Raw genomic sequence first — 72,089 nt, 5'->3', positions numbered from 1 at the left:
AGAATATAAACTACAGCAAGTCTGTAATTAATGCCTGGTTTACCGAGTTATTTTTTAATTCCCAAATTCCAAAGACAGGACCTTATTTCACAGTCTAGTCAGAATTCCGTCTTTACTTGAAGAGCCATTCCACATATTCAATTCACAAGATATATTCCCAAACCTCTTCCCGAACTCAACAGCTTCACAAAATGCAAACACCACACGCATATGAGTCTCTCACTTACAAACAACCTTTCCACTCATGGTCAAATCAAAGTTTTGTCTTGTTGAGGTGCTCATTGAACTGCTGTGAATTAATTCAATTGATAATATTGACTTCCTTAATCTGCACTTTTGCTTTCATCTGAAAAATTTACATTATCTTTGTATTGCAAATGATGTCAGCTTCATTTAAAGTGAATCAGCTGCCCAATATTTGCAAACACTGTGAAAATATCTGTTTTTAAATCTGGGGCGAGATTCTCCGACCCCCTGCCGGGTCGGAGAATCGCTGGGGGCTGGCGTGAATCCCGCCACCACCGGTTGCCGAATTCTCCGGCACCGGAGATTCGGCGGGGGCGGGAATCGCGCCGGTTGGCGGGCCCCCCACCCTGCGATTCTCTGGCCCGGATTGGCCGAAGTCCCGCTGCTAGAATGCCTGTCCCGCCGGCGTGGATTAAACCACCTCTCTTACCGGCGGGACAAGGCGGCGCGGGTGGGCTCTGGGGTCCTGGGGGGGGGGGGGGGGTGGCGATCTGGCCCCGGTGGGTGCCCACACGGTGGCCTGGCCTGCGATCGGGGCCCACCGATCCGCGGGCGGGCCTGTGCCGTGGGGGCACTCTTTTCCTTCCGCCTTTGCCATGGTCTCCACCATGGCGGAAGAGACTCCCTCCACTGCGCATGCGCGGGGATGCCGTGAGCGGCTGCTAACCCTCCCGCGCATGCGCCGCCCGGCAATGTCATTTCCGCACCAGCTGGCGGGGCAACAAAGGCCTTTTCCGCCAGCTGGCGGGGCGGAAATCAGTCCGGCTCAGGCCTAGCCCCTCAAGGTTAGGGCTCGGCCCCCCAAGATGCGGAGGATTCCGCACCTTTGGGGCGGCACGATGTTGGACTGATTAGCGCCGTTTTTGGCGCAGGTCGGCGGACATCGCGCCGATACTGGAGAATTTCGCCCCTGGTTCTGGATTTGTCCGGTGGCGCGCCGTTCACTGGCGGAGGATTCTGTACTCCTGCCACTTGTTAATGGAATTTCCCATTGAAGCCAACCCATACCGCTGGGAAACCCACGGGCAGGGTGCGCTGCAGTGCGAAACGTAAATCATATCGATCAGAGAATTCCGGCCCTGAGAATCAACGAAGATGATTCCAATTAAGTTCTGTTTCAAAATGGTGCAAGATAATTAACATCGTCAAATTCACAACTTCACATGTAAGCTGTTGGTGTCCGAATATAAAGCCAAGGTTTGCTAGCACATAGAAATGCACAGCAAAATTGTTTTATTCTTTCTTAGAATATTGGTGTTATTAGCAAAGCATTTATTACCCATTGCTAATAGTCCTTGAGAATCAAATTATGACCTCAGGCACAGTCTGTCCACAACCCAATATACATGTGTTATTTTTCAGCGCACTACAAACTATAAATTAAGTAAACTATAAATTATAAACTATAAAATAACGACAATGATGACAATAAAAATATGTTCATGATTAATTATAACATCAATGAATCAGCGTGTGTTTCTTTATTCATTAGGAACTGGGAGGCAAACGTTCACTAATTTGGTTCCTGGGATGAGAGTATTGTCGTGTTATTCACCCTGGGGTAACACGGGCTGCAACACGATGCAGTTAAATGATCAAGCATACACCAAACTTAGGCGTTGGTTCAGTATGATTTATTGAACTTCAGTAACGAAGCACACAGCTGCCTGTGGGTTGACTCTCTACTACTCTAAGTAAACTAACATTAACTATCTAGACCAGGCTAGCTCTGATCCACGTGTAGAAGGTGTTGAATGATTTGTACATCCTGTCTGTCACTACAGTTGTCACCAGTGGAAAGAGGCAGAGTGCTGATGCCTCGTGTGTTTTATAGTTGGAAGCCCCCCTCTGGTGTTCTGTCTGGTGATTGGTCGTGTTCTGTTCTGTATGTTGATTGGCTCACCTGGGTGCCTGTCACTGCCTGTTTTTACCTCATGATGTGCATGGGTGCATATTATGACAAGTGTTGTCCTGTGATGAGAGGCTGAATGAACTGAGTTTATGTTCACTGGAGTTCAGAAGAATGGGAGATTGAAACCTAAAAAATTCAGAAGGGGCTTGGATGCTGAGAGATGGTCTGTGAATCTCCGGTTTCCAGACTAAGTGCTCCCACCAGTAGGAAAACCAGAGTGGATCCTGCAGGCGCTGGGAGCATCGCCGATTCCCTCACCTTTAGTCTGCTAAAATATGCACAGCGGCTAGCATGCCGGCCAGCCTGCACTTATCGATCTCAGGGTGCCATTTTTAATGGGTGCCCCAATTGTAGCATCCAAAGACAGGCCCCCTCCTCCCCATAACGGTGACCCCCCTGAAAAAGGAAGCACCCCCAATCCTTCAGCAAAGAAGGGAATCCTCCCCCTCATGACAGAAATAAGGCGTCACTCTCTTTTTAAAAAATAAATTTAGAATCCCCAATTAATCTTTTCCAATTAAGGGGCGATTTAGTGTGGCCAATCCACCTACCCGGCACATCTTTGGGCTGTGGGGGCAAAACCCATGCAAACACGGGGAGAATGTGCAAACTCTACATGGACAGTGACCCAGAGCCAGGATTGAGCCTGGGACCTCGGCACCGTGAGGTCTAACAGGGCTAATCTTCAACCTCTCTTTGCAATAATCTGAGGTCCACATCTGCTTCAAGAAGATGACCATTATTCCTGTACCAAAGAAAAGCCAAGCAGCCTTAATGACTATCGTCCAGTGGCTCTGACATCCATCATTATGAAGTGCTTCGAAAGGTTAGTCATGGCAGGAATCAGCTCTAGCCTCCCGGATTGCCTTGATCCATTACAGTTCGCCTACCGCTGCAACAGGTCCACAGCAGACGCCACCTCCATGGCCCTGCACTCAACCCTGGAACACCTAGATAACAAAGACACCTATGTCAGACTCCTATTTATTGACTAAAGCTCAGCCTTCAACACCATTATTCTTACGAAACTCATCTCCAAACTCCATGGCCTGGGCTTCAGCTCCTCCCTGTGATATTGTCTGACGAGCCCACGGCTACGATTTACATAGAAGGTGCCTGTCCCCTTCTTGATTGATGCCGGCGCGACTAATTCTACGTTAGACTGGACATTAATTCAGAAGCATAGATTTCCCCTCTCTGATAAGCAGGTGGAACTTGCTGGTTTCATGGGGGAAGGGGCTGTTTATCCACTTACGAAGCCGCTCTCTGTTCAATTTGAGGGCCGGGAATGTTGCATCCCTTTCACGGTTACCCGTGTCCTCGGTGTCAACCTGGCCGGATGTGATTTGCTGTGTCACTTGCAGGTGGAAATTGTTTGCCTTGATAACGGCATTACTATATCAGCTATCCCCCAAGCACAGCTTTGAAATTTTCCCCTTTTCACTACTGCACAGTGCTGGTCGGTTGATTTTGATCCATCCCACTTTTTACCTCCCTTGGATATTCCTTCTCCACATGGAATTCTTTGCTATGATCATACGGGATGCTCACTTGAATTGGAGAGCATTTACCAAGACGCCCTCGGTTCTCTACAATCCGTTTCCTTTGTTGGCCTCGCTAAGGGAAAAGAAGGTTCTGCTTTTCTTGTGGATGTACCCCACGGCCTCTGGCGCCAGTTGGGACTTGTGTCACCCCACGTTACCCTTACTGTCAACAAAGGCTACAGTGCCAAGTCCTTGGGATTTCTGGCAGCTGCACTACGAGGACAAGATGATCCTTTCTTTACTGGAAATCAAACCTACCCCGCAGGCACTTTAGAATATTTTCAACACCCATTTTGCCTCATTGGCACACTGCACCACCATCGTTCAGTCCAATCTACAATTTCAGAACTCCCCGCAGATTTATGGGCGGCCTCCAAACACGAAGTTGGTTTCACTAATGAACCTCCCGTCGTTATTAAAGTCAAGCCTGATATGTCCTTGCCCTCTATTTCACAGTACCCTTTACGCCCCGAGGCTGAAGAAGGAGTCTCGGTTATGATTCAATCGTTCCTTCAACAGGAAATTTTGATTCCGTGCCAATCGCCCTGTAACACCCCGATTCTTCCAGTTCCGAAGATAGGAAGACCAGCCGAATGGCGTTTGGTCCAAGACCTCTAACGTATTAATCAGATAGTGGAACCCTTACATCCTATTGTCCCAAACCCGGCTACAATCCTCAGCAATGTTCCATCGGATGAGGCTGTTTTCACCCTTGTTGATTTACAACATGCCTTTTTTGCGATACCCCTCACCCCCTGAATCACAGTATTTGTTTGCCTTTACATTTAAGGGCAACCAGTACACTTGGACTAGGCTCCCGCAGGGCTTCATTCATTCTCCGACCCTTTTCTCACAGGCACTGCACTCCCAGTTAGCTACATTATCACCCCCTGGTGGGTCCACCATTATCCAATATGTTGATGATTTACTCCTTGCCAGCCCTGACTTTATCATTAACCAGTGTGACACCGTTTATCTGCTCATCCATCTCCATTCATGGGGATATGTGATCCCGCCCGCTAAAGTTCATAAAGGCCAACGACAGGTCAAATTTTTGGGTGTCCTAATAAGTGCTACTGATCGCTCCCTTACTCAGGAACGCATTACTCCTATACTGCAGACCCCATTTCCTACATCGCCCAAGCAGGTGCGAGCTTTTTAGGATTGGTGAACTTTTGCAGACAATGGATTCCGAATGTTACTGTCCATACTTAAGAATTAACTCCGTACCCCTCTCAAAATGCTCCTCTTAAGTTTGAACTACCCGACTCGGCAAAGCAATCTTTTGCTACTCTCAAAAACGCCCTGCTACCGCCCCAGCACTAGGACGACCTATGTATGACAGACCCTTTCAGTTGTAAGTTAATGTTCTTGATGAATGTGCCACTGGTGTTCTGACACAAGAGCACGGTGACCGGCGTCGCCCGGTTGCCTACTATTCTACTAAATTAGATCCTGTAGCTTGTGGTCTACCTCCCTGCACCCAAATTCTTACCGCTGTTCATTTGATAGCGCAGGCAGTCTCTAATCTGACCCTTCACCAGCCAGTACAAGTGCATACCTCGCACTCTATTGTGGCTCTCCTAACATCTCAGCAAACCCAGCATCTGACTCAAGCCCGCTTGAGCCGTTATGAGGTTTCACTTTTGCAGAACCCCTACCTTTCTTTTCATTACTGTTCTACCTTAAATTCTGCTGTGTTCCTCGAACAGCCCCCCTGATAACCTTGCTGACCCACCGCACAATTGTTTTCTTAGGAATCACTTCCTTGCCGCGCCTCGCCCGGATTTAACGGATCGGCCTATTGACAATCCAGATCTCATTTTTTATGTTGATGGCAATTCCTCCATTTCTCTCACTGGCATCCCACAGTCGGGATATGCCGTTGTAACAGACACTGAAGTTCGGGAAGCAGCTGCCTTCCAGACCCCTGTCTCTGCACAAAAAGCCGAGCTATTCGCCCTTACTCGAGCATGTATTTTGGCCACAGATACAAGTGCAAACGTTTACACTGATTCTATGTATGCCTTTGGCGTGACACACGATTTTGGCCGCCTCTGGCAACAACGAGGCTTTCTCACCTCTGCGGGAGCTCCCATTCAAAATGCTATTCCTCGATGCTATTCAGCTTCCTCATCAATTGGCAATTGTTAAATGTGCTGCGCACACAAAGAGGGACACTCCTGTTCAATTAGGGAATGCCCGTGCTGATTCAGCTGCTAAGGCTGCGGCTATATCAGCCTCTTTGATTGTTCCCAACGGGACTAATCAGGCTCTAAATCAGGTACCTGCATTAGCAACGAAGGGCATGCCAGAGATAACTGAAGTTCAAAATTTACAGAGGGACGCCTTTGATTCTGAGCGCGCACTATGGAAGTCAATGGTGTGTTCGCACCCATTGACACGGGACCTCTGGCTTACTCCAGTTGGTCAAGTTTGTATTCCGAATTCTTTATTGCCGGTACTTATTGATTATTTGCATTCTTGTACCCATCTTGGCAAGGAGGGAATGGTACAGCTACTCCTGAAAACTTGGTGGCACCCAGATTTGAATACAGCAGCGCACACGCGGCTGGATCGATGCCTCATTTGCATGAAACATAATAAGATAAAGGCATTAAGTGCCCTCCAGGAACCACCCCCTTGCCAAATGGCCCTTTTGCCTGTATACAGCTTGATTTTATTGAATTGCCAAAAGTACAGTGCTATAAATATTGTTTAGTGACAATCGATGTGTTTAGTAAATGGATTGAAGCCTTCACCACCACGAATTGTGCTGCACATACGGTGGTGAAGTTGTTGTTAACAGAAGTCATTCCTCGTTTTGGGGTACCCAAAATGGTGAGCTCAGACAATGGACCACATTTTGTGGCTCGGATCAATACTGAATTATGCGAAGCACTCGTAATTAAACAGCAACTGCACTGCGCATATCACCCGCAGGCAGCAGGAATTGTGGAAAGAGCCAACGGGACTTTAAAAGAAAAATTATCTAAATTAACTGAAGAAACTGGGTTAAATTGGCTAAAGGTATTACCCTTGGCACTGTTTCACATGCGAGTGACTCCCCATTCACGGACCGGACTGTCAGCTGCAGAGATAGTCTATGATCGGCCAATGAGGACTCCCTGGGATGCCCATAAAAAACCCTGGAGGGAGTAGACCCATGTGATGGGGGAACAAATGCAGAACTATTTGAAGCAATTAACACTTTCTCTGAAGTTTCTCCACTCACAGGTGAAACAGGCACATCTCCCAGTGACAGCAGGGACAGTCATCCCTCAATATCCAGTGATCAAACCCAGAGACCACATGTTGGTGAAAAGCTGGGATGGAAAGAAACTAGGACAACGCTGGAGTGGATCTTTCCTCGTACTGCTGACTACACTGACATCCATCAACCTTGAAGGACGTTCAAGTTGGATACATCTATCCGATTGCAACCCAGACGAGAACACAGGATGACGATCTTCATTATAATTTTGGGACTCTCTGGACTATTTAGCCTTAATGGCCACTCGGTAGTAAAAAAAATGAACTAAACAAGAACTGCATTCCAATACCTATTTATATATGTCATATCTTTATGCCGAAAAATTGAATGTAAGCAGGTGTTGGGTTTGTACCCACATCCGCGTCCATTCGAGGGAAGGAATACCTCTTCAATCCCTCCCCTTTCATATCACAGAGACGGTTGAATGGATTTTACGACAAAATAAAACAGGGATCAGGGGAGATATGGAAATATGGAGATCTGCTGGCTATGACATGACTAAATTTTCAGCTCCGTATCAACCTACCTATAATCATGCCTTGACTCCACCCTCCCTCACTGTCCACTTGAATAATGTTCAAGGTTCCATGTGTTTTAATAAATCAGGGAAAGGAAAGTTAATGGGGCAAAGTAGGTGCAACCTTCCAGTTGACTGACAAGGACCGGTACCAGGCATATCCAACAAGGGCATGTTTAACTGTGATTGATCCAAGGTATGGAATATAACCTCTAATAGTTCATGGGGACAGACATCCCCAATCCCCTGGATGACATTAGCTGATGATTTTTACGGCCTATAATGGACCCTATTTCATATGCGGCAATAAAGCCTACCCATGGCTCCCTATTGATTGGACAGGATCCTGCTTTTTGGGATATGTCGTACCTCAAATGCATCACCTATCCACCCTTAAGCACTCCCCCTCGCGAGCCAAAAGGACTATTACTAAAACGGAACAGTTCTTTATGATGGCCTTTCACTTGTACGGAACGGGCAAGGCATCCGACGAACTGATCCACATGGCCTCAGCATTGGAACAACTGGCGAATGTAACGGCAGCAGAAGCCAGGGAAACTGGACAGGCACTGGCTGAGGGCTCAGCTGAGCTAGTGGCTGTCCGGACCGTGGCATTACAAAATCGACTGGCTTTGGATTATCTATTCGCCTCGCAGGGAGGAACGTGCGCTATCGTAGGTCAGGAGTGCTGTACTTATATTCCAGGTGGCTCTGAAAATATCACTAACCTGGTCGACCATATTAAGAGACAGGCTGACCAAATTCAAGAGATTGGCAGTGAATTTCATGACTATAACCCGACGGGTTGGCTCGGATGGTTGGGTCACGGATTATTTGACTGGATCTTTAAGGCCTTCATGCTGTTACTACTACTGCTACTAGGGATAGGATTGCTTGGTTGCTTGTGTAAATGCATTTTCAATTGAGTCATGGATATACCTATTTAACAAGTTGTCATGATATGACAAAAGGAGGGAATGTGATATTGTACGAATAAAGTAATGGCATGATGGGAAAACTGGTTAATGGGAAGCCTGGTCAAAATGTTTGGTACAATGTAAGAAAAGCTGATCTACTCATTCCAGTTCACCAAACCCCTGTAAGGAATGCTGACAGTTCACCAGACCCCTGTAAGGAATGCTAACAGTTCACCAGACCCCTATAAGAAATGCTGCCTGAACCATTCCAGATCCCTGTAAGACTGATAAGGCCGACTCCGCATAATGTAATGCCTGAATAAGATCAGAGAAGGTCAAGCCATTCCAAAATGCCTGACCTCGGCAACTCCTTATAAGACTAACTCGTCATAACCCAGGGTGGTATGAATAAGACAAGATAAGGTCAGGAATGTATAAGTCTCCTCCGACCTATTAATGTTCCCTCAAAGAACAAGATAATGGTATGAGTGATGAGACAAAGAGTCCGAGAAGGTCAGCAAGGTTAGGCCTGTTTCATGACATTGTTTACGTTTGTACTTCTGAATGAATTCCTGACTAAGCTGTAGTCACGCAATCTTGATAATGATAATGTATAAATACTGAGCTGATTCTCTGTGAAAGCGCGGACTTGGGAAGGAATCAGCAGTGGTACTAACTGCTCTCTGACCTCAAGTTTCAGCCAATACTGCATGCGGTCGTTTTGTAAATAAAGCCTTGTTATTTTGCCATAACGAGCGTTGTTGAATCTTTCTACTACAGTCCAGAAGCAGGAAAATATTGACTTCAACATCCCTCTGCGACTGGATCCTGAACTTCCTAACCCACAGGCCACAATCAGTAAGGATAGGCAACAACACCTCCTCCACGATCATTCTCAACACCGGTGCCCCACAAGGCTGTGCCCTCAGCCCCCTACTGTACTCCTTATACACCTATGACTGTGTGGACAAATTCCCTTCCAACTCGATTTTCAAATTTGCTGATGACACCACCGTAGTGGGTCGGATCTCAAACAATGACTAGACAGAGTACAGGAATCAGATAGAGAATCTGGTGAACTGGTGCAACGACAATAATCTCTACCTCAATGTCAACAAAATGAAGGAGATTGTCATCGACTCCAGGAAGTATAGTGGAGGACATGCCCCTGTCTACATCAATGGGAACGAAGTAGAAAGGGTCGTGAGCTTCAAGTTTAGGTATCCAGATCACCAACAATCTGTCCTAGTCCCCCCATGCCGACACTATAGTTAAGAAAGCCCACCAATGAGTCTACTTTCTCAGAAGTCAAAGGAAATGTAGCATGTCAGCTACGACTCTCACCAACTTTACAGATGCACCATAGAAAGTATGCTTTCTGGTTGTATCACAGCTTGGTATGGATCCTGCTCTGCCCAAGACCACAGGAAACTACAAAAGGTCTTGAATGTAGCTCAATCCATCACGCAATCCAGCTTCCCATCCATTGACTCTGTCTGCAATTTGTGCTGCCTCGGAAAGACAGACAGCAAAATTAAGAACCCCACGCACCCTGGACACACTATCTTTCATCTTCTTCCGACAGGAAAACAATACAGAAGTTTGAGGTCACGTACCAACCAACTCAGGAACAGCGTCTTCCCTGCTGCCATCAGGGAATGGACCTACCTCATATTAAGTTGATCTTTTCTCTACACCCTAGCTATGACTGCAACATTACACTCTGCAGTCTCTCCTTCCTTCCCTATGTACGGTGTCATGGAAGAGTACCTTTAAGAAATGGGTGTTTATAAATGGGTATGTATATAAATATCTGTAGTGAGAGTACCTTTAAGAAATGGGTGTTTACTACTGCAGTGATGTCAGAGAGTGGGTGGAGCTGGGCTGTCTGTCAGCTTTTTACTTTCGTTTTAGGCTGTTTGCTGCAGGGTGTGTTTTAGTTTCATTTTCAGAGCTGGGTAGCTGCAGTCACAGCCAGATGGTGTATGAGTCTCTCTCTCTGTAATCTAAAAACTGTGAATCGATCCTTTGGTGATTTAAAACAAATAACTGCTCTCAGACGTGACTTTAACCTGATGTGCTTCTGTTAAAGGTTTTGTTTCTAAGTCTTATGGATGTTAAAAGGAAAGCTTAAAGGATTACTTAGTGTTGTAGTCTTTGGGGGTTGTATTTGAATTAATGGTTGCTAAGATGTTCACTGTATGTTTTAAAAAGGTTAACTTGAGTTCATAGAATAAACATTGTTTTGCTTTAAAAAATACTTTTCCATTTCTGCTGTATCACACCTGTAGAGTGGGCCGTGTGCTCCCCACACCACAATCTATTAAAAGTTGTGGGTCAGGTGAACTCCATGATACACTTTGGGGTTCTCTGAAATCTGGCCCATAACAATGGTATACGTTGTCTGTATAGCATGCAAGGAACAATACTTTTCACTGTATACTAATACATATGACGATAAAAAATCAAATAAAATTAAATCAAATATAGTTCTTTATATAAATAAAATGGAACCGTGTTTAAATTTACAAACCTGGGGACTGTAATTATTGGGCAGTCAAGGACCAAAGACTTTGGGTATTTTTCTAAGAATTATTTGTTAAATCAATTGTGCTGTTACTCTGGGTCAAGGAGGGCTGGAATTGACCCCCCCTTAGCCCAGGGTGCGGTAACAACTGTGAAAACATTGAAATGGTCTGCTCACTTTGAAGTGCTGCGACTGACAGCTGATGAGCAGAACCAACAGCTCATTGAAGATATAAGCCAGGAAGCCTGAAGGGAAAGAGAAACAAACAAACAAATAGGTAAATAAACAAGCCTTCTGCTTGCTATGTATAATCCATTAAGCTGTCAATCAAAGGCCAGTTAAACATACTGCACTGTGAAATTGAAAGAATACAAAGTATTTCAAAGGATGTCAGGGGAATTTCAAAGCTTTTTAAGTGATGTGAGTGTTTTAGGAAGGCTTGGAGATTTCAAAAAGCTGCAGCGTTAGAAGCATGGGGCTGAGCGAGCAGATGGGAAGAAGGGGAAAGTACTTGAGGCTTTCTGGCTTGAAATTTCAATGAGCTCCTTCGGGAGCTTGGGGGAGGGCTGAGCATCGAGGTTCAAACCTGCTAATGATATTGAAAAGAGGTGATTTGCATAATCAAAGGTCTGGCCCATGGGATGAAGGATGATGACAACCCACTCTGCGATGAGCTCTGGTGCTCCACATCATTCAACAACGTCTGCCTCCTGCCCATGGTTGCATTCTCCACCGTCCACCTGTGTGATCCCTGCATGCGAGCTGGCCATTCCATCACTTGGTCCCATAAAACCCTTGAGCGGCAAGGGTGGGGACGGGGTCTGGGATTGGTTGGGGGGGGGAGCAGATAGAGGGAGGGGGTGGGTTCGGATGGTGCTGGCTTTCGGGGAGATGGGCGGTGTCTGATTTGGGAGCCCTGACCCATGCCAACCTCCAACGGTGACTCATCCCCAGCCCTCCCCAACTCCCCCTCTGCAGCCAGCCCAGTGTAGCCCAGCCCAGGCCAGCCCATCTCTCACATATTTCTGACACAGGACCGAGGCAGGTTGGAATGTTTGTGAACAGGTGTCTAATGTGAACAGGTGGACATGTTTCTACAGGTTTGTGCCATTGCCCCTACCATTATCCTTTGTGCTGCACCCATACCAACACAATGGCCTCTAACCTTCTGGCACTATGGGCCATAATGATCCGTCTAGGTGGTTCCCCAGGCAGTACATCAGGGGTACTGCTGCGATTGCTGCCCTGTGACCTTTGCCCCCTTTGGCGGCTATCCTCTGGAGCTACGGGACCTGGACATGCCCAGCAGTCTCTCGGTTGTCCCAGGTGGTGCCACCCTCTTCCAGCTGCCCATCTGTTGCACAGGGATGGAGGCTGAGGTGCTATGGTGCTCCGGCACTTCCCCTGCGGGAGTCATTGGCATGGCCCCCATCACTTCCTCCTCCCTCGGGCTATCCTTGGGACAAGGGTGCGGCCGGAGCAAGCTCCGGGATTCTCCCACCACCTGATGCTGCCAGTCCTGGAGGCCCGCTCTTGTCTCAACCTAGGTCTCGGAGTCCAGAACGCGATGTGAGTCCAGAACGCAATGTAGAGGGGGAGTAGAGCACATTGGTTGGCTCCCACTGAAAATTGATTTTTGAGGAGTTTGAAGTCCGGTCCCAGGGGAAGAGACTTTTTGATTTTGGAGTTTTTGGAAAAATGTTTTGAAAATAATTATTTATTTATTTACGGATTGAAGAAAGAAAGAAAAAATAATAAGTCGTGAGAAGATGCGAAAAGCATCTAGGAAGAAGGAAGAAAACCCGGGTTCGCCGTTGAATGAGAAGGCCAGCAAAAGCGCTGACAAGATGGCGGATGCCAGACCGTATGGTGGGGCCGCACAACCTACGATGGTAAAGGTGACCTAGGTGATGGCGGTGGAGCTGGAAAAGCAGTTTGCAAGGCACATGGAGGCTTTGAGGAAGGAGACGGCGGTCGCATTGAAATCATTGGTGGAGGGGTCAATCGCCCCGGTGAGGGTAGTTGTGGCAAAGACATCGTCCGAGGTGAGAGAGCAGGGCAAGAAGAATGAGGAAGTGGAGGAGGCCGCATCGCAGCTCAGCGACCAGCTCGCCTCGATGGGGGGCGAGCTGCGGAGAGTGGTGGAGGTCAACAGAGGACTCTGAGCAAAGCTCGAGGACCTGGAGAACCGCTCGAGATGGCACAATCTGAGAATTGTGAGCTTGCCCGAAGGGACAGAGGGCCCAAGGCCTACAGAGTACTTCGCTGAGAAGTTGGCGAAGCTGATGGGGGAGGGTGAGAACCCCTCCCGGTAGGAGCTGGACCGAGCTCATCGGTCATTAAGGTCGAAGCCCAAGGTGAATGGGCTGCCAAGAGCAGTAATTATCTGCTTCCATAAATACTGCATGAAGGAGAAGGTGTTAAGCTGGGCGAAGCAAAAGTGCGAGGTGCAGTGGGATGGAGTTCGGATCTATCAGGACTTGACGGTGGAGTTGGCAAAAAGACGAGCGGCGTTCGGGCGAGTGAAAGCGGCACTGTACAAAAAGGGGGTGCGATTTAGTATGGTATACCCGGTGAAACTGAGGGTGACATATGATGACTTTTATTTCGAGACAGTGGAGGCGGCTGAGGCGTTCCCGAGGACAGAAGGCTTGGGACAGACGTGAGGAGCGGAGCTGGAAGAGAGACTGTGGTCTGTGATTGGGGAGCTGGAAAGTGTATAAATGTTATAACTTTCTTTTCACTGACGTGTATTGTAATTTACTTCTCTTCACATTGTTACAGAGTTCAAGTTATTGGTTGGGTTGAGTGGCATTCTGTTTTGCGACGGTTATATCTTATTTTAGTGAATTGTATGGGTTTGATTGTTGTTTTTGTTTTTTCTTTCTCTGGGACTGGGTGGGAGGGGATGGTATATCTTAGCAGGGGGAGCCCTCCGCGCTAGCTAACTAAAGTCGGCTAGTGAACGGAGGTGAGGTGAGAGGAGGGCTGCCGGTTTTGGGAGGGGGGGGGAGGGGTTCGATGTTAATAATGGATATGGGCGGGTCAGGCTCATGGGGCAGGGCCCGGTGGGTATGATGATGATGGATAAGAAGGGGGGGGTGAGAGACCACCAGTTAGGATAGTCACGTGGAACGTGAGGGGGTTAGGAGGTCCGGTCAAGAGGTCAAGGGTGCTTGCGCATCTTAAAAGTTTGAAAGCCGATGTAGCAATGCTGCAGGAGATTCACTTGAGGGTGAAGGACCAGGTGAGACTTAAAAAGGGCTGGGTTAGTCAGGTGTTTCACTCTGGATTTAAAGGAAGTGCTCGAGGGGTAGCGGTGTTGGTCAGCAAAAGAGTGCGTTCCAGATGAAGAAGGTGGTGGCAGATCAGGGGGGTAGATTTGTGACAGGGACGCTGGAGGGGAGGTTAGTGGCGCTGTTAAGTGAATACGGTCCCAATTGGGACGATGTGGGATTCACAAAGCAGGTGTTTGGGGCCACCCCCGACTTAAACACACACGAACTGATAGTGGGGGGGGGGACTGGAACTTGGTGCAGGAGCCGAGGTTGGACAGGTCACGGCCGCGCTCGCTGGTCCCATCAGGGGCGGCGAAGGCGTTAGCTGGGCTAATGGTGGAAATGGGAGGGGTGGACCCTTGGAGGTTTCTGCACCCGAAGGAATGGGAGTATTCGTTTTTCTCAGCAGTCCATAAGGTATACTCGCGGACCGACTTTTTCGTGGTGGGGAAGGCTTTGCTGGCTGGGGTTAAGGGGTCGGAATACTCGGCAATTGCAGTGTCAGATCATGCTCCGCATTGGGTGGATATGGCACTGGAGAAGTGGGTAGCGCAGAGGCCGGGGTGGAAATTAGATGTGGGATTTTTGGGGAACCAAGTGTTCTGTGACAAAATTGAAAAGGTAATTGAGGAATATGTAGGTTTCAACTGTGCGGGTGAGGTGTCGAAGGCAGTGGTCTGGGAGGCTCTAAAGGCAGGTGGTGAGGGGTGAGGTGATTTTGTTTCAGGCCCGGGTGGACAAAGAGGAGAGGTTGGAGTGCCAGAGGGTAATAGATGAGATGTTGGAGGTTGATAGGAGTTATGTAGAAGATGGGGACCCAGCAAAGCTGGAAAAGAGGAAGGAACTACAGGCGAGCTTTGACCGACTATCTACCAGGAAGGCGGTGCACCAACTGAGACGAGCAAGGGGTGCAGTTTACGAACATGGAGATAAGGAGATAAGGTATGTTAGCAATTCAGCTCTGGAGGGAGGTAGCGGTAAGGGAAATTGTTCAAGTGAGGTATAGGGCAGGGAAGTTGGTGGTGGCTCCGGATCTGATTATCAAGGTCTTTGAGGAATTTTATGAGAGGTTGTACAGGTCAGAGCCATCCGGGGGAGATCGTGAGATGCAGGAATTTCTAGATGGGTTGGAGTACCAGAGGTTAGGGAAGGGGTACAGGGCTACATTAGAAGGAGCGATAGTGGAGCAGGAGATAAAGGATGCGATTGGGAGGATGCAGTCAGGGAAGGTGGCAGGTCCGGATGGGTTTCCGGTGAAATATTATAACAAATTCAAGGATAAGGTGGCGACCCTGATGGTGGGGATGTTTGAAGAGCGATAGGAAAGGGGGTGTTGCCACAAACTTTGGGGCAAACATCGATTTCCCTGTTGCTAAAAAAATTAAAGATCCAACGGAGTGTGGGTCGTAAAGGCTCATATCACAACTGAATGTGGACGCAAAGGTATTGGCGAAGGTACTGGCGGGTAGGCTGGAGGAGTGCCTCCCGAAGGTGATTGGTGAAGATCAGACGGGGTTTGTGAGAGGGAGGCAGCTCTTTTCAAACTTTAGAAGGTTATTGAACGTCGTTATGGCACCGGCGGAGGGGAAGGAAACAGAGGTGGTTGTGGCATTGGACCCTGAGAAGGCGTTTGACTGGGTAGAATGGGGGTACTTGGTGGCAGTTCTGGAGCGGTTTGGGATTGGACCAAGTTTGTGAACTGAGTAAAGCTACTATACAAGGAGCTGAGGGCGAGTGTCCGCACAAACAACATCAGCTCGAGATACTTTTCTCTCAACCGCGGGACTGGGCAGGGATGTCCTATGTCCCCCCTGCTGTTTGCATTCGCGATTGAGCATTTGGCCATCGCATTAAGACGTTCGGGGGTATGGAAAGGAATAGTGCGGGGGGGGGGGGGGGGGGGGGGGGGGGGGGATAGAGCACAGGGTGTCCTTATATGCCGATGACTTGCTGTTATACATGTCAGAGCCGAGTGTGTCGATACGGGGATTATTGGAGCTGCTTCGAGTGTTTGTGGTGTCTCGGCCGGGTGTGGGGGCAGGGGTGGGGGTGGCTGCCATTCCATAGGGCAGGGGCTCACTTTAGGTACCTGGGGGTGCAGGTTGTCCGGGAGTGGGGGGGACTCCGCAGGTACAACATTTCTAGTTTGGTGGGGAGAGTGAAAGCTGATCTGGCAAGGTGGGATCGTCTCCCTCTGTCACTGGCGGGTCGGGTACAGGCGGTTAAAATGAACGTGTTGCCACAATTTCTGTTTATTTTAGAATGCCTACCGAATTTCCTGCCAAAGGCTTTTTTCAGAGAGATTGAGGGAAGGATTATTTTGTTCATATGGGGAGGGAAGGTGGCCAGAGTTAGAAAGGTGCTGCTACAGAGGGGAAGGCAGGCAGGGGGTTTGGGTCTTCCGAACCTGACGTATTATTACTAGGCGGCAAATGTGGAGAAGGTGCAGAGCTGGGTCAGAGGGGTTGATTCCCAGTGGGTCAGGAAGGAGGAGAGTTTGTGCAGGGGGTCGGGATTGAAAGCACTAGCAACAGCGCCGCTCCCGATAGCCCCTGAGAAATACTCAGGGAGTCCGGTAATAATGGCTTCATTGAGAATTTGGAGGCAGTTTACCCAACACTCCGGGTTGGGGGCAGGGTCAAGGGAAATGCCGATTCGGGGGAACCACAGATTTGAGCCAGGGAGGTGGGATGGACATTTTTGGAAATGGGAGGAGAAGGGGATTAAGACACTAAAAGATTTGTTTCTTCGGGATCGGTTTGCAGGTCTGAAGGAGCTGGAAACGAAGTATGGGCTGGAGCAGGGGGAAATGTTTAGATACATCCATGTTCGAGATTTTGCCAGAAAGGAGATACAGAACTTCCCAGAGGAGCCGGCCTCCACATTGCTGGAGGAGGTGCTGAGGACAGGGAGACTGGAGAAGGGGGCAGTGTCAGCGGTGTACGGAGCTATTTTGGAAGAGGACAAGGCACCATTGGAAGGGATCAAAGCAAAGTGGGAGGATGAGTTGGGAGAGGATATGGAAGAGGGGTTCTGGTGTAAGGTGCTCCGGAGAGTGAATGCCTCCACCTCGTGCACGAGGTTGGGGCTGATACAGCTGAAGCTGGTATACAGAGCACACTTCACGAGGGCGAGGTTGAGCTGATACTTTGAAGGAGTAGAAGATGTGTGTGAACGTTGCGGCGGCGGCGGCGGGGGGGTGGGGGGGGGGGGGGGCGCTAATCACGTTCATATGTTTTGGTCCTGTCCAAAGCTAGAGGATTACTGTAAGGAGGATTTTAAGGGTAATTTCTAAAGTGGTGCACGTGAAACTGGACCCGGGCCCCGTGTGGCCATATTCGGGGTGTCGGACCAGCCAGGGTTGGAAACGGGTGCAGAGGCAGATGTTGTAGCCTTCGCCTCGTTGATCGCCCGAAGGCGGATCCTGATGGTTTGGAGAGCAACCTCTCCACCCTGTGCCCTGGCATGGCGGAGGGACCTGTAATTCTTGACTCTTGAGAAGATTAAGTTTGAACTGAGGGGAAGGCTGGAGGGGTTCTACAATTCATGGGCATTGTTCATCATGCACTTTCAAGTGCTGCACAACATCGAATATTAGTTGGGGGGGGGGGGGGGGTGCGGGTTGGGGGGGGGTGCGGTGTGTGTTAATGGTGACTATCGGTGATTCCTGATTCCTTTTTGTCATTTGGTTGTGTGAACATGTGGGCTAATGTTTGGGGTTTGGTGGGAGGATGGATCGTTATTATTGATATGAGGATTGACATATTTGTTACTCATTATTGTTTATTTTTGGTGGGTGTAAATTTGGGAGAGAATGTGAAAAAGGAGGAGAATAAAATATATATTTTTTAAAACCGAGGTCTCAATGCTCGCTCCCATGGAGCACAGGGATTGGACCACCTCCCTCTGGGACTGTGCCACGTTCCTCTGTGAGTGGCTCAGGTCAGCCAGCACCCAGGCAATGTCATCACGCCTGCAACTATGACCTGTTGTGACTGGGCCAAGCTCTGGAGCACTGCTGCAAAGTCCATGTGGCCCTGGTCCACGGCTGCCTGTGACAGGGTCACTCTGTCATGTGCCTTGGCCATTGCCCTGAGTATCTCAGGCCTAGGATATCTTGACCCATGGCCAATACTTTCACCCCCAAGGATTCCACTGCGGACGCCACCCCTTCAGTGTTGGTCTGGGTAGCACGCATGTCTGACACCACCTCCTCCCCTTGCAGGCAGTTGGACTCCTCCAACTGCACCTGCAGCACTGGATGGTTGCTGACACCCCCTCATGCAGCCCCGGCTCTGTGTCTGCATCTCCTGCATTGATGGGACAGCCCTTTCCAGAAGCCCGAGACCCATCTGGATGGGAACTAGGCCCTGGGGTCGGGTCACCCTCCAACCGTCCGCCTCCTCAGGTGTTCCTACCTCCACCTGATGCATAGCTGCGCATGTGTGGTATGCACAAGATAGTTCCCCAGGAGCCGCTTCACTATAATGTCTAGCTGAGGTGACCCAGAAGGTGCTGGCACAGTCGCAGTACGATGTGGCACTGTCTCAGGGGGAGGTGGTCCACTCCGTGTGCTCCATGGTCACGAGCATCGAGACCCTGGCCTGGGCGGGCATAGGCCTCCAGGACTGGAGCTTCCGGGGATACCTCCAATCGCACCGGTGTCCTATGGTGTAGCCCGGGGCCATTGGACACCTGAGGGAGGATGGGGTGATGGGGCCCTTGCTGGTGACTCCCGCAGGGGTGATGTCGGAACAGCACATGCATCCCCTTCCCTGCCTCCCCCCCCCCCCCCCCCCCCCCCCCGCCACTGTCCATGGTGGGCAGCAGGCAGAACACGGTTGGTACCATGCCATCTGTGACTCCCGAGCAGCAGCCGGGTCCATCCAGGCCCGGTCGCCGCAGAATATGGCCGCCAAAGGGAGCCCAGGTCACAGGGCGGGAATCACAGCTGGCTGCCTCCATGCCTGATGTACTGCCTGGCAATCCACACGGATGTAGCGTTCGGGCCGTAAGGCCAGAAAAGTAGACACCAATTAATTTGGCACGGGTGCAGGAAACAGGGGCTAGGGCACAAACCTGTATATATTTGATGTGGAGGTGCCGGCATTGGACTGGGGTGAGCACAGTAAGAAGTCTTACAACACCAGGTTAAAGTCCAACAGGTTTGTTTCAAATCACTAGTTTTCGGAGCGCTGCTCCTTCCCTACCTGAGGAAGGAGCAGTGCTCTGAAAGCTAATCCTTTGAAAATTTTGAAGGACATTGCATTATTTGGATTTTTGGATATTTTTAATGTCACATGAGTACGGCCTCAACCAGGACCTTGGATTAATGTCGCCTTACATTCATCCCCCACCATCTGGCCTGGGCTTGCAAAATCCTACCAACTGCCCTGGCTTGAGACAATTCACACCTCTTTAATTTGGGGTTACCCCTCTCTCTGGATCTGTAAAGACTTAATTACTTGCAAATGCTCGCATTCAAAGCATTGTCTTGCATCTTTGACTTTGTCTATATATATGTTTCTGGAACCTACCTCTTCATTCACCTGAGGAAGGAGCAGTGCTCCAAAAGCTAGTGATGTGAAACAAACTTATCTTATTTTCTTTTCATGTACTAAATGATCTGTTTGAGCTGCTCGCAGAAAAATACTTTTCACTGTGCCTCGGTACAATAAACAAATCCAATCCAATCCAACCTCAGCCGGTTACAAGAATTGAACCCATGCTGTTGGCGTCGCTCTGCATCACTAACCTGCCATTCAGCCAACTGAGCTAACCAACCTCAAGCAGAGGGAGGTGAGCAGGCTGCCTTCACCTCATTCAAGGTTATAAAGGGATCACTTTGTAGGGCTGTCTGAGTTCAGAGGCCAGCGGGCCAGGCAGAGCTCAGAGTGGATCACTGGAGTGTCTTTTTGCGAGAACTATGCACTGTTTTCCTTTCTGAGCACCGTGCAAAAGGTAACATTTGAAGGCTTGAGTGTGAGACTCCTTTAATTGATGGCTAGACCAGAAAAGAGTTATGAGGTGATGAAGATCAAGGATTCCTCAGCACTGATGGCATACCCTCTCAGCAGCTGAGCTTCCTTCAATGGCTGTAAGATGTTATATATGTTCTGGGCTGTCTTCAATGGAAGTGTTTGCACAGGCAGCTCAGAGTGAGTTTCATTCTGCGCTTTACATCCTGGGTCAGAGGGGCTCAGTTGAAACATTCCTGAATAAAGTGATCCCTGACATTCACAGTATCCTGACAAGACCTCTGTGCACTGAACAGCATCCAACTAGTCTCTATGCAACCAGACCATCTCAGTGTTCTGCATTCTCCCACTCAGTCCCCTCCTCCTATTGCTCTTTCACCTCCTGTTTCTTCCCTTCGTGCAATGGACTGAATCCTTGCATTACCTCACCATTCTTAAGGTCCACACCTTTCTTGAGGGCCATGGTGTCTAGCGTACAGCAGATCACAACATTGACCAAAACACTTGGAAGTGTATTGCAGAGTGCCGTGTTCAGTCCATTCATCGAACTTGAATCCTCAGAAGTTGATGGCCTTCTCAATGGTTGCTCTAGTGAGCAGATTCTGTCCCTCTGTTTCTGGATCTTGTTGAAGGGTTAGTAACTAACAATTAACCCCTTGTACCCTAGAATCCATCCACAGACTTTGGGGTTAGAGTGAAGATCTGAGGCAGCCTCGACTGGCAAATGATAAAGGAGACATGGCAGCCATCAGGACATGAGCGCACACATGTTGTGATTGCAGACCAGCAGAGTTTTGAGAGAGTGGAAGGCCTTCCTGTTGATTGATTGGATAGTCACTGGGTATCTTTATGGCCACAAGGGTGGAATTGATAATGCCCTTCATTAGGCAGAATCCAGAAATTATGTGAAACCCAGAGCCCTCTGTTGCTGCAAGTCTGTGTATCTCAAGAAGTGAATGTACTGTTCAGCTCTGGAATATAGGGCATCAGTGACCTACGGGATGCACTGGTGTGCAGTCATTTGTATGATACCAACCAACTGATCCCTGGCAAGATTCCTAAGTAAAGAAGTTCAAAACCACAGTGACTTTGACGGCCACTCGAGGATCATGGCAACCCACAATGTGAGGTATGAGGTCTTCAGTGACAAGGGCACATATTGATCTAACAATGTGCCTGAAGACTTGCAGTCTTGTGTGGCATTAGATCTCGGTCAACCCAGGTAGCTCCGTTTTTGGTAAATCCTATGCTGAGTGTATAGCCTTCATGTCTTTCCTGCCCTTTGTCCCTCTCCGCTGCCCTTGTTCCTGTTGAGGCAGTTCCTTCTCATCACCACTGGACCCAAAATCTGAGTCATGTTGCACCACCAGCTGTAGGCTTTCAGTCAATTGCCTTTGCAGCCTTGCTCCCAGCTTTTATAATCCCCAAATGCCAATACACTGCCTGATCGCCTACTGCCCATTCTCCTCACTGCTCATGCAATGTCAAGGGCACCTGTTTGTCAAAGGACAATTCCTCATCTGCAACATTCGCCCTTTTATGGGACCAAGGTAATTCCCTGAGGCAGCCATAATCTGCCCCCTTCTCCTCCTCTGCCGCAGACAGCCTGTATACCCATATACAAATCCTATCGTGCCTGTAACAGTGTGGGGCAACCAACATACCATTTGACATCACCCGCCTCTGTTCCCATCCATTGCAGGAGCCTGAAATTCAGCCCCAGACCTCCCTATTATAGGGGTTTAGACACTCACCTTCCCAAATTTGTGTATTGGCCCTCTCCTCACTGCCCCACATCAGTGACCAGAACCCCACCCCGAAACCCCCAGTAGCGGCTGCAGGTTCACCGACTGCTCCTGAAGCCTGTTCGTTCATCCTCCATGTCTGACTGGAAACCACGCCCGGCCTGCTGAGCATTTCCAGCATTTTCTGGTTTTGCTTCAATATAAATGAAGCTTGATTCATGTTGATTTATATTGCAATGGACCAAGAAATGTTTTTTTTGCGAAACCAAGTAGTTCCATGTGTTCTCATGGATACTGGAATGCCACTTGGAATCCAAAGGTCGGCCATGTGAATCAGTGGGTAACATTGTGGAAACATAAGTCAATCTCAAATTTCAATCTTCAGCTATTTCAACTGAGGCATCAAGAGAATAGCTTTCCCAACCGATCACATGATAAATTAGAGCTTGCAAGATTAGAAAGTTAATTCAATATGGAGAACTGTACTTATTTTTCAAAGAAACAACTTGCACAGAAAAGTTAGTAAAATGAGAGAGTCGAATTTGAAATGTGATCAGTACAAACATAAGCTTAACTGCAATTTATTTCGGATTACAAATTTCATTTGCTGCCTCATCAAATTAACTCTATCAAATCTCTTTGTTTGGGTATTGAGGAGTTTCAGTAAAATAACCTGCTGGTACAGATTAACAAATGTGATCCACGCGTGGTCTTGGGCACAGATTTTGCTCTCTGCCTGTCTGATATATTTTACGGCATGTTAATGGCAAAACATGAATTGTATCGCTTTTACCATTTTCCCCTACTCCTTCAAACACCATCAGTACGGAGATAGATTGAGGTTCATCCAACTCATATTGGACATAATCTCGCTCGAGAGGGATACCTCATGGTGTACCACGTTACTTAGCAATTTTCCTGCACCCTTCCATTGAAATCCATAATGTGTTGGAGGTACGTGCTAAAGGCCGCAGCAAGGCCACTGAGGCATCTGGGAATGTCGTGAGCAGCAGAATCAAATCTATCCTGATTCAATGTGATTTAAGAATCGGGAAGGAAACAGAAGAATGACAGACAATGAGAATGCATGAGAATCAGAAAGGAAAAGAAAGAGACGGGAAAATTGGATTCAGCAACAGGTATAAATGAAAAGCAAGGAATAAACTTGAAAACTAACACAATATAAAGCTCAAACAACAATTTCCTACATGCATGAATGCGATTGAACAATTTAAGTTCTGGGACAGGTGAGTTGATTGACATTGAATTATTTTATATTTAGGGTGAGATTTTCCCAAAAATCGGCAAAGGCTGATGACGAACGCGTAAAACAACATTGAATCTGCCAAAGCCAATGATGGCTTTTCCTGCTATAAAGTGTGGTGCTTAGTGCCAAAGCGTTTCAGCAAGACCATAAGACATAGGAGCAGAATTAGGCCACTCGGCCCATCGAGTCTGCTCCGCTATTCAATCATGGCTGATATTTTTCTCATCCCCATTCTCCTGCCTTCTCACCATAACCACTGATCCTCTTATTAATCAAGAACCTATCTCTCTCTGCCTTAAAGACACTCAGTGATTTGGCCTCCACAGCCTTCTGCGGCAAAGAGTTCCACAGATTCACCACCCTCTGGCTGAAGAAATTCCTCCTCATCTCTGTTTTAAAGGATCATCCCTCTAGTCTGAGATTGTGTCCTCTGGTTCCAGTTTTTCCTACAAGTGGAAACATTCTCTCCACGTCCACTCTATCCAGGTCTCGCAGTATCCTGCAAGTTTCAATAAGATACCCCCTCATCCTTCCAAACTCCAATGAGTACGGACCCAGACCTCGGCTACGTAGTGCGAAATGGAGTTATAGGCCCCGACCCTGAGCGCATGCGTCCCTTGATGGAGTTCCCCCTCCCTCACTGCTCGAAGGCCCTGAAGCGCTACCTAGGGTTTTCAGTTACGATGCCCAGTGGGTTCCCAACTATGCGGACAAGGCCCGTCCCCTGATCCAATCCACAGCTTTTCCCCTGTCGATAGAGGCCCGCCAGGCCTTCAGCCGCATCAAAACGGACGTTGCAAAGGCCACGATGCACGCCATCGACGGGTCCCTCCCCTTCCAGATCAAGAGCGACGCGTCTGACGTAGCTCTGGCGGCCACCCTCAACCAAGCAGGCCTTCTTCTCACGTACCCTCCATGCTTCCGAAATCCGCCACTCCACAGTCGAAAAGGAGGCCCAGGCCATAGTAGAAGCTGTGCAACATTGGAGGCATTACCTGGCCAGCAGGAGATTCACTCTCCTCACTGACCAACGGTCGGTTGCTTTCATGTTCGATAATGCACAGTAGGGCAAGATAAAAAACGATAAGATCTTGTGGTGGAAGATTGAACTCTCCACCGACAACTACGAGATCTTGTATCATCCCGGGAAGCTAAACGAGCCTCCTGATGCCCTGTCCCACGGCACATGTGCCACGGCACAAGTGGACCGTCTCTGAGCCCTCCACGAGGACCTCTGCCACCCGGGGGTCACCCGCTTTTTCCACTTTATCAAGAACTGCAACCTGCCCTATTCCATCGAGGAGGTCAGGACAGCCACCAGGGACTGCCAAATCTGCGTGGAGTGCAAACCGCACTTCTACCGGCCAGAGAAAGCGCATCTGATAAAAGCTTCCCGTCCCTTTGAATGCCTCAGCATGGACTTCAAAGGCCCCCTCCCCTCCACCGACCGCAACACGTACTTCCTGAACGTGATTGACGAGTACTCCTGGTTCCCATTCGCCATCCCCTGCCCCGACATGACCGCAATCACTGTCATCAAGGCCCTCCATAGCATCTTTGCACTGTTCAGGTTCCCCGCTTACATACATAGTGATAGGGGGTCCTCCTTTATGAGCGACGAACTGCGTCAATTCCTGCTCAGCAAGGGCATCGCCTCAAGCTGGACGACCAGTTCCAACCCCCGGGGTAACGGACATGTAGAGAAGGAGAATGGAATGGCCTGGAAAACCGTGCTACTGGCCCTACGTTCTAGGAATCTCCCAGTATCCCGCTGGCAGGAAGTCCTCCCAGATGCCCTCCACTCCATCCGGTCACTGCTTTGTACCACAACCAACCAGAGACCTCACGAACGTCTCATTGTCCTCCCCAGCACGTCCTCCTCTGTGACATCGCTCCCGACCTGGCTGGCAGCTCACGGACCCATTCTGCTCCGAAAACACATGCGGGCGCACAAGTCGGACCCGTTGGTCGAGATGGTCCATCTTCTCCACGCTAACCCCCAGTACGCCTACGTGGCGTACCCCGACGGCCGACAAGATACGTCTCCCTATGAGACCTGCCGCTCGCCGGAGCCCCACCCACACCCCAGCCACCAGTCCCACCCTCCCTTCCACCAGTGCACCTTACAGGAGGATCGGTCCTCCTGCCTGCCGGTCTAGACCCCCCCACCCACCGACGCACTCCGCAGACGCTCCCTTCCCAGGTCAATCATTTTCCCCACCAGCGCCGTATAGGGGTGTCGAAGCTGCCACAGAGATCGAGGCCACGCTCCGGGGGTAACAGACGCCCGAGCCTCCACCGGCGTCACCGCCAAAGCTTCGACGATCATAGAGGACGACCAGGGCCCCCGATCGACTGATTGCTTCATTTTAAATTATATAGCTAATTATGAATCATAAATTGTAAATATTGAATAGAATTGTAAATAGTTACAAAATGCTGTACGGAGGTATTATGGTACCTCTATAACTATAATTCTACCACGTTACCATGTTGTAGTATCAGGCCGCCACCCCCGCCGGAGACTTTTTTGACAGGGGGTGAATGTGGTAGTCTGTGTAGAGGTATTACCGTACTTGGTAATGCTGTAACACCATTGGTAGATATTGTATGCTTCCTATTGGTCAAGCTGTATGGTAGCTCCGCCTGCTAGGTGGGGTATAAGAGCCCGTGCCGCCCCAGCAGTCTTCATTCGGCACCTGAGCTGCTGGGGGAAACATCTAGCTCATTAAAGCCTTCAATTGGACTACAACCTCGCTTTAGTGGTCATTGATCGTGCATCAATCCCCGTGTCAAAGCCAATATCCCCGAGTCAGAGCCAGTATTCCCGAGGCAGAGCCTGTATCCCCGGGTCAGAGACAGTATCCCCCAGTGAGAGGCAGTGTCCTTGAGACAAAGCCAGTGTCCCCGAGTCAGAGCCAGTAACCCCGAGTCAGAGCCAGTATCCCCGAGTCAGAGCCAGTATCCCCAAATCAGAGCCTGTATCCCCCAGTCAGAGCCGATATCCCCCAGTCAGAGGCAGTATGCCCTAGTCAGAGCCAATATTCCCCAGTCAGAGCCAGTATCCCCCAGTCAGAGCCAATATCCCACAGTCAGAGGCAGGATCCTCCAGCCAGAGCCAGTATCCCCCAGTCAGAGCCAGTGTCCCTGAGTCAGAGCCAGTATCCCCAGGTCAGAGCCAGTATCCCCGAGTCAGAGCCAGTATACCCGAGTCAGAGCCAGTATCCCCGAGACAAAGTCAGTATCCCCGAGTCAGAGCCTGTGTCCCTGAGTCAGAGCCAGTATCCTCGAGTCAGAGCCAGTATCCTCGAGTCAGAGCCAGTATCCCCGAGTCAGAGCCAGTATCCCCGAGTCAAAGCCAGTATCCCCGAGTCAGAGCCTGTATCCCCAAGTCAGAGCCAGTATCCCCGAGTCAGAGCCAGTATCCCCGAGTCAGAGCCAGTATCCCCGAGTCAGAGCCTGTATCCCCCAGTCAGAGCCAGTATCCCCGAGTCAGAGCCAGTATCCCCCCCGTCAGAGACAGTATCCCCGAGTCAGAGCCAGTATCCCTGGGTCAGAGCCAGTATCCCCGGGTCAGAGCCAGTATTCCCGGGTCAGAGCCAGTATCCCCGGGTCAGAGCCAGTATCCCCGAGTCAGAGTCAGTATCCCCCAGTCAGAGCCAGTATCCCCCCATCAGAGCTAGTATCCCCGAGTCAGAGACAGTATCCCCGGGTCAGAGCCAGTATACCCGAGTCAGAGCCAGTATTTCCCATGTCAGAGCCAGTATCCCCGGGTCTGAGCCAGTATCCCCGAGTCAGAGTAATTATCCCCCCGTCAGAGCCAGTATTCCCCCGTCAGAGTCAGTATCCCCGGGTCAGAGCCAGTATCCCCCCGTCAGACCAGTATCCCCCCGTCAGAGTCAGTATCCCCGAGTCAGAGCCAGTATCCCCCAGTCAGAGCCAGTATCCCCCAGTCAGAGCCAGTATCCCCGGGTCAGAGCCAATCTCCCCGGGTCAGAGCCAGTGGGCGCAATTCTCCCATCGGGAGTCTAAGTCCCGATGCCGGAGTGAAGCCCGTAGTCTTCGTAGCCCGTGCCCAGCCCCCTATTCTCCCGCCCCCGGGGGCTAGGAGCGGCGATGTGTCATTTACGCGCGCCGGGCATTATCGCCGCGTAAAAGCGGCGCCGCATAAATGACGCGGCTGGCGCCACATAACTGGCGTCACCCGTGCATGCGCGGGTTGGCCGGCGCCAAACTCTGCATGCGTGGTTGCCGCCCTCACCGAGGCCGCCCCGCAAGAAGATGTCGGATGGATTTTGCGAGGCAGCGGAACAAAGGAGGTCCTCTTTCTGAGAGGCTAGCCCGCCGATCGGTGGGCACCGATCACGAGCCAGACCCCATTTGAGGCCCCCAACGGTGCAGGAACCCCCCTCCCCCCCCACAGGCCGCCCCCCCCCCCCCCCAGCGTTCCCGCGCTGTTCCCGCCGGCAGCGATCAGGTGTGGACGGCGCCGGTGGGAACCCGTCGTATTGGGCAGGCCGCTCGGCCCAAACGGGCCGGACAATCGCTGCTTGCCCCTTACAAATGGCGAGCGGCGATTCTCCCAGTGGCCAGCCATGATTCTCGCTGCGCCGGTTTGGGTGGGTGGGAGAATCGCGTGCGGGCATCGGGGCGGCGTGGCGGGAACGCGCGGCGCCACGGCTATTCTCCCACCCGGCGTGGGGGGTGGGAGAATTCCGCCCAGTAATTCCGAGTCAGAGCCATAATCCCCGGGTCAGAGCCAGTATCCCCGAGCCAGAGCCAGTATCCCCGAGTCAGAGCCAGTATCCCCGAGTCAGAGCCAGTATCCTCGAGACAGAGCCAGTATACTCGAGTCAGAGCCAGTATCCCCGAGTCAGAGCCAGTATCCTCGAGTCAGAGCCAGTATCCCCGAGTCAGAGCCAGTATCCTCGAGACAGAGCCAGTATCCTCGAGTCAGAGCCAGTATCCCCAAGTCCAGAGCCAGTATCCCCGAGTCAGAGCCAGTATCCCCGAGTCAGAGCCTGTATCCCCGAGCCAGAGCCAGTATCCCCGAGTCAGAGCCAGTATCCCCGAGTCAGAGCCAGTATCCTCGAGACAGAGCCAGTATCCTCGAGTCAGAGCCAGTATCCCCGAGTCAGAGCCAGTATCCTCGAGTCAGAGCCAGTATCCTCGAGTCAGAGCCAGTATCCCCGAGTCAGAGCCAGTATCCTCGAGACAGAGCCAGTATCCTCGAGTCAGAGCCAGTATCCCCAAGTCCAGAGCCAGTATCCCCGAGTCAGAGCCAGTATCCCCGAGTCAGAGCCTGTATCCCCGAGCCAGAGCCAGTATCCCCGAGTCAGAGCCAGTATCCCCGAGTCAGAGCCAGTATCCTCGAGTCAGAGCCAGTATCCTCGAGACAGAGCCAGTATCCTCGAGTCAGAGCCAGTATCCCCAAGTCCAGAGCCAGTATCCCCGAGTCAGAGCCAGTATCCCCGAGTCAGAGCCTGTATCCCCGAGCCAGAGCCAGTATCCCCGAGTCAGAGCCAGTATCCCCGAGTCAGAGCCAGTATCCTCGAGACAGAGCCAGTATCCTCGAGTCAGAGCCAGTATCCCCGAGTCAGAGCCAGTATCCTCGAGTCAGAGCCAGTATCCCCGAGTCAGAGCCAGTATCCTCGAGACAGAGCCAGTATCCTCGAGTCAGAGCCAGTATCCCCAAGTCCAGAGCCAGTATCCCCGAGTCAGAGCCAGTATCCCCGAGTCAGAGCCTGTATCCCCGAGCCAGAGCCAGTATCCCCGAGTCAGAGCCAGTATCCCCGAGTCAGAGCCAGTATCCTCGAGACAGAGCCAGTATCCTCGAGTCAGAGCCAGTATCCCCGAGTCAGAGCCTGTATCCCCAAGTCAGAGCCAGTATCCCCGAGTCAGAGACAGTATCCTCGAGTCAGAGCCAGTATCCTCGAGTCAGAGCCAGTATCCTCGAGTCAGAGCCAGTATCCTCGAGTCAGAGCCAGTATCCCCAAGTCCAGAGCCAGTATCCCCGAGTCAGAGCCAGTATCCCCGAGTCAGAGCCAGTATCCTCGAGACAGAGCCAGTATCCCCGAGTCAGAGCCAGTATCCCCGAGTCAGAGCCAGTATCCCCAAGTCCAGAGCCAGTATCCCCGAGTCAGAGCCAGTATCCCCGAGTCAGAGCCAGTATCCTCGAGACAGAGCCAGTATCCCCGAGTCAGAGCCAGTATCCCCGAGTCAGAGCCAGTATCCCCGAGTCAGAGCCAGTATCCCCGGGTCGGAGCCTGTATCCTCGAGTCAGAGCCAGTATCCTCGAGTCAGAGCCAGTATCCTCGAGTCAGAGCCAGTATCCCCGGGTCAGAGCCAGTATCCCCGAGTCAGAGCCAGTATCCTCGAGACAGAGCCAGTAACCCCAAGTCCAGAACCAGTATCCCCGAGTCAGAACAAGTATCCCCGAGTCACAGCCGGTATCCCCCAGTCAGAACCAGTAGCCCCGAGTCAGAGCCAGTATCCCCGAGTCAGAGCCAGTATCCCTGAGTCAGAGCCAGTACCCCCGAGTCAGAGCCAGTATCCCTGAGTCAGAGCCAGTATCCCCGAGTCAGAGCCAGTATCCCCGAGTCAGAGCCAGTACCCCCGAGTCAGAGCCGTTATCCCCGAGTCAGAGCCAGTATGACCGAGTCAGAGCCTGTGTCCCCGAGTCAGACCCAGTATCCCCGAGTCAGAGCCGGTATCCTCGAGTCAGAGCCAGTATCCCCGGGTCGGAGCCTGTATCCCCGAGTCAGACCCTGTATCCCCGAGTCAGAGCCAGTATCCCCGAGTCAGAGCCAGTATCCTTGAGTCAGAGCCAGTATCCCCGAGTCAGAGCTTGTATCCCCGAGTTAGAGCCTGTAACCCCGAGCCAGAGCCTGTATCCCAGAGTCAGAGACAGTATACCCAAAACATTGCCAGTATCCCCGAGTCAGAGCCAGCATGCCCAAGTCAGAGCCAGTATCCTCGAGTCAGAGTCAGTATCCCCGAGTCAGAGCCAGTATCCCCGAGTCAGTGCCAGTATCCCCGAGTCAGAACCAGTATCCCCCAGTCCAGAGCCAGTATCCCTGAGCCACAATATTGACGTTTTCACAATATTTTCCACTCCCGACACCAAACCTGCTTAACACTAACGGGAGTTCAGGCCTATGTTGTTGAAATCATGTTGCTATTAATTGCCAGGCTTAATTTTCTATTGTGAGATTAATGAGCAATTAATGTGAAAATCTAGCAAGTTCTTCAAAATAACAGGAAATATAGGGACGAGATGTGGGGCGGGATTCTCCGACCCCCCCCGCCGGGCCAGAGAATCGCCGGGGTGCGGCGTGAATCCCACCGCTCCGTTGCCGGCTGCCGAATTCTCCGGTGCCGGTTTTCGGGCGGGGGCGGGGATCGCGCCACGCCAGTCGGGGGCGGTTGGCAGCGCCCCCCCGGCAATTCTCCGGGTCCCGATGGGCCGAGCTCTGCCAGTCCCGCCAGCGTGAAATGGAAATTGTCCATCCCGGCAGGACCTGGCTTGGAGGGTGGCTTGCGGACTCGTCGGGGGGCGCGGGGGGATCCGGCCCTGGGGTGGGGGGGGGCCACGGTGGCCTGGCCGGCGATCGGGGCCGACCGATCGGTGGGCGGGCCTGTGCCGTGGGGGCACTCATTTCCTCCGCGCCGGCCTCTGTAAGGCTCTGCCATGGACGGCGCGGAGAAGAAACCCCCTGCGTATGTGCAGGAAACACGCCGCCGGTTCTGCTGCAACAGTCCTGCGCATGCGCCAACTCGCGCCGGCCCTTCGGTGCCAGTTGCCGTGGTGCCAACCCCTGCAGCGCTGGCCTAGCTCCTGGAAGTGCGGAGGATTCCGCAACTTCCGGGTGGCCTGATTCCAGAGTGGTTCGCGCTACTCTTGGCACCGGTCCGGGCCACCCCGCCAATTGCGGGAGAATCCCGTCCGTTATTTGTGCGACGGAAAATAAATTGCCCAACAAGTTCTGGCGAGTTGCAATTCATGGCTAATTCAAGAACTTGCTGGCCAATTTGCATATTATTAACGATGTGCGTTGTTAAAATGGTGTTATTATTTAAAAATGATTCACTCCATTGTACCAGTGATTGGATTTATTCACACTTGACCACTCTGTCTTAAATTCATCACAAAACTTCACCTGCAGAAGAGCAGCTGGGAGCAAACTGAATATTCGAGACGGAAAGAGAATTCTGTCACCTCTGACAGGAAGCATTATGGAGCTTTATCATCAAAAAATGTTTATAGATTTCAAAACACATTATGTGGCATCCTAATACCCCAAGTAAATTGACAAAATCAACCTGGTGGTGAATGCCAGATGTAGGTTTAAATTAGTGTAAGCAATCTTGGTAGTTGGCCCAATGCCATGAAGAAAATTGGGACACTAAGCTTTGCAGTACTCGGTAACTTAGTGGCAGAGTTTGTGCTAACACAACTGAAAAGGAAATGAGTGCTCTCAGTGCTGATATTTTTACTGCTTGAGAGTAATTAATCTGATTGTGAGCATCAGTCAATCAAGCCCAAACCTCTATAAATCACTAGTTCGCATTATTTCCAAAGAATATATTTATAATCTAGTTCAATGAAGGATGAGACAACTCATGTCTTTTAATGTGGAATGACAGCAAGAATTCCAACTTTATGTTGGTATGACATTTTATAATTTTGCTCAGTTATTTCATCATTGTTGGATAATTTAGTGGTGATGTTGCTGTAATGGTTATTGCGGTGAGATATATTTCATGATGCTAATCCCTCTTCTTGAAGTGAATAATACCGTACCTGGTCTGGCCTACATGTGTCTCCAGACCCACAGCAATGTGGTTGACTCTCAAATGTCCTCCAAAATGGCCTAGCAAACCACCCAGCAACGACCGAGCCATTGGAAAAGGCAACAGAAAACCCAATGCTGTTGGCCCTCGAAAGTCCTCCTTTGCTAACACCTCAGAGCTTGTGCCAAAATTGGGAGAGCTGTAACTAGTCAAGCAACAGCCTGACATAGCCATACTCATGGAATCATAATAAACTGTGATAAATGGACATTTGGACAATCATGGTCTGATTGGACATAGTCAGCTTGGATCTAGGAATGGGAAATCATGTTTGATGAATCATTTTTTTTTAGGGTGTTACTACAAAATTGACAAAGGAGAAATGATGGGCGTAATGCATTTGGATTTTCAGAAGGCTTTTAATAAACTACCCCACAGGAGGTTGATTAACAAAATAAAAGCATAGAGGATAGGAGGAACAGACGGAACAAACGTGCAGAATAATTCCTAAAAGGTAAGAAATTAGTAAGTGTAGATTACAAAGGGACCTGGGTATCCTTTTCCATAAGTCACTTACGGCTGCATGTAGGTGCAACAAGCTAATAGAAAGGCGAAGGGAATGTTAAGCTTTATCGCAAGAGGATTTAAGCACAGGGGTAGTGAAGTTTTGCTTCAATTGTATAGAACCCTGATTAGACCGCACTTGCAACGCTGTGTATGGTTTTGGTCCCCTTACCTCAGAAAGGATATTATTGACATCGAGGGAGTGCAACAAAGGTTCACCAGATTTGTTCCAAGGATGGTGGGACTGTCTTATAGAACATAGAACAGTATAGCACAGAACAGGCCCTTCGGCCCTCGATGTTGTGCCGAGCTTTGTCCGAAACCAAGATCAGGCTATCCCACTCCCTGTCATTCTGGTGTGCTCCATGTGCCTATCCAATAACCACTTGAAAGTTCCTAAAGTGTCCGACTCCACTATCATAGCAGGCAGTCCATTCCACACTCTAACCACTCTCTGAGTAAAGAACCTACCTCGGACATCCCTCCTCTATCTCCCACCCCGAACCTTATAGTTATGCCCCCTTGTAACAGCTACATCCACCCGAGGAAATAGTCTCTGAACGTCCACTCTATCTATCCCCCTCATCATCTTAGAAACCTCTATTAAGTCGCCTCTCATCCTCCTTCACTCCAATGAGAAAAGCCCTAGCTTCCTCAACCTTTCCTCATAAGACCTACCCTCCTTTGCACCCTTTCCAATGCTTCCACAACCTTCCTATAATGAGGTGTCCAGAACTGCACACAATACTCCAAATGTGGTCTCACCAGGGTCCTGTACAGTTGCAGCATAACCCCACGGCTCTTTAACTCAAGCCCCCTGTTCATAAACGCTAACACACCATAGGCCTTCTTCACGGCTCTATCCATTGAGTGGCAACATTCAGAGATCTGTGGACATGAATCCCAAGTTCTCTCTGTTCCTCCACATTCCTCAGAACCCTGCCGTTGACCCTGTAATCCGCATTCAAATTTGTCCTACCAAAATGAATCACCTCGCACTTATCAGGGTTAAACTCCATCTGCCATTTTTCGGCCCAGCTCTGCATCCTATCAATGTCTCTTTGCAGCCTACAACAGCCCTCCACTTCATCCACTACTCCACCTATCTTGGTGTCATCAGCAAATCTACTGACCCACCCTTCAGCCCCCTCCTCCAAGTCATTAATAAAAATCACAAATAGCCGAGGACCCAGCACTGATCCCTGTGGTACACCGCTGGTAACTGGTCTCCAGTCTCAAAATTTTCCATGCACCACCACCCTCTGTCTTCTATGTGATAGCCAGTTACTTATCCAAATAGCCAAATTTCCCTCTATCCCACACCTCCTTACTTTCTTCATGAGCCGACCATGGGGAACCTTATCAAACACCTTACTGAAATCCATGTATACGACATCAACTGCTCTACCTTCATCTACACTCTTAGTTACCTCCTCAAAGAATTCAATCAAATTTGTGAGGCAAGACTTACCCTTCACAAATCCGTGTTGACTATCCTGGATTAAGCTGCATCTTTCCAAATGGTCATTAATCCTATCCCTCAGGACCCTTTCCATTAACTTACCGACCACCGAAGTAAGACTAACCGGCTTATAATTACGAGGGTCATTCCTATTCCCTTTCTTGAACAGAGGAACAACATTCGCCACTCTCCAGTCCTCTGGCACTATCCCCGTGGACAGTGAGGACCCAAAGATCAAAGCCAAAGGCTCTGCAATCTCATCCCTTGCCTCCCAAAGAATCCTAGGATATATCCCACCTGGCCCAGGGGACCTGTCGACCCGCAGGTTTTTCAAAATTGCTAAAACATCTTCCCTCAGAACATCTACCTCCTCCAGCCTACCCACCTGTATCACACTCTCATCCTCAAAAACATGGCCCCTCTCCTCGGTGAACACTGAAGAAAAGTATTCATTCAACGCCTCTCCTATCTCTTCTGACTCCATGCACAAGTTCCCACTACTGTCCTTGACCGGCCCTAACCTCACCATGGTCATTCTTTTATTTCTCACACAAGAGTAAAAAGCCTTGGGGTTTTCCTTGATCTGACCCATCAAGGACTTCTCATGCCCCCTCCTAGCTCTCCTAAGCCCTTTTTTTTTAGCTCATTCCTTGCTACCTTGTAACCCTCAAGCGTCCCAACTGAACCTTGTTTTCTCATCCTTACATATGCTTCCTTTTTCCTCTTGACAAGGCATTCAACCTCTTTTGTGAACCATGGTTCCCTCACATGGCCATTTCCTCCCTGCCTGACAGGGACATACCTATCAAGGACATGCAGTATTTGTTCCTTGAACAAGCTCCACTGTTCCCATCTTATGCTCCCTAATTCTTGCCTAATCGCATCATAATTACCCCTCCCCCAATTATAAACCTTGCCCTGCCGTATGGCCCTATCCCTCTCCATTGCAATAGTGAAAGACACCGAATTGTGGTCACTATCTCCAAAGTGCTCTCCCACAAACAAACCTAACACTTGGCCCGGTTCATTACCCATTACCAACTCCAATGTGGCCCCACCTCTTGTCGGCCTATCCACGTAATGTGTCAGGAAACCCTCCTGCACACACTGTACAAAAACTGCCCCATCCGAACTGTTCGACCTATAGAGGTTCCAATTAATATTTGGCAAGTTAAAGTCACCCATGACAACTACCCTGAGACCTTCACACCTATCCATAATCTGCTTTGCAATTTCTTCCTCCACATCTCGATTACTATTTGGGGGCCTATAGAAAACTCCTAACAACGTGACTGCTCCTTTCCTATTTCTAACTTCAGCCCATATTACCTCAGTTGGCAGATCCCCCTCAAATTGCCTTTCTGCAGCCGTTAAACTATCCTTGATTAACAATGCTACTCCTCCGTCTTTTTTACCACCTCCCCTACTCTTACTGAAACATCTATACCACGGAACTTCCAACAACCATTCCCGTCCCTGTTCTAACCATGTCTCCGTAATGGCCACAACATCGTAGTCCCAAGTACCAATCCACGCTCCAAGTTCACCTACTTTATTCCGGATGCTCCTTGCATTAAAGTAGACACACTTCAACCCGTCTTCCTGCCTGCCGGTACACTCCTGTGACCTTGATACCCTCCTCAGTACCTCACTACTCTCAACACTGGCTTCTGGATTACAGCTCGTTTTCCCACCCCCTGACAAATTAGTTTAAACCCCCCCCCCCCCCGAAGAGCCGTAACAAATTTCCTTCCCAGGATATATGTGCCCCTCTGGTTCAGGTGCAAACCGTCCTGTTTGTACAGGTCCCACCTCCCCCAGAATGTGCTCCAATTATCCACGGAACTGAAACCCTCCCTCCTACACCATCTCTGCAGCCACGTGTTTATCTGCACTCTCTTCCTGTTCCTCAACTCACTAACACGTGGCACCGACAACAAACCAGAGATGACAACATGTTTTGTCTTGGCTTTCAGCTTCCACCCTAGCTCCCTAAATTTCTGTTTTAAATCCCCGTCCCTACTCTTCCCTATGTCGTTGGTACCAATGTGTACCACGACTTGTGACTGTTCCCCCTCCCCTTTAAGGATTCTGAAAACACGGTCGGAGACATCACGGACCCTGGCACCCGTGAGGCAACATATCATCCGTGAGTCTCTTTCGTTGCCACAGAACCGTCTATCTGTCCCTCTAACTATCAAGTCCCCACAACTATTGCTCTCCTGCTCTCCCCCCTTCCCTTCTGAGCCACAGGGTCGGACTCAGTGCTGAAGATCCGGTCACCGTAACTTACCCCCAGTAAGTCGGCCCCCCCACCAGTATCCAAAGCAGTATATATGAAGAGAGATTGGGCAAACTGGGCCTGTATTCTTTAGAGTTTCGAATGAGAGGTGATCTCATTGAAGCCTACAAGGTACATAAAGGAATAGACAGGGTAAATAAAGTAAGATGCTTCCCTTGGGTGGGGAGTCTAGAACTAAGGGGTACAATTTCAAAACAAGGGGGATGCCACTTAGGATCATGATGAGGAGAAATTTATTCATACAGAGGGTTGTAAATATTTGGAATTCTCTACCCCAGAAGGCTGAGGAAGCTCAGTCCTTGAGTATGTTTAAGGTGGCCCACATGTAGCTCGGTGGATAGCACTGGGACTGCGGCGCTGAGGACCCGGGTTCCAATCCCGGCCCTTGGTCACTGTCTGTGCTGAGTTTGCACATTCTCCCCATGTCTGCGTGGGTTTCACCCCCACAACCCAAAGATGTGCAGGTTAGGTGGATTGGCCACGCTAAATTGCCCCTTAATTGGAAAAAAAAGAATTGGGAACTCTAAATTTTAAAAAAAGAGTATGTTTAAGGTGGAGGTTGATAGATTTCTGATTAACAATAAAGCAAAGGACTATGGGGATAATGTGTGAAAAGGCATTGAAGTGTCTAACCAGCCATGATCGCACTGAATGGTGCAGCAGGCTCGATGGGCTGAATGGCCTACCCCTGTTCTTATACCTTACAGGCAATGTCCCAGACACCACCATCACCATCCCTGGGTATATTCTGTCCCTCCAGCAGAACAGACCCAGCAGAGGTGGTGGCACACTGTACATAGTTAGGAAGGAATTGCCCTGGGCTTCCCCAACATTGACTCCTGACCACAGGAAATTTCACAGCACCAGGTCAAACATGGGCAAAGATTCTTTCTGTTGATTCTTCCAGCGCTGCCCCCCTCCCCCAAGCTCATGAACCAGCATTCCTCCACTCTAAACACCAATTAGAAGAAGCACTGAGGGTGGCAAGGTCACAGTACTTTGGTTGGGGGACTGCAATGTCCATCACCAAGAGTGGCTCAGTAACATCACTATTGACCATCTGGCCTAGTCCTAAAACACACAGAAGATAGAATAGGTCCATAACAGGTGATGAGTGAACCAACAAGAGTGGAAAACTTATTTGATCTCATCCTCACCAATCTACCTGTCGCAGATGCATCTGACCATTACAGTATTGATAGAAGTGACCACCATGCAGTCCTTGTGGACACAAAGTCCTGTTTTCACGTTGAAGATGCCCTCCATTGTGTTGTGAGCCACTACCCCAGTGCTAAATGGGATAGATTTTAAATGGATCTAGCAACTCAATAATAGGCATCCATGAGGTGCTGTGGGTCATCAGCAGCAGCAGAATTATATTCAATCACAATCTGTAACCTATCCTGCGGGATAATGGCTACCTTGATCACATCATTTTCCCTGTTTATCATGCAAGCTCATGAACCGGCCCAACGCCATCACTTGCAGCCTTGAAAAGTGCCCAGTCTATCTCAGATTATCCTGGAAGGACAAGGTATGTCAAAATATTGAGCGACAGGTGAAGCTAGCTGGTTCACGCTGCTACTATGCAGCAGCAACACAAGTGGTATTCGCCTCTAACAGGATGCTGCCATCAAGTCAAAAAGACACTCTGCATATCACACAAATGAGTAATGTGAAATATGAATTTCAGTGTCAGTGTGATTCTAGGCATGTAGGCCATACATCCCAAAGACTAGCAAATCGCATCAAAACGCATTTCCCTTCTGCTGTTCGCAATGGGCAAGGTACAGACCACACCCAACCATCCCGCGCTTGCAAAACCCAAAACATAGTGTCCAACATTAGATGTAATTCCACGATTGGACAACATATGTTAAATAATCATCAGTGTGCTGAGAATTATCCTGCCAATGAATTTAAGATTGTACATCGGGCTCGTAGTGTTGGTGTATTTGCATGTACTGGAAGCTACATATATTAATACACAGGGCCTGGGTATTTGCAGACAGATAGAACATATACACACATTACACCTTTTAATAATATTAATCTTGATTGTCAAAAGTAGGCTCACATTAACACTGCAATGAAGTTACTGTGAAAAGTCCCAGTCGCCACATTCCGGCGCCTGTTCGGGTACACAGAGGGAGAATTCGGAATGTCAAAATTACCTAACAGCATGACTTTCGGGACTTGTGGGAGGAAACCGGAGCACCCGGAGGAAACCCACGCAGACACAAGGAGAACGTGCAGACTCCACACAGACAGTGACCCAAGTCGGGAATTGAATCTGGGACCCTGGAGCTGTGAATCAACAGTGCTAACCAGTGTGCTGCCGTTAAACAAAATAAGTGACTGCCATTTGCTGGTTCATTCCTCAGGGCAATGCCATGACCAATCAGAATCTAGCTGCCTGGCTTAAATTTCAAACAATGCTTCACAGTTCACTGTCAGTCACCATCAACTGGTGCATTCTTCATTGCAGTGCCTTTACCAATCAAAGTCGACTTGCCAACTAATCAGCATTCTTTTCCCAGAGAGTATTAATTTTCTATCTTCCTTGGATTTTATTTTTGTGAAATGTCTTGATGAGAGCAAGATGAAAACCTCAATAAACAAATGCCTCTTTTTCAGCAATACAAAACTAAAGTCAATGGAACACAGGGGGAAATTCTCCGCTGGTTGGAGTAATATCTCGCACAAAGGAAGATGATTATGATTGTTGGAGGATAATCATCTCAGTCCCGGGACATCACTGTAGGCGTACCTCAATGCGGTACCCTCGGTCTAACCATTTCAGCTGCTTCATCAATGACCTTCCCTCCATCATTTGGTTAAAAGTGGGGGTGTTCGCTGATGACTGCACCATATTCAGCACCATTTACAACTCCAAAATTTCAATCACCAAATTTTGTACTATGCTGATTATGGAGAAACAATCTGGTGCGTAAATCTTCAATACTACCTGACTGCAATTATTTTAAGTTCCTGATTTCTTGGGTGAAATTTTGAGCCCGTGTTACCTGTCAGTGTAAATAGTGACGCGGGCCCATGATGGGCGAGAGTCGGGTGCATATTGTGACTTTTAATTCATTCAGTTGTGCTAACATAGTGGCTAATAGCTACTCGTGTCTAAACTCAGCTGTGTCCACGCTGTGCGTATAATCTCTTAGCCTTCCTAACCCTACTGCTACGTCGAGGTGTCTCCCTATGATCCACAGCCGAGAGTGAGCCAGCCTGCTGCCTGCTATGTTCTGTTGTCTGAGGTAACCTTGGCGGGTAACCCCTGGAGGGTTGGAAACTTGAGGGACCAGGCCTGCTTTCAGGCAATATGGGTGTTGTGGTGCTACCCTCCTCGGTGTGCGGGGCTGAAGGTGTGTCGTTCACAGGGAGGAGTCAGTCTGGCTGGACAACCCTAGGGTCTCCTGGGTAAAAGGCCCTGGACTGTGCACCAGACAATCCTCTTCCCTGTGTGTGCATGGGGGCACCTGGAGTGAGATCCAGAAGCCGCCCTGTCCTCTGGCACTGACACTCATGTATTCCCACCAGTGCCTAAACCATGTAGTTGATGCCCTGCACCATGCAGTTCTTGACCTCAACCATGGAATGCATGACCTGAACCATGAAGTAGACAACCCCCACCATGGCTGCTCATCTTGTACCACGGTCTCCATTCCGGACACCATCCTTGCATTGTTGGCCTGGTTGCCTTGCAAGGACGGCATTATATCCTTGGATAGAATGCGATAGGACTTCTGTCGGTGGCCTTGCAGTCCGAGGAGGGATGCTGACATCCTTTCCTGACATTCATGACTCTGCCTTTGTAGCTCCAGCAACTCTGGGACGACTGGACCCAGGGGCATGTCAACTGACAGGGCTCAGCAGACCCCTGGGGTTCAGCATCCCTCTGAGTGCCGGATCACTGAGACGTCCCTACTTCCACCTGCTGTGGATCATCAGCTGTGAAGTGTTCACCAGCGAGTGACGCAAAAGCCTGCCTAGTAGTATTCCCACAGAGGTGCAAGTATTTGCACTGGTGGAGAGTGAGGGTGATGCCTCTTCAATGATATCCTCTGAGATATTTACCTCGGAGCTGCTGGGAGTGGGAGGATGGGTCATGCTGTCAAGGAGACGGGAGGATGTGCTAGGCTGGTCAACTGAATGACCTGCAATGGAAGCACGATGGCATTAGTGCATGAGACGGGCATAAAAATAGCAGAAAATGAGCTCACGTAAGGGTGGCTGGATGCGTTGAGTGTTCTCACATTTGTTTCTTGCCCCCACCTTGCCCTCAGCAAAGGTGCAGTATGCCCCTCTCCAGCCAGATCAAGGGCTCTTTCTTCAAATGGAGTGAGGGTCTTCAACTCAGGCATCACTCTGCTGACTGTGCCTGCTCACACTGATTTGTGCTTAAACTTGTCCTGCACTGAGAGAGATGGAGAGAGTGAAGGCAGGTCCGATTGTAAGGATTTCTGTAATGCATGGTAGATGAGTGGGAGCGGGGATGTGAAGAGGAGGGGATCTACTTGGGGGAAAAGGGTGAAGGAGGGGTAGGTGGCAGGGCAAGTGTTGGGACCTCATGAGATGGCTGGGAATGAGATCATCATGGAAGTGTGATGGGTGTGGGTGGAGACATGAAAAGGTGACTTACCTTGGCTGCACGATGAAGGTTATTCATCTTCTTCCTGCACTGAATCCCCGTCCGCTTATGCAGAGAGCTGGTGTTTGCTATTGCTGCCACTGCCTCCCACACGGGGGTTGGTGACCTTGCTGGCTGGCAGTCTGTCCATGTGAGGGTAGAGTATACCCCATCCAGCACCTTTGTGAGGACTTCCTCAGAGAAGCTGGGAGCTGCCTTCCCCCCGATTGGACTTGGAACAAGTGTTGTGGAGGTGCTTAAAGGAGCTCCCCCAATGATTGCTGGGCTCATGTGCTGCCGGGACAAGCAAATCAGAGACAAGTCACCACGAGCGTGGTGTGAAACTCGTGAAATTTGTTTTTTAAAGTATCTGAAGGTGCGGCGATTTTTCTCGCCGATGGCACCAATGGGATTCTCTCCAGTTTTCTCCCTGAAATCAACACTTTGTAACAGCATTGGAAAATTCCACCCCTTATATTTTGCACTATGTCTATTAATGAACAAGAGAAGCTAAATATACTTGATTCACCAACAAAAAGAATAAATGCATGTTGGAATGTCGAACGTTCTGTGGCTGGATTCCCCGTTTTTGGGACTATTTCCCCACGCCGTCATAAAAACTGTGGCCGTTCACAACCGATAAACTGGCATGAAAGGGCCACATATTCATAGCCCTGCAGGGGGCTAGCAGTGAACCGTTGGGAAACTCGCAGCTTTTGCTGCAGATACGGGCCCCCGCACATCCGGGTCAGAAGCCGGGCATGCGCATGGCGGCGGCCTCCAGCAGCCGTGCCGTGCTCCATGGCGAACTCAGACCGCGGAGCTGGATCTTCCAAATAGTGCCCCCGATCGGCCGCGTGCCCGACCTGGACCGCCCGCCCAAAATTAGCCCGGTGCAGTATAAGGCCCCCCCCTGCCCTCCATTCGGCCCAACCCCGACCATGACTGAGTCCGCAGCCGCCACGTTAGTATCCCAACTGGCAGGACCACATTAGATCCACGCCGTCGGGATTTTGGCTGGTATGGGACGGAGAATGCCGGGACAGGCCTCCAGCAATGCCTGCAGGTAGAGGATACGCAGCGCGGTGTACTAGGAGCCCGGAGAATCGGGGAACCGGCGCCGGTCCCGATTTCGTGCGCGGAAATGGATTCTCTGCCCCGCCGTCGGACGCAATTCCGCCGTCAGGGTGCGGAGAACCCAGCCTCTGACTTTTAATATTTCCTAAAACGCTGCAAACTCTCTAGTCTAGAATACTTGAAAAATTGAGTCATTTCTGGATTTCAGAATTTTCTGGATTATAGAATGATGTTAGAATGTCTACCCACAAGTATGCAAATTGGAAAAGATAGAAATATTTACCTAAAGCACAAAATTGTGATAAAACATTATAAAGCAGTAATAAAAATTGATGAACTTATCCAAATATCGTATCCCCTCTGCTTCTGCTCCCAAAGTACTGGACTAAAATGATGCCATGGGTTACTCGGGTCTGCTCAAAAGACTTTTGGAGAACTGTTTCTTCCGAAGAGTATATTTTCACACTGGAGTGTTTACAGTATAAATAAATGAATAATCCTGCTTTGCAGATCACTGTGATACTGCGCATGGCATAACATGTGGTATTACCAGTAAGTATCGGTTTCTGTTAAAATTCAGTTTATCTGCTAAGTTATAAATATTCATAAAATGTAAAGTAGCTGTCACTGAACCATACCTATTTGTTGGAAGTGATGACAATTAGATTTTTCTCAGCTGAAGTAGCATTAAGTAATACACATTTGAGGAGAGATAGATGTTTCATCAAACAATCTGTAAACCTACAATAAAAAAAATACTGTGAATGCCGGAGATCTGAAATAAAAGCAGAAAGTGCTGCAAAAAACTCACAAGGTCTCCCAGCATCTCATAGAATAGAATCGCTGCAATGCAAGAGGTGGCCATTCCGCCCATCGTGCCTGGATCAGCCTTCCGAAAGAGCACCCTACCTAGGCCCAAACCCCATAACCCCACCTAGGGCAATTATCATGGCCAATCCACCTAACCTGCACATCTTTGGACTGTGGGGGGGAAACCGAAGCACCCGGAGGAAAGCCACGCAGACACAGGGAGAAAGTGCAAACTCCGCACAGTCACCTGAGGTCAGATTTGAACCGGGGTCCTTGGGGCTGTGAGGAAGCAGTGCTAACTACTGTGCTACCGTGCCGCCCTGTGGAAAGAGAACACCATTAACATTTTTGGTCCAAAGTGACTTTTCTTCAGAGCCTATGGTATTGTAAATTATTGTAAATCTATAAATTTTTCATTTGCTATGTTTCTGTATCTACTCGAATCTATTTAAGTATCTAGACTGTTTGTACATCTTTTTCTATATGCATGTGGCAACATTTTATGCAGTACATCATTCTAATATGGCAAATAAACTCTTGTGTGTCATTTCACTCTCGGGTAAACAGGGAAAAGTATTTCTTAACCCAAAGGAATATAGTGCGAAAGACCTGTGTACCAAGAAAATGACAATTGTTTGAACAGTGATATTATATGGTTCACATTAGTTTGTGAGGAAATGGTAAATGCTGGTTCTAATATATTCCTGCCAAGGTTGCTGATACCTTTATGACGTTACAAATTTCAAGATGTCATCAAAGGTTAATTATTTATCTACGTCCAATCTGTAAAATGCTTTATACTTTCTGTTGCTGTCAGGTAGTTACGAAGTTGAAAAACAAAACACACATTTAAATTATGGATTAATTAATCATAAATTAACTCTTCATCATAAATACCAAGAATATGTGATAATAATCTGTTTAAATATTCCAAGATATTTTTACTGTGAACAACTCTGGGGCAACTACACCTTAAACAACTCTCTAATGCTGAAAGAGTATGAGCACATTAAGCCCCAGGATAGACAGCTTTTTTGAGGTAGCTCTTCATTCTCAGCTACAAAGAAGTCGAGGCAACTCGTTAGGATGAAGCTAGTGAATAAACCCAGCGGTTGGCTAGCGAGCACATGATCTGTCATATAATGGGGCCAATGGAATAGGAACAACTGAGCTCGTGAAAGGCTGTGGTCATTATATAACACACAAAACAGAAGAAACCCCAGTCAGATCTGATGAAATGGCAAAAATAATGTTCAAACCCAAGGTACTGGTATTAGCTGCTCAGGAGGCCAAAAATCAAAGGATCTTGGCACAGCCCACATTCACAGTAAGATCTGGGCCTAAAATCAAGGTTACAGTAGGTCTCATGTAAATTAGATTGGGAGCCACAATGTACGGCTAGCCATCGCAAGACACGGAATAACCATTCCAGTAAATTTACCTGTCCAGGCATCACTGGGTTGAAGGAGCCACTAATGATTTGTTGATTTTGGCAGGGCATGTGCCAATGTGTTCCAACCAGGTGAAGTCAAATTGCTCCTGACATTTCCTCTCCTCATTTGACTGCAACATGTTTTTTTGGTTTTAAAGGATATACTTGCCACTTCAAAGAGTGCTTAACTGTTTACGCACTTCGATCATAAAAGAACCAACAGAGCAGATTTCTCGGAGTTGACAAAGGAAGAGGCTGGCTTTATTCCACTTAAACCGATTTAAGTAAAATCTTAAATTACACACATATTTTTGTTCCCACACAGAAACTCGAAGTTCACGCATACTGAAATACAGATTATGGAAGGAAATGATAGCTTGGCCAAATTAGAGTCCATATAAAAAACTAAAAGAGAGCGCGATTCTCCGGTCTCGTTATGCTCTCGCTCTTAAACCCTACTTAAACCCTATTTCCACACAATTAACGAGAGCCATCCCATATTTGGCGGCCTCCTATGATTCATCAGCCTCCCCAGCAAATGGGGAAGCATTGAGGAAGAAAGTGACATTTGAGTGCTACAGTGAGAGTTTGGTGACTGAGGGAGCTAGGTGAGGAGGGAGAAAGGTGCTCCTTTCATTTTGTTTCCTACATTTCCGCAAAGAGTGAGAAGAGAGCCAGGAGTTTACAGAGAGTGCAGCTGACTGGGAGCAGAGTCGGAGAGCAGAGATCCTGTTGGTCCACAAAGCAGCTATATTCTGTAAGGTAAGAGGGGATGGAGGCTAGGCCAGTTGCATGCTCCTCCTGTAGGATGTGGGTGGTGAGGGGTACCACCGGTGTCCCCGCTGACTATACCTGCGGGAAGTGCACCCAACTCCAGCTCCTCAAAGACCGTGTTAGGGAACTGGAGCTGAACCTGGATGAACTTCGGATCATCCGGGAGGCAGAGGGGGTGATAGAGAAGAGTATTTCCTCGAGCTTACCAGTCTGTTTCACACTGTCCTCTCCAACAATATCGCCCCTCTCATTTGTAAATACAGAAGAAAAGTACACTTACACTCTGGTCAAGAGAAGATCCACAATGGTGAAGCCCTGCTCTTTAGTGTTTATTTGTTGGCAGGAAATACTTGTTAGGAAGGAAGATGTGTTGGGCATTTTGAAAAACTTGAGGATAGACAAGTCCCCTGGGCCTGACGGGATATATCCAAGGATTCTATGGGAAGCAAGAGATGAAATTGCAGAGCCGTTGGCAATGATCTTTTTGTCCTCACTGTCAACAGGGGTCGTACCAGGGGATTGGAGAGTGGCGAATGTCGTGCCCCTGTTCAAAAAAGGGAATAGGGATAACCCTGGGAATTACAGGCCAGTTAGTCTTACTTCGGTGGTAGGCAAAGTCATGGAAAGGGTACTGAAGGATAGGATTTCTGAGCATCTGGAAAGACACTGCTTGATTAGGGATAGTCAGCACGGATTTGTGAGGGGTAGGTCTTGCCTTACAAGTCTTATTGAATTCTTTGAGGAGGTGACCAAGCATGTGGATGAAGGTAAAGCAGTGGATGTAGTGTACATGGATTTTAGTAAGGCATTTGATAAGGTTCCCCATAGTAGGCTTCTGCAGAAAGTAAGGAGGCATGGGATAGTGGGAAATTTGGCCAGTTGTATAACGAACAGGCGAACCGATAGAAGTCAGAGAGTGGTGGTGGATGGCAAATATTCAGCCTGGATCCCAGTTACCAGTGGCGTACCGCAGGGATCAGTTCTGGGTCCTCTGCTGTTTGTGATTTTCATTACTGACTTGGATGAGGGAGTTGAAGGGTGGGTCAGTAAATTTGCAGACGATACGAAGATTGGTGGCGTTGTGGATAGTGAGGAGGGCTGTTGTCGGCTGCAAAGAGACATAGATAGGATGCAGAGCTGGGCTGAGAAGTGGCAGATGGAGTTTAACCCTGAAAAGTGTGAGGTTGTCCATTTTGGAAGGACAAATATGAATGCGGAATACAGGGTTAACGGTAGAGTTCTTGGCAATGTGGAGGAGCAGAGAGATCTTGGGGTCTATGTTCATACATTTTTGAAAGTTGCCACTCAAGTGGATAGAGCTGTGAAGAAGGCCTATGGTGTGCTAGCGTTCATTAACAGAGGGATTGAATTTAAGAGCCGTGAGGTGATGATGCAGCTGTACAAAACTTTGGTAAGGCCACATTTGGAGTACTGTGTACAGTTCTGGTCATCTCATTTTAGGAACACAGTACGAAGTCTTACAACACCAGGTTAAAGTCCAACAGGTTTGTTTCGATGTCACTAGCTTTCGGAGCGCTGCTCCTTCCTCAGGTGAAGGTTCACCTGAGGAAGGAGCAGCGCTCCGAAAGCTAGTGACATCGAAACAAACCTGTTGGACTTTAACCTGGTGTTGTAAGACTTCGTACTGTGCTCACCCCAGTCCAACGCCGGCATCTCCACATCATTTTAGGAAGGATGTGGAAGCTTTGGAAAAGGTGCAAAGGAGATTTACCAGGATGTTGCCTGGAATGGAGAGTAGGCCTTACGAGGAAATGTTGAGGGTGCTAGGCCTTTTCTCATTAGAACGGAGAAGGATGAGGGGCGACTTGATAGAGGTTCATGAGATGATCAGGGGAATAGATAGAGTAGACAGTCAGAGACTTTTTCCCCGGGTGGAACAAACCATTACAAGGGGACATAAATTTAAGGTGAATGGTGGAAGATATAGGGGGGATGTCAGAGGTAGGTTCTTTACCCAGAGAGTAGTGGGGGCATGGAATGCACTGCCTGTGGAAGTAGTTGAGTCGGAAACATTATGGACCTACAAGCAGCTATTGGATAGGTACATGGATTACGGTAAAATGATATAGTGTAGAATTATTTGTTCTTAAGAGCAGCACGGTAGCATTGTGGATAGCACAATTGCTTCACAGCTCCAGGGTCCCAGGTTCGATCCCGGCTTGGGTCACTGTCTGTGCGGAGTCTGCACATCCTCCCCGTGTCTGCGTGGGTTTCCTCCGGGTGCTCCGGTTTCCTCCCACAGTCCAAAGATGTGCAGGTTAGGTGGATTGGCCATGATAAATTGCCCTTAGTGTCCAAAATTGCCCTTAGTGTTGGGTGGAGGTGTTGGCTTTGGGTGGGGTGCTCTTTCCAGGGGCTGGTGCAGACTCGGTGGGCCGAGTGGCCTCCTTCTGCACTGTGTAGAGGGTGCCATCTCCGCTACTCCACTACTGGGCCGATATCTGGGGTTCGAATATCTGTGTGTGTCTCTCTCCAGCTGGCACTGAAACTTCAGAGGCCAGGGGATGTCGCACTGGGACACTTCCACTGAAGAGAGCACTGATTCAAGCCTGCCGTTTATTCCTAACCGACAGCCTGAGACTTATATCACACAGATCTCCAGACCCCTACCAATACCCAGGTGATTCTCTCTCTTGCCGGTGGTGCAACAGCCACCCGGTTCCTACTCCACTAGAGTAGCTTTCCCAAGAGAGAGAATAGGACACTGCTGTTTATTCCCTAACCAGCAGTCTGTCCTGAGTGAATCGCTCAAGATGACCCTCGATTCCTGAACCCGGAATTAAGGTGAGGAGTATTTTAACAATGACTTGGTCAGAGATCGCTGGTGAAGGATTGAAGAATTTAAACGACTCCAATTAGCATCAAATCAAGATTTATTGTAAACCCAGGTCAAAATCATCAACAGAAGAAACACAGTAAAATCTTATGCTCTAATACAACTAAGTCTATTCAAAAGGTAATATAGCGGACACAACGAAAATTCTTACAGTTACACAGGTTTTAGCAAAATCACAAGACACAAAACAAGTTCCCTTCCCCAAAGCCTCAACCACTATTAAGATCAAGGGAGTTTCGCAAGCTGCTGCGGGTTACTTACGGTCACAGGCTGCAGAGGTCAAGACAGGGGTGCAGAGGTCGAGCCACGAACGAACAGCCCCCTCTCGAAAACACAGCCCCTTTTATATAGTTATACCTGGCTTTGTTCTGTGATCGGCCAGCCCCTTTTGCATTGAGAAGGTAAGTTTTTAAAAGTTCCCGCTGGTCCCGCCCCCTTTGAGCCGGTCAGAGCTTTATGTTTCCGGGGTATTCCTTGCAGGTCCGCTTCTTCCAGCTGGGCAGACCTGCGCGATTTGAATTTGGCGCTGGCTCCGCCCCCCTCCTCCCAGTGAGTTTCTGCCGGTAGCTTCTGTCAAGATTGGAGTACCTCCCCCAGGTCCGCCTCCAACTTGGCTTTTCTCTACCGCTGATTTTCTAGGGGCTTTTCCAGCGCAATATGCTGGACTCAGACAGTCTGATTTCTAGTTTTAATGAGGTTAGGCTCTTCTGTGGAGAATTTCAGTGTCTTCCAGCTGCTCCGGAGATGGCTGCTGTTCTCACCTCGCTATGTTGATGGGGTGCTAATTGGATTCTACTCTGGTGGAGGCCAGGTCATTTACATTTGCATGGGGCTATGACCATCCCATTGTCCTGCTTGCATGCAAGCCTCCTGTGTATTCCCGTGCCCCTTTGTCTGTGTCTTGATGTTATCTTGTTTGTCTGGCCCCTTCTTCCTTGTAGCTCCTAGGGGGGTGTTTGTAAATGTTTATGTATTTATGCCCTTACTCGGCTCAGCGGGCCAAGCCTGCTGGGAAAACTGGTTCTGTTCCCTTGGCTGGAAAGTCGGTTTAAAGTCTCTGAGTTTCTCCGAAAAGGGCCGAATTGCCCGAAAACCTTACAGATGCCCCTTCGATACGTCCCTACCTGCTTGGATCGTATCGACACAGGTGAAGGGCAATTGTGTGCCTTTGTGTGGACCGTAGGTCCCCCCCTCAGCAACATGCAAAATTACAATTCCCAAGACAGTTCCCTTAATCTAGGCTACCCCTGTTTTCAATGAAAGGGAAAGAAACACCATATCTAATTTAAACACATAGTAACATATACACATTTCACCGGAACCCCAAACGTAAGGGTCCCTGTACATATATTACAGTCAAATAACTGAAGACCCGCGCTGTATACAACTATTTACACTACGACTTTTCTTTGGTGGGCTGCACTCAGCGTCTCCCCGAGGACCCGATGAAGGCTCTTCATTTTCCTCCGTCGTCGGTACCTGCAGCTGAGGCAACATAAATATAACACTACGAAAACTTGTAACACTACTAACAAATGTGAGGCTATTCGGATCCAGGCTGGGATCACAATCCATGATCCCATGTTCCACCAGTCCGGGGCTTTGAGATCTGTAATTTCACGATCAATGTTTTGGGCTTTTTGCTCTAAGGAGAAAAAGTGTCTTTGTGAGACTTCCACAGCTTGCAGCAATACCCTTAGGTCTTCCTTAACCGGGGGAATATCGTACCCAAAACGGGCCACATATTCCTGTATGTTAGTAATGTTTTCCCGTACCGAGAGGTGAACTGAGGAGGGTCGTGGAATGGGCAGTATCCGTTGCTGTGCCACCTGGACCTCTGCCTTGGGTTTAAAACAGAAGCTGCTGTGCAGTATCGGACACCACTGCTGTGGCCCATGTTGATACTGCTGGGCTCCAGTGGTGACACAGTATGTCCCACTTCCTATATATGCCACCTGGGGCTGGACATGGCTCGCTGCCATTGCCTCCATGGTGCAGTTAATAGGTTCTGCCCCAACAGTCCTGAACCCGCACTGGGGTCGCGCCTCAGTGCCCAGGTGCTGAGGGCACAGGATTACCTGCGCTCCCCGGCTCCGGCAGCCCGAGAGGTCAATGCCTGCCACAGCTCGCTCCCGCACTATGACATACGGCGGGACCTTTCCAAACCGAATGTGTACCCCCCCACGAATGACCCCCACATTCTCCACTCGGTACAGTGGCACCGGCTGTGCTGGACTACCCAAGATTGGGATTCTCACGATGACCCCCAAGATCGTGTGGTTTGACCTCCCACAATCGACCGGTACCGGGTATGCCTCTGAGGCTGCACGGAGCTGGCAAGGACTCAAAACCCTGTGGAATGGGTGCAGCGCTGCCAAGTGCCTGTTGCTAATCCACGAGGGGACCTGACCCTGTCTCAGGTCCTCCAGATTACTCCTCCCCTCTCCTAGCAGCCAGGCACCATACAGCCCACACACTTCATTCTGGGCAGCCTGATCTGATGAATTTCGGTCTTCTTTAATTAGCGCGTTAATGGCTTTTGCATGCCCTGCCAATTGCGCGATTATTTCTTTTAGATGTAGGGTCATTGCCACCTCCTCGTGCAAACCCGACCGCACTACTGTGTTCTCATCCTTCAATACCTTTCTCAGCTGGCCTTTTAGCTGATTGATTTGCAAGGCCAGCTCTACAGTATCCATGCTGTTGACAATGGATGTCCCCGTATTGAAGGCAGTGAACCCATCATTGACTAGCCCTCTACGTTGTCTACTGGAGTCCCCATTAAGTTCCCCCGCCCTATTGTACAAATCCTCCACTTCCACGTCCCCAAAATCCAAATTGTGGAATTTCTGGAACATGTCCTTCAGCAGCGCCTGGTACAATAGTTCAGTCTTGCGAGGGCACCATTCCGGTAACTTCACCTCGGTTAGGTTTAGCACCACCGATGCCACCGCGTAATGTACCCCCTGGTATAATAGTTTTTTCGTTGGGATGAGCAGCAAACCATTTTCGGGGCCCCGGGTGGTGATTGGACAGTTGTGAGGGTCGATTGGTTGGGCTGTGGGTAGGGGCCTCTTTACCTGAACCAGCAGTTCGGTAGCTCTCACGGTTTCTTTCCCTCCGGGGGTTACACATCCCTTCCCATTCTGATCCCAATTTATCCCATGTCCGGTGTCTTGCCACCACCTTACAAAGGTGATTGATGCCCCTTGTGGACATGCCTTGGCCGACCCCCACAAACATAAATAAATGCCCTGGTCGGAAGCCCACCACTTATCCCAGCAAACGGTGATCCTACCCGGTGACCCCGTGATGGTCCGTTAGGTGTTGTCCAGTCCGTTCCCAGTCCGAGGACCGATCCCTCATGTCCAGCCTCAGCTTCCTGGGCCACCACCGTCTCCCCAAAGGAACGTCCCCCTCACAGGTTGAACACACCCGCCTGCCCTCAGTCACCCTAACCCGGTCAGTCGAAGGACTCTTCTGTCTCGCCTCTGCGGAGTTCTCCCGGTCCCACCATCGCCAAGATCAGCAAACTCCACATCGTCGGGTGCCCCATCTGTAAAAACAAAACACATTCTTGCCTCTACAGCCCTACCTACCTTGAAGTGCATGGGTGCTATCCGGTGGCGGCAGCAGCTCCTGCTTTGAAGTTGCCGCAGCCTGTCTGGGGTTCTGTGTTTACAGCCCGGCTCCCCAGGGTCCTAGTGCCTGCCGCTATCCGGTGGCAGCAGCAGCTCCTGCTTTGAAGTTGCCGCAGCCTGTCTGGGGTTCTGTGTTTTACAGCCCGGCTGCACCAGGGTCCTAGTGCCTGGTGCTTCATCATTTTACCCTTGCACCAGGCGCTTCTGTGTTCCCACGATCCTAAATACTTCACACACAACTACACACTAATTAGAACTAACAGGGGGGGAATGCTATATACAATGCCACCCGTCTCCGGGTGGCCAAATTAAAACTGTGCCCCGCTAAACTGGGGCAGTTCACCTGTTTGGTCCAATGGCTCGGGCCAGACCGTCCCCTCCCGGGGGTTCGGGCTGCCCCTTGCCTCTCCTTTCCCAACAGGGTTCGGTGATCCCTCATCGCTCCCTTCCACTCGGGCCCCCTTACTGCGGGACCGGGTGACAGGGAGGTGTGATGGGGACCATCTTACCGGGGGCTTGGAGACCCGATTGCTCCCTCGTCCCCCGACTGGTTCCCAAGCCCAAGGTGATACCTTCACTTCCTCCGCCTCCTTAGCCTCTATACTAAGGCAGGCTACCTGACCCACAGGTAAGGGCTTGGGAATCCTTACTGTCCCTGGGCTGGGTGCTTGCAGCACGGTCGGTTTCTTTGGGACTGCCCCTTCGGGACAGCACCTTGTCACCGGTTGTGTGACCGTGGAGTCAGGGACCTCCCCCACCGTCGTTAATTCTACGGGGGGTTTCTCCACTACCACCCCCCGTCTTCCCCCCACCTTGCTCTTTTTTGTCCTTATGGGGTGGAACAATTTAAATTGACTGATGTGGCGTTCGCATGGGTCCCACCTTAAGGGATTTAAACTGCAAATAGCCCCTGAGGCAGCCTCCAGAATGGGACCCTGCACCTGGACCGGACCAGGGTCTGGGGCTAGAACTACCCCTGCGCTCCCTTTTTCCTGAGGCTGCTCCCTGGGTAGTCATACGGGTTCTTGTGGTGTGGGTGCGGGCAGGCCCTGGCCCGTTGCCATTGCCCCCTGTCCTGAGCCTTGCAAAAGGGCTAAAATTTTACTTATTTCGATGGTTCCCGGGGCAGCTGCTCCTACCGCCGGGGTCTGACTCTCTACTGCGGGAGCCCTCTCCTGCTTGCTAGGGTTTCTACATTCCCTCTTGAAATGCCCGGCCTTCCCACACCCGTAGCATACCGGTTTCTCGTCGGAGGTCCGGGTGCCCACATGCTTCCACTCTCTCTTAGGGGCTGCTGGCGCGATTTCATGCACCCTACCCTTAAGGAGCTTGTCCTCACCCCTCTCCCCATTACGATATGCAAGGGTGAGTTTCCTAAGGACCTCTGCCTCATTAAGGTCCGGACTCTGCGGGTCGAACCAGTGTTCGGCCTTTGCCCTAACGTGAGGGAGACAGTTAGCTACGAGGGTCTTCAGCCAGTGGGCTGTTCTCTCATCTAAATTCTGCCTATCCGCGGGAGCCCCACACGCCTCCACATAGACAGTCCACAGCCTGTCTGCGAACATAGTGGGAGATTCCCCTGGTTGCTGCTTGGTTTCCCCCACCCTCATGAAAGGGCTCCCCAGATTCAAGCCCATTGCCTCCAGAACAGCAGTCTGTGCTGCCGCCCAGGTGTCAGGTCTTCCCCCATTCCCAGAGGTCACTGTCCTGCATAGCTGGGCATCTAGGGTTATCAGGAGCATCTTTATTTGCTCCCCTTCGTCGCAGTCATTGATGTTGGCTGCCTGTTCCACCTCCATAAAATGCAGCGACGGATCCCCCTTTAGAGTTAGTCTGGGAACGTGGGCCACCATCCCCCTGAGCGCGGATGCCCCATGAGGAACGATAATGTCGCCCTCAACCGGTCCCCTATTTGCCATCCCCGCCGGGGGACCATACCTCCTTTGCCTGACAGGGCACATCTGCCCCACCTGGGGTTCCTGCTCCTCCTCCCCACTGTCCAGCTCTCCTGCCTCGTTGGGTAGCCCCCCTGTCCCCGGGCTAACTACCCATATAGGAGACGCCGCTATCTGGGGATACACCACTGACCCCCCTTGGACCTGCCCCTGACCGGGCGGTCCAAACCCTACCTGCTGGCCCGGCCCCATCACCGGCATCCCAGGCAGCGGTCTGTCCCCATCCCATGGGGACCCACATACGAAACCAGGCGGACACGCCGCCAGCTGGGGGTACCCTGCCGACCCCCCTTGGACTTGCCCCTGAACGTGCAGTCCGATCCCCCCCTGCCGGCCCGGACACAATCCCGGTGCCTCAGGAGGCGGTCTATTCCCCTTGGCCTTTGGGGAATCATCCGCTGCGAGGAGCACCTTGCCCCTAGGGAACCCCCCTGGACCTACCAGGTGTATCTGTCCCCTGAACCTGGACAAGGCCTCCTCCAACTCCGTTATTCGTGCCTGGCACGGCCCATGGGCACAGTCCCCTACTTCCTCGCGAGCCACTCGGTATGCTGCCTGGATGTCCCGGAACTTCCCCTCCAGCTTCCTACACTGCTCTGTACTCCGAGCATAGAGTCCCTGGAGCCTCCGTTCCTTTTCTTTACCCTCCACTATCTGGCAGTGGAGATAGTCCTTCTCACATCTGTTAGACTCGCTTTCCTGTTTCATTTCTGCCACTTCCCCCCGCAGTCGTTCCGCTGCGCTAGCCTCCTGCTCTAACTCTTCGATCCTTTGCTCTGCGTTGACCACCTGCTGAGACAGGCAAACCAGCCAAACTGCCTTCTCTAAGTGCCTTTTGTGCGCCTTGCTTTCTGTCCATGCAGCCGCTGCCATTACCGGTTGCTCCGCATTGATTAATTCTGAAACCCAAGGTTTGGTGAGGTTGACCTTTTGCCACAAATACGAGGATATTCTCTCCTCCATTTTGCTTCGTTCCCTCACCCCCTCTGCCAAGTCACATACTCCAAACCACCGGGCTCCTGCCCCGGTCGCCATTGTAGAGGGTGCCATCTCCGCTACTCCACTACTGGGCCGATATCTGGGGTTCGAATATCTGTGTGTGTCTCTCTCCAGCTGGCACTGAAACTTCAGAGGCCAGGGGATGTCGCACTGGGACACTTCCACTGAAGAGAGCACTGATTCAAGCCTGCCGTTTATTCCTAACCGACAGCCTGAGACTTATATCACACAGATCTCCAGACCCCTACCAATACCCAGGTGATTCTCTCTCTTGCCGGTGGTGCAACAGCCACCCGGTTCCTACTCCACTAGAGTAGCTTTCCCAAGAGAGAGAATAGGACACTGCTGTTTATTCCCTAACCAGCAGTCTGTCCTGAGTGAATCGCTCAAGATGACCCTCGATTCCTGAACCCGGAATTAAGGTGAGGAGTATTTTAACAATGACTTGGTCAGAGATCGCTGGTGAAGGATTGAAGAATTTAAACGACTCCAATTAGCATCAAATCAAGATTTATTGTAAACCCAGGTCAAAATCATCAACAGAAGAAACACAGTAAAATCTTATGCTCTAATACAACTAAGTCTATTCAAAAGGTAATATAGCGGACACAACGAAAATTCTTACAGTTACACAGGTTTTAGCAAAATCACAAGACACAAAACAAGTTCCCTTCCCCAAAGCCTCAACCACTATTAAGATCAAGGGAGTTTCGCAAGCTGCTGCGGGTTACTTACGGTCACAGGCTGCAGAGGTCAAGACAGGGGTGCAGAGGTCGAGCCACGAACGAACAGCCCCCTCTCGAAAACACAGCCCCTTTTATATAGTTATACCTGGCTTTGTTCTGTGATCGGCCAGCCCCTTTTGCATTGAGAAGGTAAGTTTTTAAAAGTTCCCGCTGGTCCCGCCCCCTTTGAGCCGGTCAGAGCTTTATGTTTCCGGGGTATTCCTTGCAGGTCCGCTTCTTCCAGCTGGGCAGACCTGCGCGATTTGAATTTGGCGCTGGCTCCGCCCCCTTCCTTCAGTGAGTTTCAGCCGGCAGCTTCTGTCAAGCTTGGAGTACCTCCCCCAGGTCCGCCTCCAACTTGGGTTTTCTGCCGGTAGCTTCTGTCAAGCTTGGAGTACCTCCCCCAGGTCCGCCTCCAACTTGGTTTTTTTCAGACTTGCGCGATTTGAATTTGGCGCTGGCTCCGCCCCCCTCCTCCCAGTGAGTTTCTGCCGGTAGCTTCTGTCAAGATTGGAGTACCTCCCCCAGGTCCGCCTCCAACTTGGCTTTTCTCTACCGCTGATTTTCTAGGGGCTTTTCCAGCGCAATATGCTGGACTCAGACAGTCTGATTTCTAGTTTTAATGAGGTTAGGCTCTTCTGTGGAGAATTTCAGTGTCTTCCAGCTGCTCCGGAGATGGCTGCTGTTCTCACCTCGCTATGTTGATGGGGTGCTAATTGGATTCTACTCTGGTGGAGGCCAGGTCATTTACATTTGCATGGGGCTATGACCATCCCATTGTCCTGCTTGCATGCAAGCCTCCTGTGTATTCCCGTGCCCCTTTGTCTGTGTCTTGATGTTATCTTGTTTGTCTGGCCCCTTCTTCCTTGTAGCTCCTAGGGGGGTGTTTGTAAATGTTTATGTATTTATGCCCTTACTCGGCTCAGCGGGCCAAGCCTGCTGGGAAAACTGGTTCTGTTCCCTTGGCTGGAAAGTCGGTTTAAAGTCTCTGAGTTTCTCCGAAAAGGGCCGAATTGCCCGAAAACCTTACAACTGTAAATTCAATGATAATCTATGATTAATCTAGGACAAAGGTTCAGCACAACATCGTGGGCCGAAGGGCCTGTACTGTGCTGTATTTTTCTATGTTCTATGTTCTATGTTCTAAGCATCATCCTAGTCGTGCACAAGGGTGTTTAATGTGTGTAACAATTCCCTACTCCCAATGGTGCCACCCTCCCCCCCCCCCCCAACCTCTCCCCTCATCCCCTTCCTACTCCCCCACCCCGTCCTCCCTCCCCTGGTGCCTTCAGTGATCCAAGGTGTGCTTTGCCTTCCTACTTCTACCGTTATGACTCGGTGTGTCCCAGGATGCATCTGAGGTGGAGGCAGCCAGCCAGCTGCTACCACATCCCGTGGCCTTCGATGCCCCAGGCCAGGGGGCACCGGTTCATTTGTCAGCAGCCTATGCACAGCCGTGCCCCCCTGTCACACCGTGAGACGCGATGGAACTCGGGGAGCTGGTGGCCAACATCTCCACCCCATGGGACAGGTCTGGGTTGGCACCCGCGCCCCCTCCTGCTCGGTGCCCATAGGGCCCTGGCATTCACCTTAGGACCAGTAGTAGCTGGTTCGAGCCCCGACTGCCCCTTCTCATCTGACTCTGCCAGTCCTGGTGGTTCCCCTTGGTCCGCACCATTGTGTTGACGCCCTCGGCGATGCTCCTCAATGTCTGGGACATGCTCTGCAGTGCCTCGGCAATGCCCACCTGAGAGCAGGACATGTCCCGGAGAACCTCATCAAGGTTAGCCTGATACTGGGAGACATCCCGCACTGAATCGGACATTCTGCCGAGACCCTCAGCCATGGCCGACACCGACTGTATTACGTCTTGGACACCTTCACTAATGGTGCCGACGTCGTGCACCAGGCTCTCCACTGCGGTCGCCACCCTAGCAGTGTTGGCCTCAGTGCCACGCATTGCTGGCGACATCTCCTGTGTCCATAGCCTCTGGAACTCCTCCAAGCAGCTATGGACCTGCTGGAGTGTCGCTGACATCTCCCTCTCAATGTCCCAGCCGCACCCTAATGTCTCCATAATCTCTGGAATGACCACTTCCAGAGGTTTAGCATTAGATTGGAATCCAGCTGGGTCCTGGGATTCGGCAGCCCTCCAACTGCTGATGTGCATCAGCAGCTGTGTGGTGCTCACCAGACTGTGCCCCAGAAGCCTGACCACGAACATTTCCCCCAAGGTGGTGTACCTGTGCTGGTGGTGGGTGGGGATGAGAGCTGTGACACTTGGATTATGTCATCCTCGGAGCTCTCTTCCGAGGTGGTTTTCTGGGAGGATGGAGAGGGGGCCACCCGGGATGGGCCTGCGCCATCGGTTGAGGACCTGCGGGGGAATGGACATGTGGTCAGTGGGAGGGATGGTTCAGTCAGTAAGGCAATAACAACTCACGTTTGACAGATCCTTTGGCTGGGGCCTGGTGGTTCCTCAACACCGCGGGGTCTGCCAGCCTCTGCATTGGTGGCCACCCTGTCCTTAGCCACTCCAGTCACCGCCAGGGCACAATCCTTGAAGGTGGGGAGAATTCTGATGTCTGGCACCCCACTGCCAGTCTGTGCCCTCTCCCGGCGATTATGGGAGAACCTTTCCTGAGGAGACACAGAGGGGGCATTGTTAGGTAGGGGGGTGTGAAGGAATGGTTGGAGAGTTTGAAGGGGGGTGTGTGGAGAGAGGGTTGGGGGTCACATGGAGAGTTAGGGGGTGGAAGCTCGCATATGTGTGGAAACGTCTCGGCAGGGGGGTGGTGGTGTTGGTGTCGACTCACCCGTGCTGCACGGTGTAGGTTGTTGACCTTCTCCCGGCACTGGAGGCCAGTCTTCCTGGTCACACTCCCGGCGCTCACAGCCACCACCACCTTGCCCCAGGCAGCACTGGCTGCCCTTTGGCTGACCCTCCGCGACCCTTGGGGGGAACAGGACATCCTTCCTGGCCTCCACTGCGCCTAGGAGCCTCCCCCAAATCAGCATCCCCAAATCTTGGGGCAGGTTTCCTGTGTGCCATTATTGTGAGCTGGCTGGGGTTGGCTCAGCAAGTGCAGCTTAAGTGCTGCTCGACCTTGTGAGGGGGCTCTGGCAAACGCGGTGCTGGCGAATCGGCTGGCGAGTCTTCATTTGCGGCGAGAACCCCCGGGGCCTCCTGAGTGGACCAATTAACTTTAAATAGCGTTGCTGGTCTCGCTGGGCCCAGTGCCAGGAAGTCCGCAGCAGTTCCCGCTCACTACCACACTTAGAAATCTTTCCGGAGAATCGCGCCCCTAGTTTGGTGACTCGGCTGGCTTCAGGCCGAATTTTATGGTCTTACTGCTTCTGATTTAAGATTGTAGATGACTGAGTTAGTTTTCTATGGGAGAAGGTGCTGCGAGGATTGCTTTTCAGAAGTCTCTGTCTGTAAGAGTCAAGGTGCCAGATGGGATAGATGAAAAAGGAGGCAGAAGGGACCCAACTTAGATCTTCTCTCTAAGCTTCAGTTCTACTGAGAAAATGTACTCAAAACAAACAAAGGATTCATTTGTCATGTGACCTTCCTTTTCCAAAGTCGAGTGAGATTCAAACAAAAGACATCATCCCTATTTTACAAAGGTTCTTGATTAGGTCAAGACTGGAAGTTGGCTTAGCCAGAATCCCATTGTCCGAGCACCAATTGTCTCACTGGTCCATCTCCAAAGGTTGAATGCCTCAGATGATTACCATAGATACTTTTGTCAATGATCCAGGAGCTATGAGTCCTTCACATACCACTGAAGTCATTGGGTGGAATTTTCCAGCCCTTGCCGCCAAAGGGATCTCCCGGTTCTACCAAGGGTTGCCCAGCAGTGGGGCAGGTGAACCCCGCAAAGCACTGTAGACATTGGAAGGTCCCACTGGGCAATGGTTATCCGCCTTCTCCGCCGAAAAGCACAAAATCCCACCCAATTTCTTCGATGGGTTTTGCAGGGTAACTTCGCTGCAATGAATTGGAATGTGTACTGTATCGTAATTCAAATTGAGGTTAGCCATCTTGGGCTGAGTTCAAGTCACTTTATTCTCTGTGATTTTAAAGTATTTTTATTGAACTTTTTAAGTTTTTACAAGTTAAGCAACAAAACCACTGGAATGGCACAGGATTGCAAAAATGTCTCAATGTGCATATATGCGGAGAACAATCGGCCCAGTACAATTATTGCACTCAACTTACTGCCTCTGTACACATTACCAGAGAACATGGGAGAGGAGGATAAGGTCATGAGAACATGGTAAAATGGCACACACTTTCCCACGCGGCGATTGCTTGCAACGACCATGAGAATTCAGTGAAAGATATTTGCGGCATGTTCAGGCACGCACCAGAACATATCTCCTTCACCTCCAGCAACACCGAAGGCACCAATAGCACACTGTAACATCCTCCTCTCAGATATCAGGGGCAGGGTTCTCCGTTTCTGGGACTGAGTGTCGACGCCGGGCAGGATTCGTGGACTTTCGCGATAGCAAAACTCGCACCGAACCTGGACCGATTCAGCAACTGTGGAGGGGCTAGCACCGGCGCCATGTGGAACACAATTGATTCCAATGAGAAATGTTGTCTGATTCACCTGGTCCATGATTGACATGTGGGAGGCTGACAAGCTGCAGCCGATATACAAACCTCACTCCCCGCACACACCATCCCAGCCAACAAGATGGCACGGTTTGTGTCGGAGATTGCCCATCCCACTGATGGTTCGGCTGGGGCCAGTGGGCACCTAGGGAGGTGGCCTGGGGGGACAGCAATGTGACTCGTGGCCCTACGTTCACAGCGGGCTGTCAGCGACATGCACAGCTGCATGGCTGCCTTGCTGGCTGCAGCAATGGTGTTCCATGCCCGTCCCCGTCCCCGACCCCACTGCTCACCTCCTGGCCACCCCCACTACTCCCCCCGGCCCTGGCAGAAGCCCCCCGGCCAGTGGCACAACTGTCAGCAAACTATGGCGATGTTGGACACTTTCCGTACCTCGGGCGAAATTCTCCGTTATCGGCGGAAAGTCCGCCGATTGGCGCAAAAAACGGCGCAAATCCGACTTGCGTCACGCCGGAAAATTGGGTCGAAAGTCTCCGGCCCGAAATGGGCTAGCAGCGACGTAACGGGATCCGCGCTTGCGCAGTGGTTCACGCCGTGCAGCGTCATACGCGCCGCACGGCATGACGGCTCATAAGGCCGCGCTGCTCCCCCCCACCCGACCGGAACACCCGAGCGGAACACCTGACTGGATGGCTGCCCGCCGCTCAGCCCCGAGGTTCGAGTCACGGGATGTGGAGGCACTCCTGGACGCGGTGGAGCAGAGGAGGGACGGCCTGTATCCCGGGCACGGCCGCAGAGTTGCCCCACGCCACAGCCGGCGTCTGTGGAGGGAAGTGGCAGAGGCTGTTACCGCTGTGGCCCTAACACCACGGACAGGCACCCAGTGCCACAAGAAGGTGAATGACCTCGTCAGAGCAGGCAGGGTGAGCCACCCCCATATCTCCCCTCCCCCATATCCCCCCTCCACCATATCCCCCCTCCCCATATCCCCCCTCCCCCATATCCCCCCTCCCCATATCCCCCATATCCCCCCTCCCCCATATCCCCCTCCCCCCATCCCCCCTTCCCCCATATCCCCCTCCCCCATATCCCCCCATCCCCCATATCCCCCCTCCCCCATATCCTCCCCTCCCCATATCCCCCTTCCCCCATATCCCCCCTCCCCCATATCCCCCCTCCCCCATATCCCCCCCATATCCCCCCTCCCCCATATCCCCCATATCCCCAATTGAATCCAGCCCTAACCTTAACCTCTGTAATGCACGCGCAACCGATGGCGTGCATTCATATACCTGCCTAACACTGTTGCCTTTTACCTCTGCCACCCCCCCCCCCCCACAGGATAAGCGCGCACACAACAATAGGGAGCATGTGAGGACTGGAGAAGGCCCCGCTGATGAGAGGCCACTGACCGAACACGAGGAAAGGGCCCTGGAACTGGCTGGCGGACCTGAGGACCGGGAGGTTGCTGATGCAGAGGTCGGTGGCGTAGTAGCAAGTGAGCCACCGACAGCCCGTTTCCATATCCCCCCTCCCCTATATCCCCCTCCCCCATATCACCTGATCACTGCCTGATGTCTAACCATGCATGCTTCATTGTGTATCGCAGGACCAAACGTCCAGGCACCCATCCCCGCAGATGCTGACCGCCCGCAGGATGCCCCTCGGAGGCCACGGGAGACGGAGAGACACAAACCCTCCAGCATGCGACGCCCGCAGGATGCCCCTCGCACACCACGGGAGACGGAGAGACCCACACCCTCCAGCATGCGACGCCCGCAGGATGCCCCTCGCACACCACGGGAGACGGAGAGACACGGACCCTCCAGCATGCGACGCCCGCAGGATGCCCCTCGGAGGCCACGGGAGATGGAGAGACCCGCACCCTCCAGCATGCGACGCCCGCAGGATGCCCCTCGGAGGCCACGGGAGACGGAGAGACCCGCACCCTCCAGCATGCGACGCCCGCAGGATGCCCCTCGGAGGCCACGGGAGACGGAGAGACCTGGAGCAACAGGGAGACGACACCCCCGTCACGTGCGGGAGCGACCACCCAGCGACGAGGGGGGCAGCCACAGGCCCCCGTCACATCCGAGCCAGGCCACCACTACCCAGGACACCACTACCCAGGACACCACTACCCGGGACACCACTACCCGGGACACCACTACCCAGGACACCACTACCCAGGACACCACTACCCGGGACACCACTACCCGGGACACCACGACCCGGGACAGCACTGCCCAGGACACCCCTACCCGGGACAGCACTACCCAGGAAGACGAAATACCGGACAGTGACTCAGAGTGGATGGGTGGAGAAGAACCCCCACCCCAAAGTGCCATGGACTCAGAGTGGGACGAAGAGCACGACACAACGCCACTGCTGTCACCAACACCCTCCACCATCGCAGAAACACTCACCTCGGTTGGGCACTTTAGTGATGAGGCGTCTGGTACACTCACTGGTGCGCACAACACAGCCGTCCCGGTACAGCAGGTGGAGGTAGGAGCAGCAGAGGGGCCGGGCGGTCGGAGGGCAGCCCAGCCCAAGCGAACATCTGCCGCCCAGATGGATCCCGGGTTCCTGGAGTTACCACACCCACACATAGATCCGATGCAACCACCGACCCGGAGACGAGCGAAGAGGGTGACGGGCGGCTTGCGGCGGCTGCAGTCGCAGGTGGAGGAGTCCACCCGCGTCCAGGAGCTGGGAGTGGTGCCGGTCATGCGTGCCACCCAAGCTGACACCGCACGGGTGGCGTCCGCGGTGGAGGCAATGGGTGCGACAGTGTCAGACATGGGGAACGGTTTGCGAGGCCTGGGGCTTTCCGTGCAGGCGGCGTCTGTGGCCCAGGAAATGGCTGCCCTCTCACAGGAGGCCATGAGCCAGTGCCAGCGTCAGATGGCAGAGGCGCTCAACGCCATAGCCCAGTCTCTGCAGGCCATGGCCCAGTCTCAGCAGGCCATGGCCCAGTCTCAGCAGGCCATGGCCCAGTCTCAGCAGGCCATGGCCCAGTCTCTGCAGACCATCGCTGAGGGCATCGGCGCCAGTGGCCATGTGCGAGCCGGCGTCGCACAGTCACAGACAGGGTTTGCCAACGCCCTGGGCTCCATGGCTGCAAACCTGCAGACCCCTGTCGATACCAGCACGGGCCTCCAGGACTGGCAGCGCCAGATGTCGGGGGGGCGTCGGATGGCCAGTCCGTTCGCATCCCCCACCCATGCAGAGGCCTGGCCCATCTAGGCCAGGACGCCCCAGGAAACGGGCGCCAAAGGGATCCAGTGTCAGAGGGCAGGAATCACAGGAGTCCACCTCCAGTTCTGCTGTACCGTCTGGGGAACCACGTAAACGTAGTCAAAGGGCCCGTAAGGCCAAACAATTAGACACTGAGTAAGTTGGCACGGGTGCAGGGCACAGATGAGTTTTAGGGGCTAGGGCACATGCATGAACTCCTTTGGTTATTAAAGTCAATGTTACACCTACCGAAGCTGCCTTTGTGCTCTGTCCAAAGTGTGCGGGCGTGTCATGTACGTTGAGCGCAAGTGTGTGTGTGAGGGGTGGTCTTACCTCAGCCCCAGGTGTGTCTGCCCCCTTCCCCCTGGGCCGCCATCAACATCCCCCGGGCAGAGGACGGGACCGTGCGCTGCAGTGTCACAGCCGCATGCAGGGATGGTCCGGGTGGATGGTGGTACTGTGGCCATGGGTCAGACATAGTCCAACGATGTAGAGCCAGGAGCTCACCGCAGGGCGGGTTGTCATCATCCTCCATGGCCTGCAATAGACACACGTCCACCCGCAACTGTGTGAGCCCGGCCCGTTGTGCCGCAGGTGGATCGGCAATGGGGGGAGGTGGTGTGCATGCGGGTGGGGTGGGTGGGGTTGGGGAGGGGGGTGAGGGTGCTGGGTGGGTGGATGGGTGGGGAGTGTGGGTGGTCGGCTGTTGCCATGGTGTGCGGTCTGTGGCCATACTACCCGATTCCCACGCCCATCTAGTCAGTGAAGCGGGCGGCTATCAGTCTGTCCCGTGCCCGCTGGGCCAGCCGGTAACGGTGGACAGCCACCCGCCTGTGTCTACCCCGTCTGCCCTGACCATTACCCCCATCCCCCTCATCTGGGGAGGACTGCGCCTCTTCCTGCTGCTCCGCCCTCCTCTGCCTGCGGCACATCGCCCCTCTGCTGGGCTATGTTGTGCAGGACGCAGCACACCACAATGATGCGGCCGACCCTATCTGACCGATACTGGAGGGCGCCCCCAGAGAGGTCCAGGCACCTGAAACGCATCTTCAGCACGCCAAAGCACCTCTCTATCACTCCCCTTGTCGCTACATGGGCATCATTGTAGCGGTTCTCCGCCTCATTGCGTGGCCTCCGTATAGGCGTCATCAGCCACGATCGCAATGGGTAGCCCCTGTCGCCCAGCAACCAGCCCCTCAGCCGGGGATGGCGTCCCTCGTACATGCCGGGGATGGATGACCGCGACAACACGTATGAGTCGTGTACACTGCCTGGGTAACGGGCGCAGACGTGCAGGATCATCATGCGGTTGTCGCAGACCACCTGTATGTTCATCAAATAGGTCCCCTTCCTATTGGTGAACACGGCCCTGTTATCTGCAGGTGGCCGCACGGCGACGTGCATCCCATCGATCGCGCCCTGGACCATGGGGAACCCGGCCACGGCAGAGAAGCCCACTGCCCGGGCATCTCGGCTGGCCCGGTCCACGGGGAAGCGGTTGTAGCGGTGCGCCATGGCATATAGGGCATCTGTCACTGCCCGGATGCACCGATGCACCGATGTCTGCGATATGCCGGACAGGTCCCCACTCGGTGCCTGGAATGACCCCGTTGCATAAACGTTCAGGGTCACCGTAACCTTGACGGACACGGGGAGAGGGTGTCCCCCGCCAGTGCCACGCGGTGACAGGTGTGCCAGCAGGTGGCAGATGTGTGCCAAGGTTTCCCGCCTCATCCGGAGTCTCCTCCTGCATTCCCGGTCCGTGAGGTCCTGGTATGACTGCCGGGGCCGGTACACACGGGGCGCCCTCGGGTGCCTCCGTTGCCGTGGGGCCGCGACGTCCTCATCCCCCTCCTCGTCCTGTCGGTCAGGTGTCCCTCCAGCCTGGGCGGCTGCCACCTGTCCCTCTGCGGCAGCCTGCGCCGCCTCTCTGGCACGCTCCTCCTCCTCCTCCTCCTCCTCCTTATCCAGGGCAACATAGACATGAGCGGCTGCCGCCACGGCGGCCAACATCGCTGGATGATCAGAAAACATGATGGCCTGGTGGGGGGGAGGGGAACGATGACATGTCACCATTGCCCATATCCCCTCCTCCCCCCAGCCAGGTGGCATGGACCGCATGGGTCCAACTGTTGGAGGCTGGCACCTGGCCAGGTGGACCAACTCACTTGCCCTCCCATCCCCCTCCCCGGCACGGACCCCCCCCCCGGCACGGACCCCCCCCCGGCACGGACCCCCCCCCAACCTCCACCCCGGCACGGACCCCGCCCATCCCCCTCCCCGGCACAGACCCCCTCCCGGCACTCCCCCGGAGCCCAGCCTACTCTAACCCCCCCCCCCCCACCCCCCACCCCCCCGCCGCACACACACACACACAACCCGAGACACACCTCTCCTCTCGCATTCAGACTGCGGCCACGCCATCGCCTGCCCAGAGCCAACCCCCCAGGCCGTCACTCACCTCCATGCTGGTCGGCGTGAACCTGGAGCATAGGTTCACGCCGATGAAAAGGAGGTTTAATTTACGTCGACGTGAACGGTCATCACGTCGACGGGACTTTGGCCCATCCGGAAGGGAGAATAACGTCAGGCCAAAAATCGTCTGCCTTGCGCAGACCCGTGACATTCTCCGCGGCAGTGGCGACATTAACGCCCCGCCAACTTTTCTCCCTTAGGAGACTTCGGCAACCGGCGGGGGCGGGATTCACGGCGGCCAACGGCCATTCTCCGACCCTCTGGGGGGTCAGAGAATGACGCCCCTCATCTCTCTCCCTGAGCAGCCATGGCGTTTGTTTCACGATTTTTAAAAGCACAAAGTGTACCTCGCCGACGGGAACTCGGCCCATCGGGGGCGAAGAATCGCGGAGCCCCGGAGAATATCGGGTCAGGTCCGATAATGACATGCAAACGGTGTTTACTGTACGTGTGTTCCAGACCGCATTGACACCGCTGTCAATGTGATGGAGAATTGAGATTTGGTGTCAAATTGGCGCCCACCGCGATTTTCCGCCCAATCGCGTTTCGTAATTTCGCCGTCAGTGAACGGAGAATCCAGTTCCCAGTCCTGTCTGTACCCTTGCAGGAGCAAACCACAGGTTCTTTAACCCCACAATAACCCCACAATAACAGAAATAAAAAGGTACAAGGAAAATTCACAAGAGTGTCAGTTCTAAAAGGATATTTTACAGATATGACAAGCCGCAACAAAACCCCAACCTTAGGCACAGTACAGAATGATCACCACTCCACATAATCATACAGAGAGGACCAGCAAACATTCACACAATAGGTTTGGATTATAGTCAGTGCAGTCAGGGCATAATACCCAACGAACTAATCGAGGCAGAATAAAAAAGTAAAACTACCCGGAGTAGAGGATTTCAGGATAAAGTGGATCAAGACACAGCTATAAGCCCATGATTCTCTGGCACACACCACTCACCATAAGGCAAAGATGAGAAAAGACTCCTCATCCAAACCTCACAGCCTCTCATAACATCCTAGCGAAGAAAGAATGTCCCAAACAAAAGGGGTGGGCAACAGGATATCAGCTATAGCACCAGATCTGACCGTCAGTACTCCCAGGATACAGAGCACACGCCAAACCTCACCCCCTAACCGGCCTCACTCCTCACTAACCGCACCCAGGGCAATGCACCAGCCCTACCAACACCAGAAAATTCATGTCACCCTCAACTGAGGAGACCCCAGCGCCGAGAGGAGAAAAAGAATCATCAAAACACTCAGCAATTGGACGTCTTGGGAGGACACTGATCCCCTCCCCCTCAGTACGATAAGGGACACCCGCCCCCCCTCCCCCCCATATCCCAATAGACAAAATTGGGACCTGCCACAGTGTGCTGCCCACCGAAAGAAACCTCCCCCCGGGAGGAATGCCTGAATTAACTAAAGAACGTTGGACACAGACAAGCACTGGATGCCATTACAAGGCGGATATTAGGGGACAGAGCAGTGCTGCCTCAACAGAAACAAAAACTTTGCCTCCCCATGGAAGACCCAACTACAATGAGGAAAACACTTGGGAAACCACTTTATGAGGCCAATTGAAGGAGGGAGACTAACTCCTCCATGAAGTCTACCCTTAAACCAAAGAAGGGCTCCAACAACGCAGAACACAGCCCACAGACACTCACTTCAACAAATGAGGCAAGGGTTAACTGACTACACCCAGACACACGCTACCACTCATTTCCCCTTACTCTAACAACTCTAGAGACACTAATCACAAAGAAGAATCATAAGGAACCCAGTCCTCTCTAGGAACCATGATCTGTCCAGGCTTTCATAGGAGAGAAGCACTAATTCTCAAGACTTAACAGAATGCAAAATAAAAACACGATACAACTATCTCTAACGGGGGGCTTTCCTCAATCCAAGTCAGGACTTATTCAACCCTACTAGCCACCACCACACCAACCATCCACACACGGTCCCACCATGACTCTACTCATCTTCTCCATAAACAAGGTAAGGGATAACTAAAAGGCACTCCCTCCTCATAACTGCAAGGATTACAGCACATTAAAAAAGAGCAGGACTATGTACAAACCACATCTCACATTCCCGGCTCAGAGGTGGGATTTACTGACCAACCTGGCGCGTGTTTTCCAGGGGCGGAGGCGGACTCGCCAACAGGATTTACCAGCCCCGCCGTTGTCAGTGGGATTTCCTGATTACTGCATCCCTTGTCCCCGGGAAACCCTTGCACCGGCGTGGGACCGGAGTATCCCGCCAGTGGGAACAGCCAGCAGATCCGTGCAATATAACTTTTGCCAGAGCAGGATAACAGGCAACCGTTGCCCGAGTGCTCATATATTGCACACTCTTGTCAGGAGAAAAGACAATAACATGAAATTAACAGCATAATCAAAGGGAATAAAGACCAGGATTATTGATGAACTGCAGGATAATAGCACCATCCATGTTGTTTGGAAAGGTCAAGGTCATGACAGGATCATCGAGCAATCCTCAGGATCCCTCAAAAGCTCCATCGAATGAAGCACCTTCACTTCCACCATGCTGCCACAGCCATAGCACAGGGCTAAATCACTGGCTTTGAAAGAAGACCAAGGCAGGCCAGCAGCACGGTTCAAATCCCGTACCAGCCTCCCCGAACATGCGCCGGAATGTGGCAACTAGGGGCTTTTCACAGTAACTTCATTTGAAGCCTACTTGTGACAATAAGTGATTTTCATTTCATTTCATTCATGAGGACGTTGGCCCCCGCCGGGGTGATGACCCGACATGATCAGCCATGGTGAGCATCAGGGACACGGTAACATAAGTCCAGTGTTCGGGGTCTCCAACTGACCCCTGGCCTTGAAGACTGGATGCAATGTTCTCCATTGAACTGGAAACACCCAGCCTTCAAATCGGGATTGGGAAAGAATGGCCCCAACTCCCGGAGTCGGTCAGGCTAGATGACGTACCATGCAGCAGGATTTCCAAGGTCCAAAGGCAAGCCCTCACCAGAGAAATTGTCCTAGACGTCTTCTACGTTTCCACTATTTTCTCAAGGATATTTCACAGTTCATCAAAGTGGGCTACAAAAACCTGCACCACGGAGCCAAGACCATCTTCCCAAACATCATTTGCAATGGCAGCCATCATGGGCCCGCACACCAGCAAGCCACCACTGCAAGCTGGACCCCACTCCAGCCACCTCTGACCACCTCAAACAAATGAGAATTTATTTTATTTAACTCAGCGTCCCATTGCTAAAATCAAACCCAGATCTTTCAGGGACACAGTGCAAGACATATACCCCCAAAACAAGTAATGTGCATTAGGATAAAATATAGGAATTAAAGACAAGCGGAATCAGAGCTTGCAAAAACGCAGCCGCTCCCGCACTCACATCACGTGATCTCAGTGTTTTTAAAAAGTCTCTTTTAAAACTTTAATTCACGTTTCCAGACTATGAATTAAAAATCATTAATAGGCAAAAAGATTCACATCATGGCAGTCTTCTGAACCTTTACTAGGCCACAAAGCGCCTTTTAAAGGAGGGAACAGCAAATTAAAGGTATTAGTTTTGTTGGTCAGAAATTTTTACAGTACTTTTGACATATCTTTATTCATGGTTAAGTTTAATATGAACTCCTGCTGTATGCTCCGAATCACAGGAGATAAAGGAACTTTCACTGGGATCCAAATTAACTTATTATTAAGGATGTAAATCAGGACATAGCATTCTAGCGACACAACCACTTTGAGCAGATTAAAATCAACGTTCATATAAACTGGCCCAACTTTGCCACCCTACCCAATCTGCCACTCTACCCTCTCTGCCACCTACCACCCTGCCACCTTACCCAATACCCAGTTATCTCACTCACAATCATTCATTAACACGATGAAAAGGTTTGTTAATCATATAATCCCCACAATGCAGAAGGAGGTAATTCAGCCCATCTGGTCTGCACCGACCCTCCAAAAGAGCACCCCACCCATGTCAACTCCTCCGTCCACCCGCCCTATCCCCATAACCTAACCTGCACATCCCTGGGCACTAAGGGCCAATTTGGCATGGCCAATCCACCTAACCTGCATATCTTTGGACTGTGGGAGGGAAACCGGAGCACCCGGAGGAAACCCACGCAGACACGGGGCGAATTTGTAAACTCCCAACAGGCAGTCGCCCGAGGTCGGAATTGAACCCATGTCCCTGGCGCTGTGAGGCAGCAGTGCTAACCACTGTAGCACTGTGTTACCCCAACGACCCAAAGCTTCTCATGTGTGTTAGTGGATAAAGGCGTACAAAAATACTGCAGCCAGTGGTGTAAAAAAGGCTTGCCCCGATGATCCTGCACTACGAAGGAGGACCCTGAGAACAGGTACACTCACATTTCTGCAGAGGCCCAGTTCAGAAGACCGGACCAAAAATGTGGCACTCCATCTTAAGTATACAACAATAGGACCAGAGTGGCAATACAATGGTGATTGCCACTCCTTGGAAGATTTGGTCCCATAACTCTTCTTAGCTTTTAAATGTTGTCTCAGGTAATATTATGAGATGAATAAAGATTTGACTGCCGGCCCCCCGGCTCCCATTCTCTCCAGTAACATGATGAGGTCAATGTGACTGACAGTTCAGTGCAGTACTGAGGGTGTGCTGTGCTGTCAGATGGTGCCATCTTTCAGTTTAGATATTAAACCAAGGGCTTTCAGATGGACTTAAAGCATTTCATCCTGCTACTTAAAGGAGGACACGGATTTCTCCTTCGTGTCCTGGACAATATTCATTCCACAACCAACATCATTCAAATAGATTATCTGGTCATTATCTCATTGCTGTTTATGTGACCGTTTTGTGCACACATTGGCTGTCACATCTCCTACGCTATGCCAGTGACTAATTTTCAAAAATACTTAATTGGCTGGAAAGTGCACCGGAACATCCTGAGATCAAGAAAGTTCTTTACATTATTCCGTTATCTGCAGTTTGTTGAGTGCATTTCATATAATTAAGAATGGTAGATTCCATTTCAGATTTTGAAACTTAATTTGCTTCAGTCTGTTATGATTAAAAATACATTTTCAGTAGAATGTCTGCAAGTTTTCCAGTCCTCGAATCTGCCTTTGAACAACCTTCCCAGGGAGCCACAAAGTACTGCTTCCATCTGTTACTGTGGTTTCCAAGGAGGTAAAAAAAGCAATTTAATTGTGTTGTTGCTTGGAAAAATATGGGTTAATAAATGAAAACCAGCATGGATTTGTTAAAGACAAATCATATTTGACCAACTTGATTGAGTGCTTTCATTAAGTAACAAAAAGGGTGAGCAAGGATAGTACATTTGATATTGTGTGTATGGACTTTCAGAAAGCCTTGGTAGACCTGTTAATAAAATGGAAGCCTGTGGGATTAAAGGGGCATTGACTGCATCGTTAAGAGGCAGGAAGCAGAGAGTAGCAGTGAACAGTTTTTCAAACTGGAGGAAAATGTGCCATAGTCAGTTGGTCCTTCTCGATAAACATTTAGAACTTGATGTGGAGATGCCGGCGTTGGACTGGGGTGAGATCAGTGAGACGTCTTACAACACCAGGTTAAAGTCCAACAGGTTTGTTTCAAATCACTAGCTTTCGGGGCACTGCTCCTTCCTCAGGTGAGTGAAGAGGTATGCTCCAGAGACATATATATAGACAGATTCAAAGATGCCAGACAATGCTTGGAATACGAGCATTAGCAGGTGATTAAATCTTTACAGATCCAGAGATGGGGTAACCCCAGGTTAAAGAGGTGTGAATTGTGTCAAGCCAGGACAGTTGGTAGGATTTTGCAGGCCAGATGGTGGGGGATGAATGTAATGCGACATGAATCCCAGTTCCCGGTTGAGGCCGCACTCGTGTGCGGAACTTGGCTATAAGCTTCTGCTCGGCGATTCTGCGTTGTCGCGCGTCCTGAAGGCCGCCTTGGAGAACGCTTACCCGGAGATCAGAGGCTGAATGCCCTTGACTGCTGAAGTGTTCCCCGACTGGAAGGGAACATTCCTGCCTGGTGATTGTCGCGCGATGTCCGTTCATTCGTTGTCGCAGCATCTGCATGGTCTCGCCAATGTATCACGCTTCGGGACATCCTTTCCTGAAGCGTATGAGGTAGACAACGTTGGCCGAGTCGCACGAGTATGTACCGCGTACCTGGTGGGTGGTGTTCTCACGTGTAATGGTGGTATCCATGTCGATGATCTGGCACGTCTTGCAGAGATTGCCATGGCAGGGTTGTGTGGTGTCGTGGTCACTGTTCTGAAGACTGGGTAGTTTGCTGCAAACAATGGTTTGTTTGAGGTTGCGCGGTTGTTTGAAGGCAAGTAGTGGGGGTGTGGGGATGACCTTGGCAAGATGTTCATCTTCATCGATGACGTGTTGAAGGCTGTGAAGAAGATGTCGTAGTTTCTCCACTCCGGGGAAGTACTAGACGTCGAAGGGTATTCTGTCGGTTGTGTCCCATGTTTGTCTTCTGAGGAGGTCGGTGCGTTTTTTTGCTGTGGAGCGTTGGAACTGTC

Source organism: Scyliorhinus torazame, chromosome 9 (assembly GCF_047496885.1).
Source record: "Scyliorhinus torazame isolate Kashiwa2021f chromosome 9, sScyTor2.1, whole genome shotgun sequence".
In the NCBI taxonomy this organism is placed as follows: Eukaryota; Metazoa; Chordata; class Chondrichthyes; order Carcharhiniformes; family Scyliorhinidae; genus Scyliorhinus; species Scyliorhinus torazame.
Note: the sequence above shows the minus strand (reverse complement) of the source record.